The sequence below is a fragment of the Moschus berezovskii genome, chromosome 8 (assembly GCF_049115385.1).
Source record: "Moschus berezovskii isolate FMDL1 chromosome 8, NW_MosBer_1.0, whole genome shotgun sequence".
In the NCBI taxonomy this organism is placed as follows: Eukaryota; Metazoa; Chordata; class Mammalia; order Artiodactyla; family Moschidae; genus Moschus; species Moschus berezovskii.
This window is the reverse complement of record NC_142467.1, coordinates 68,107,288-68,178,125: the sequence shown is the minus strand read 5'-3', so window position 1 is coordinate 68,178,125 and position 70,838 is coordinate 68,107,288. Positions and strand designations below refer to the sequence as shown.

Below are 70,838 nucleotides of genomic sequence, written 5' to 3'. Positions count from 1 at the left end.
TGTGGTCCATCTGTGCAGTGGAATATTACTCAGCCTTAGAAAGGATAGAGATTCTGACGCCTGCTACAACCTGGATGAACCTTGAGGACATGATGCTCGGTGAGAGAAGCAGACACAGAAAGCTGATTCCACTCACAGGAGGGCCCTGGAGGAGTCAGATCCACAGAGACTGAAGCAGATGGTGGGGCCAGGGACTGGGGAAGGAGTAGGAGGAGTCAGTGTCTCATGGGAACAGAGCTTCAGTTTGGGAAGATGATGGTGGGGATGGTTGCATGACAATGTGAATGTGCTTAATGCCACTGAGCTGTGCACTCAGAAATGGTTAAGATGGTGAGTTTTATGTCATGTAGATTTTACCACAATACAAAAACATTTTTAATGGGGAAAAAATGAGGTAAAATGTATTTGCAGTGAAATGCACAGATCTTGGTCTGTAGTTTGATGCATTTTAACAAATGACCACTCGTTATGCGAACAGAATCCTACCACATCGGAACGCTGTGGTTCTAATTCGTGAATTTTGGTTTTTCACGTTATTGGTTATTTGCATTTCCTCTTATGGGAATTTCCTCATTGTGGTTTTTGCCCATTGCATCAGGGTGGGCTGCTGCCAAGAACCAGAATAAACCTGAACAACCCTAGAAAGGAGGCTGCTCAGTCTAGACACTGCACATCCCTAAGGCCCGTTTGAACCAGGGGTTCAGGGAAAATCATGCAGTAAGAGAGCATCAACCAAGACATGTGTGGGTGACACACACGCTTGCACAATCCCAGCCTGTGTCTGCAAGGAGACCCCTGACCCCAGTAATGCACATCCCTTGGGAATGGGACTGAGATGGTGGTCTTTTTGCTCTGTTCTATCTGCCATGGCTAAAAATATCATTTGCACTGCATATAATAAAGTAAACATGCTCAGAATTTAAAACGTACTGGGACTTCCCTGGCTTTCCAGTGGTTATCCATGCTTTCACCGCAAGGGGCATGGGTTCCATTCCTGGCTGGGAAGCTAAGTCCAACAAGCCACATGGCACATACAAAAAAAAAAGGAGAAAAAAGAAATAAAATGTACTGCTGGTGTGCCATTGTCCCCAAGAGCAGAGCATCTTCCTGAGCCCAGATCTGAAGACTATTTTCTGGTTGAAACATCCACTTCATCTCCCCTGCCTCACGCCCACCACTCAGATTCCATCTCCGGGTCTTTGAGTCTCATCCTTCCCTGGGCAGAGGACTGAGGGTCCCTTCCCAGCTCTGAGTCACCCTGAAGGGCCAGCTAAATGTTGATGGGAAGATGGGGAGGCAGACATACGGATGGGGACACAGGTGAGTGGATAGACAACTCAGAACATAGAAGGGTGGTGGAGGCTAGATGAGAGAAAACACAGGAAGGTCTTAGAAAAGGGCCTGGCACATAGGCAGTCAATTAAGTGTGACCATGTGATGGGATGGGGAAGGGAGTTCACAGGCAGACAGTGGAATGGATGAATGTCTAGGTGGTAGGAGGATGGATGGATGAATGAAGCCATAATGGGCAAGTGAATATGTAGGCAGACTAGGTATGTGAATAAGTGCTGACATCAATATGGCAACAAATGGTTGGGTAGATGGAGGAATGGACAGATGGAAGGATAGGGGGATGATGGATGATGGATGACAGATAAATCTATGGGCCTAAGGATGGATGATGGGTGATGTATTAATAGATGAACGGATGAATGGACAGATGGGTGGATGGATGGATGGATACAAGAGCATATTATAGATGGTGAAGGTAAGCCTGACTGGCTGGCTGGGTAGATGAATGAATGGATTGATGAGTCTGGATGGATGAATGAGTGGATGGGCCTATGGATGGATAATGAGTGATGTATTAGTAGATGAATGGACGGATGGATAGAAAAGCATATTATAGATGGTGCATATAAGGATGACTGGATGGATGGATGAGTCTACGGATAGATGGAAGAATGGATGGGCCTATGGATGGATGATGGATGATATATTAATAGATGAATGGATGCATGGGCAGATGGATGGATGGATACAAGAACATATTATAGATGGTGAATGAATGGATGGATAGATAAATGAATGGGTGGGTGAGTCTGTGGGTGGATGATGGATATATGGGAGGATGCATGAATGAATGAATGATGGATGGATGGATAACTAGGTGATTGAGTGGATGGATGAAGGAATGAATAAGTCTATGGTTGGGTGGATGGATGAAAGAATGGATAGAGGAATGATTAAAGTATGAGCAGTAGATGGATGGATGGATGGATGGTGAATGGATGGGTGGATGGGTGGATGGATGGATAGTGAATGGATGGATGGATGGTGGATGGATGGTGGATGGGTGGATGGTGGATGGATGGTGGATGGATGGATGGATGGATGGGTGGATGGATGGATGGATAGTGAATGGATGGATGGATGGTGGATGGATGGATGGTGAATGGATGGATGGATGGATGGATGGGTGGATGGATGGATGGATAGTGAATGGATGGATGGATGGTGGATGGATGGTGGATGGGTGGATGGTGGATGGATGGTGGATGGATGGATGCTAGATGGATGGATGGATAGTGAATGGATGGATGGATGGTGGATAGATGGACGGGTGGGGGATGGATGGATGGATGATGGATGGATGGGTGGTGGATAGTGGATGGATGGAAGGGTGGATGGATGGTGGATGGATGGATGGGTGGGGATGGATGGGTGGGTGACCATACACATGGATGGATGACCAGATGGACAAATGGATATGTGGACACTGTCCCCATTGAGTCCCACATCCAACAGGGCTGCAGGCCACCACTTCCAGGCCTGGTTGGTTCTCAGGGGCTTCACTTTCTGCCTTGGATGTAGCCTTCTGCTACCCTCTGGGCCTCAGTTTCTCCCCACATTTGGGGAAGGGACAATGCTGCTCGCTCTCCCACCACCCCCATTCCTCCTCCCAGGGAGGACCGGTCCAGGGTCAACGAATGAGGAACAAGATGCAGAAAGGTGATTAGTCTGTGGAGAGGGGAGGAGTGTTAATACCTTGAGGACACAGGGGACACGCTGTCAGCTCCCACCAATTAGTGGCCTAAACCTGTGTGGCTGCTCTCCATGCTGCGGCCGAGTTGATTACTCTAATTAATTTTGCATCGACCCGCATGGATCTGCCAGGGAGCGCTGATTGGCCTGGGAGATAGATGCTGCTGGCTGGTCCATGGCCCCCATGGTCCCCGGTTCCCCACACTCCCTGCCACTTGGCTGGTCCCTCAATGTCTGGTCTGCAAGGTCAAATGCTGCCCCGCCCCCGCGCCAGCCTCTAGCATCTAGCCCACCACCTAGGACACACCTGGATCTGCAGAATGGGTGGGAGGCACAGCCGGGAGCCTCTTGCCCTGTAACAGTGGTTGTGGGGAGCTGGAAGCAACTTCCAGGGCTGACGAGAGACCCCTCAGCTGGCCTGGCCTCTGAGGGCTGCCCAATGGGAGAGCGTATTCGGGGGGTGAGGGAGCTATGTGCAGCTAAGGAAGCTTCTCCCTGCCTCAGCTTAGGGCAACAGCCAGACTCACCTTTCCCCAAGCATGGGGGCACTTCCTGCAATCCAGGGCTTTAGTTTCTTGTTCCAATGCACTCAGATGATTAAAGCCTCTGCCTACAATGCTGGAGACCCAGGTTCAGTTCTTGGTTCAGGAAGATCTCCTGGAGAAAGTAATGGCAACTCACTCCAGTATTCCTGCCTGGAAAATCCCATGGATGGGGGAGCCTGGTAGGCTACAGTCCATGGGATCGCAAAGAGTCGGACACAACAGAGTGACTTCACTTTCACTTTTTTTTCCCCAATGCTTACAACGACACAGCCCTGGAGATCAGAGGCCTCACAGGACTAAATCCAGGTGTGGGCAGGGCTGGTCCCTCCAGAGGCTCCTGGGGAGCACTAGCTCCCCCCTTTTCAAGCTTCTAAACATGCCCACATCCTTGACTCATGGCCCCTCCCTCCATCACAACCAGCAACCCAGCATCTCCCATCTCTCTCTGCCTCTGACCCTCCCACCTCCCGCTTAAAAGGACCCTGTGATGACACTGGGCCCCCAGGAAATCCAGGGTCATCCCCATCTCAGGGGCCTTAACTTAATCCTTCCTGCCAAGTCCCCTCTTCTGTATGAGGCGACACATCCACAGATCCTGGGACCAGACAGGAACATCTTTGGGGCCATTATTCTGCAGACCACAGGGAGGTGTCCCAAAGCAGTCCGGAGCTCCAGTCAGAAGCTGGACACAGTCATACCTGAAGGGGCTGTTTTGTCTTTTTAATACACGTAATGTTATTTATTCACTTTCAGTTGTTCAGGTCTTTGTTGCTGTGTGCGGGATTTCTCTAATTGTGGAGAGCGGGTGCTCCTCTCTAAACTCCTCATTGCAGTGGCTTCTCTTGTGGAACACAGGCTCTAGAGCACAGGCTCAACAGTCGTGATCCATGGGCTTAGTTGCTCCGAAGCATGTGGGATCTTCCCAGACCAGGGACTAAACCCATGTCTCCTGCATTGGCAGGTGGATTTTTAACCACTGAGCCACCAGGGAAGCCCTGAAGGGACGTTTAAGTTGTTGGGATGAACAGGAAGCCAAGACAGGGACATATGTGGCCCAGAGATCTACTCCAGGAAACAGAAGACAAACGTTCTGTATAATCTCAAAGAAAAGAAAGAAGTCAGTGACTTTATAGAAAAGAGATGAAAGATGAAATGCTAAGATGAGAGACTCAGATCAAAAGAAGGCTGGCAGAGCAAAGCCTGTCAATTAATGACAGCACAGAACTATCGTCACATGTGGTACAGATCAGAATCAACATTACAGTGATTCAAACTCATGTGGCCACTAGTTTGATCAACTATGCCAGAAGGCAGAGGGGAAAAAATAGATAAGACAGAGCACTGGTGTTCCCAAACAGAACCATATTCCACAACGTAACAGAAGAAAACTTTCCTCAGGTAAATAAAGGTCTGAATCTACAGCCCCCCAAAAAGGTTTCCATTTTTGAGGCAAAATTAAAGTAAAACAATCAACACCAACAATTCTGTGCATGTCAAGGCTTAAAGGGAACACACAGAAAGATAACTGTCAGGAACTTAAAAGTGCCAAGGATATTAAAGACACCAAGTTGTCACATAAAGGAAATAGTGTTAGAAAGACAAGGAAATAATGGGTAGATGCCTCGTAACAGGCTTTAACCTATCTCTCCTAGTACTTGTTGAAAAGAATACACAGATAAATAAGGAAGGGAAGGATCAGTGTGGTTTAAATGATGAGATCAAGCTAATAGACATATCAGACTCTCCTGGGACAGAGGACAGAATTCTTTTAAAGGCCCTGGATCACAAGCCAGCCACCTAATGGAGGGTGGGGTGGACTGGGAGATTGGGATTGACAGAATACACTGTTGATACTATGTATACAATAGATAACTAATGAGAACCTACTATGTAGCACAGGAAATTCTACTTGATGCTCTGCGGTGACCAAAAATGGGAAGGAAATCAAAAAAAGAGGGGAGAACCAGTCCATTCCAAAGGAGATCAATCCTGGGTGTTCATTGGAAGGACTGATGCTGAAGCTGAAACTCCAAAACTTTGGCCACCTCATGTGACGAGTTGACTCACTGGAAAAGACTCTGATGCTGGGAAGGATTGGGGCCGGAAGGAGAAGGGGATGACAGAGAATGAGATGGCTGGATGGCATCACCGACCTGATGGACATGAGTTTGAGTGAACTCTGGGAGTTGGTGATGGACAGGGAGGCCTGGCGTGCTGTGATTCTTGGGGTCGCAAAGAGTCAGACACGACTGAGCGACTGAACTGAACTGAACTGATGTCTCTATATAGCTGACTTTACTTTGCCGTACAGCAAAAGAGAATGAAAAAGTTGACTTCAAACACAACATTCAGAAAACTAAGATCACAGCATCTGGTCCCATCACTTCATGGGAAATAGATGGGGAAACAGTGGAAACAGTGGCAGATTTTATTTTGGGGGGTTCCAAAATCACTGCAGATGGTGACTGCAGCCATGAAATTAAAAGACACTTACCCCTTGGAAGGAAAGTTATGACCAACCTAGACAACATATTAAAAAGCAGAGACATTACTTTGCCAACAAACCTACGTCTAGTCAAGGCTATGGTTTTTCCAGTGGTCATGAATGGATGTGAGAGTTGGACTATTAAGAAAGCTGAGTGTGAAAAATTGATGCTTTTGAACTGTGGTGTTGGAGAAGACTCTTGAGAGTCCCTTGGACTGCAAGGAGATACAACCAGTTCATTCTAAAGGAGATCAGTCCTTGTTGTTCATTGGAAGGACTGATATTGTAGCTGAAATTCCAATACTTTGGCCACCTGATGCAAAGAACTGACTCATTTGAAAAGACCCTGATGCTGGGAAAGATTGAAGGAGGTAGGAGGAGAAGGGGACAACAGAGAATGAGATGGTTGGATGGCATCACCGACTCAATGGACATGAGTTTGAGTGAACTCTGGGAGTTGGTGATGGACAGGGAGGCCTGGCATGCTGCAGTCCATGGGGTCGCAAAGAGTCAGACACAACTGAGTGACTGAACTGAACTGAATTGAACAGTAGAAACTAGGCTTCCCTGGTGACTCAGACAGTAAGGGGTCTGCCGTACGATGTGAGAGACCTGGGTTTGATCCCTGGGTTGGGAAGAATCCTTGGAGAAGGAAATAGCAACCCACTCCAGTGCTCTTGCCTGGAAAATACTACGGATGGAGGAGCCTGGCTGGCTACAGTCCATGGGGTCGCAAAGAGTCAGACATGACCGAGTAACTAACACACACACAGTAGAAACTAACACATTTTGAAGCGACTATACTCTGACAAAAATTAATTTTAAAAAATAGTAAGGATGTTGGGCTTCCCTGATGGTCCATTGGTTAGGAATCTGCTTGCCAATGCAGGGGACATGGGTTGTATTCCTGGTCCAGGAAGATCCCATATGCCGTGAGGAAATTAAGCCCATGCTTGACAACAAGAGAAGCCATCGCAATGAGAAGCCCACACACTGCAACTAAAGAAAAGCCCATGTAGCATCAAAGACTCAGAGCAGCCAAAAATAAGAAGTAGGTTTATAAAACTATGTTAAGGATGTAGATCTTGTCAAGAAGAGGAAGACTTAGAGATAACATTTTAGACTAGTGTTTACTTTTGAGTTTATTGAAACTCTTACAAGCTGACATGAAATTATCACCTGATAACCTTCTACAGCAAAGATTAAGTTTAAATGTTCACAAACTTGAACCTATTAGAAGGAATGCAAGGCTCATCCGAAATTCTATAAAGCAAGATACCTGTAAATGTGTATGTAGGTATATAAAATATTAAATATATCCATGTATTTTTTTAAAAAAGTCAGGCACCTAGTGAGCCCTGAAGAAATCCTGATTCATTCCTTACAGTGGAAAGAACACTGCCATATTTGTCAACCACAATAACTGTTAGCCACTCAGTTGTGTCCGACTCTGTGACCCCATGAACTGCAGCCCGCCAGGCTCTTCTGTCTGTGGGATTCTCCAGGCAAGAAAACTGGAGTGGGTTGCCGTGCCCTTCTCCAGGGGATCTTCCCGACCCAGGGACTGAACTTGGTTCTCCTGTATTGCAGGCAGATTCTTTACAGCCTGAGCTACCAGTACCAAAGTATGAAAAGCTACTAATTTTGTGATCAAAACAATTCGAGTCCTTGAGAAACAATGCTAACAAAACTTTCCTCTCCAAAAATCTATGGGTGGTAGCCAGGTACAAATCTAATGCCTTAAATGCTTTTGTAGCTAAAGGAAAAGACAGTGAATGTAAATAAAGCCAGCATCTCAAGAAGGCAACAACCCTAAAACAGAGCTAATAAAAACAGAGGAGCAAATTAATAAAGATAAAAGCTGAAATTAACTAGTTAGAAAAGGGGAACACAGCAGAATTAATAAATAAACCCCATGGCTGCTTCCCTGAAAATAAAAAAGAAAAGAAAATACTCTAAAATAGGTAAACCAACTGGTGGAATCAAGAAAGTCAGAAGAAACACAAATGAGAATTAGGAATGAGAGAAAGGCTGTGAAACCATAAATACTGAGGCTATTTGGATGCACAAAGATAAAACAGTAGAGAAAACTGGGATAAAATGGATAATTTTCTAGAAAAAGCATAAATTACATAAATTGACCCCAAAAGCAGCAGAACATTTAAGGAAAAACATGAAAAGGTTTTGCCTCAAAGTGATGCCATGGGTCTCTACCCAAAATAGTTGAAAAGGAGATGTTCAAACAAATACTCATTCATGAATATTTATAGCAGCACAGTTCACACCAATTGTCCATCCACAGATGATGGATAAACGCCATATGGTTCCTCCACACACAGGAGCATCCCTCAGCCCTGACACTTGCTACCATGTAGACGGACCCTGGGAACACGATGCTCAGTGAGAGAAGCAGACACAGGACATACGGGGTGTGATTCCACTGATGGGAAACATCCAGAACAGGAGGATTCACAGACACAGAGAGTGGTTTCTCGTTGTCAGGGGCTGGGGAGGGGGTGGGGTGACTGCTGACAGGGACGGTTTTTGACTGAGGTATGTTGATACTGAAATGAGTAATAATAAATATGCATTTGGTCTTTGTCTCTGTTCCTGGCTCAGAGCTCATCAAATGCTGGAATTTCCTAAATGACAAGAGATATAAAGGGGTCTTTAGTTATTCACAATAAGTCCCTTCAAGCACAGTGACAGACGTAATTTTTTTAGGCTCCAAAATCACTGTGGATGGTGACTACAGCCATGAAATTAAAAGATGCTTGCTCCCTGGAAAAAAAGCTATGAGAAACCTAGAGACTGCATCAAAAAGCAGAGACACCACTTTGCAACCAAAGGTTCATATAGTCAAAGCTATGGTCTTTTCCAGTAGTCATGTATGGATGTCAGAGCTGGACCAAAAAGAAGGCTGAATACCAAAGAATTGATGCCTTCAAACTGTGGGGCTGGGGAAGATACTTGAGAGTCCCTTGGACAGCAAGGAGATCAAACCAGTCAATCCTAAAGGAAATCAACCCTAAATATTCATTGTAAGGACTGATACTGAACCTCCAATACTATGGCCACCCGATGGAAAAGAAAAGACCCTGATGCTGGGAAAGACTGAAGGCAGGAGGAGAAGGGGACGACAGAGGATGAGATGGTTGGATGGCATCACTGACTCAATGGATAGGAGTTTGAGCAAACTCTGGAAGATAGTGAAGGACAGCATGCATGGACTGCATGCTGCAGTCCACGGGGTTGCAAAGAGTCAGACATGACTGAGGGACTGAACAACGACCCGCAGACCCCAACACTAAACCTGCCAAAGATACAATGAAAAAGGAATCCACAGACTGCCCCCATCTCCATGAAAGCAAAAAGAACAAAATCAAGTCTTCTCCAGGTAAATCTAGAGATACTGGAATAAAACAATGTCATCATCAGCGATTAAGGCAGGTTCCAGGATGGCAGAAGCTAGTCGGTGTCGGAAAGTCTATTCAGATAAAAATATACTTTGTTGTCCTAATAGATTGGAGCAGATGAACCAAAGGCTTATCAGGAGATGCCACTAATATTCGCCAGAGATTCTAGGTAAAACAGGAAAATAACACTCTTTATTTTTTTTTTGCTTTAATGGAAGTTAGGTATTTATTTTACTTTTAAATTTTTATTGGCGTATAGTTGCTTTCAGTTCAGTTCAGTTCAGTTCAGTCACTCAGTCGTGTCCGACTCTCTGCGACCCCATGAATCACAGCACGCCAGGCCTCCCTGTCCATCACCAACTCCCGGAGTTCACTCAAATTCATGTCCACAGAGTCGGTGATGCCATCCAGCCATCTCATTCTGTGTTAATTTCTGTTGTACAGCAAAGTGAATCAGCTATATGTACACATATATCCCCTATTTTGGGATTCCTTCCCATTTAGTTCACTGCAGAGCCCTGAGTAGACTGCCTTGTGCTATACAGCAGGCTCTCAAAAAGTCAACAGTGTGTCTGTGTCAACTCCAATCTCCTGTTCCAACCAAGCCCCCCTTTCCTCTTGGTGTCCATATGTTTGTTCTCCGTGTCTGTGTCTCTATTCTGCTTTGCAAATAAGTTCTTCTATATCATTTTCCTAGATTCCACATATATGGGTTAGTATATGATATTTGTTTTTCTCTTTCTGACTTAACTTCACTCTATATGACAGTTTCTAGGTTATCTTAGGAAATTCCAACATACTATGAGCTCTGAATCAGAAACAGAGATGAAGATCAAATAACACAATCAACATATCTCTACAAGTGACCCAGTTTTGTTCTTTTTATGGCTGAGTAATAGTCCATTATAATATGTATACCACATCTTCTTTAACCATTCACCTACTGATGGGCATTTAGGTTGTTTCCATGTCTTAGCTACTGTAAATAGTGCTGCTATGAACATAGGGGTACATGTGTCTTTTTGAATTATAGTTTGATCCCCGAGTTGGGAAGATTCCCTGGAGAAGGGAAAGGCCACCCACTCCAGTATTCTGGCCTGGAGAATGCTGTGGACTGTATGGTGTATGGGGTCACAAAGAGTCAGACACGACTGTGTGACTTTCACTCACTCATTCACTTTCTCTGGATATAGGCTCAGGAGTGGGATTGCTGGGTCATATGGTAACTCTATTTTTAGTTTTACGGTGACTCTATCTTTAACATGAATGAATAAATGGACAGGACTTCTGGTATCGTTGTTAAACCTGTGAAACTGTCACAGAAGTCTCCAAGAAACAGTGTACCACTACCATCTTCTACCATTTTCACTGGGGACCCACATGTGCCTTGACCAGGGGCAGGGGTTCACGGAGGTACAGGGAGATGGGCAAGAGAGCCATACTAAACCCCAGAACCTGCACCGATCTCCCCACATCCCTGAAGCCTGCGCCTCAAGAGGGCTGAGTGGAATGGTGAGGACCTTCAGATGGCTCATGCCAGCTTCTCTTTTCCATGAAGCCTTCTAGTAAATCCCTTCTATGGACAGTAATTTATCAGCATCACCAGGGCAGGTTGACCACACCGTGGAGGTGCTGGCAAGCTCCATAAGGCAGAATAACAAAATAGCCCAGGTTCATGATGGTAGGACAGGTTGCACTTGAATCACTGCCCTATCTGATTCCACACAGGGCCCTAGGGGGATCCTGGGCACAAGGCCTTTGTGTCCCCCCTTTCTTTGATTGCAGGAAATAGCCTGCACTCAGCCTCCATGACCTTCCTTGAGTTCTAAGGCAGATTCGAGCAGTTGCTAATTAGGGAAGGAAGGGGATGCAAGACCAGCGAGAAACAAAGTCAGGAACAGCCTTGGGGCAAGGTCTTGGTTCCCCAACAGTGGCTACACACAACAATACCCTTGAGCTATTTTGCAGATACTGAAACCCCCTCCAGGTAGAAGTGTTATTCATTCAGTCCTGTCTGACTCTTGGCGACCTATGGACTGTAGCTTGCCAGGCTTCTCTGTCCATGGGATTCTTGAGGCAAGAATACTGGAGTGGGTTGCCATTTCCTGCACCAGGGGATCTTCCCAACCCAGGAATCAAACCTGGGTCTCCTGAATTGCAGGCAGATTCTTTTCTGTCTGAGCCATCAGAGAAGCTAATAATTAATAGTGGTATGCAGCCCACCAACATGTAGACCCCAGACTAGCTGGACCTGAAGGTTGATGATGCTGACTCCTACTTACCTCAACAGCAGCCCATGAGAAGAATGACCACAAGCTGAACATGCCCTCTTTGAACAATGACTATAAAACTTCTCACTACCTTCCCCAAGTGGGGACATACGATTTTGAGGGGATTAGCCCACTGTGGCCCCCTTTGCCTGGCAAAGTAAAAAGGCTATCCTTTTCTACTTCACCCAAAATTCTGTCTTCGAGATTTGATTTGGTGCAGGTGTACAGAGAGGCTGAGCTTTTGGCATCAACCGGGACTGTAAAACCAGTGTGATTTCTTAAGCTGAAATGGGAAAGGAATTCACCTGTTGCTCTTTTCAGAGGGTGTCACTGTATCATGGAAACCCCAAGAGAGTTTATGAAGTGTCACCGAGGTGTTCACAGCAGTTACAATGTGAATATGCAAAAGCAACAGTAGCTTTCCGTGGATGGGTGACAACTCGTGAGAACACAGATTGGGAAAAAAGAATCCATTCACCACAGTGTGCATGCTAAGACATTTCAGTCATGTTCCACTCTTTTCAACCCCATGGACTATAGCCCGTCAGGCTTCTCTGTCCATGGGATTCTCCAGGCAAGAATATTGGAGTGTATTGTCATGCTCTCCTCCAGGGGATCTTCCCGACCCAGGGATGGAACCATGTCTCTTATATCTCCTGCATCGGCAGTCAGGTTTTTTTTTTTTTACCACTAGAGCCACCTGGAAAGCCCTATTCATGACAGCAATGAGAACAAAAACTCAAGAAGCTCATAGACACTTCAGACATATGCAGGACTTAGAAAAACACACACACACAAACCTATCGAAGGACAATTAACATGGAATATATGAAGAGACGCTTCAATTCTGAAGGAAAAGACCCAAGAATATGAAAAATGTCAATTTCCTCCATATCCATCCATACAACGTTATTTCAATACAGATCAAAATTCTAATCAGATTCCTTTCCCCAGGGTGAAGGAGAACTGAATAAAATTATTCAAAAGTTCATATGGCAGAACACACTGCTGGCTTGGGAGTTGCCAGGGTTTTAAGAGCCCAGTAGTCGGGGGCGGGGGACTACATATTTTAGCAAAAAATTGAAATGCATTGTGAAACAACAATACTTACAAAGTCAGGCTATCATTGGCCTAAAAGCTGATCAAAGTATATACTGGGCTTCCCAGGTGGCACAGTGGTAAAGAATCCACCTATAATTCAGGAGACACGGGAGACGTGGGCTGGACACTTGGCTCAGGAAGATCCCCTGGAGCAGGGCATGGCAACCCATTCCAGTAGTCTTATCTGGAGAATCACATGGACAGAGGAGCCTGGAAGGTTAGTTCATAGGGTTGCAAAGAGTCGGACATGACAGAGCTGCCACGCGTGCATAATTGAGGTGCCTTTTCATTTTTGGCCATGGAGGCTGCTGTCAGCAGAGCTGTTACAGTTACAGGTAGAATGATATGGGCTTTCTTTTTCCTTTTTAAATGTTTATTTATTCATCTGGCTGCACCAGGTCTTAGTTGTAATATGTGGGGTCTTTAATTGTGTCGTGTTAGATGTAGTTCCCTGACCAGAGATGAAACCCAGGCCCCCTGCTTTGGGAGTACAGACGTTAGCCACTGGACCACCAGGGAGGTCCCATGATATGGGTTTTCTATTTCTCTCCTTACACCAAAGGAAGCACATTCCTGGGTTAGAGGGGATGCTGTCTAAAATGTCTCACAGCTCTATCTGGCCCCAGATCTTCAGTCCTTCCTTGGAGGGAACTTTGTAGTAATGGTGGAGGGGTACATACACCCCTCCATCGCAGGGCTCAATCCTTTGACTTGAAGTGGCCATTAGCAACTTCAACCCAAGCAGAGACTTGAAATCACCTTGACAGTGTCTACCCTGTGCTCAGATATGTGAGTCACCCCTTTCTGGGTGACCAAAGACCCAAAACTTAGGGACTTACAACAACATCCATTTTTAAATTTTTAAAAATATTTATTTGTTTGGTTGCACCTCCCAGCATGCAGCTGCTGAGTTTCCCTGACAAGGGACCGAACCCACATTCAGGGGAGAGGACTGTCCCAGGGTGTGACTCACTTGGGAACTGACCTAAGGTGTATTGGCAACACCCGGTGACACTCTGGCCCCAGAAGTGTGATGAGCAAGGGGATGAGTCACTTCAGCTGTCCAGACTATCCCACCTATATCCGCTGATAGCTAGCCAACTCCAGACAAGATCAACAAGTGACCTCCCCAATCACACACAGAATACATTGTTACATATTGTAGTATACCATACATCACTTTGCCAACAAAAGTCCATATAGTGAAAGCTGTGGTTTTCCCAGTAGTCACCTACGGATGTAAGAGTTGGACCATAAAGAAGGCTGAGCACTGAATATTTGATGCTTTTGAATTGTGGTACTAGAAAAGACTCTTGAGAGTTCCTTGGACCGAAGAAGATCAAACAACTCAATCCAAAAGGAAATCAACTCTGAACATTCATTGGAAAGACTGATGCTGAAGCTGGAGCTCCAATAGTTTGGCCACCTGATGCGAAGAGCCAACTCATTAGAAAAGACCCTGATGCTGGGAAAGAGTGAAGGCAAAAGGAAAAGTGGGTGGCAGAGGATGAAATGGTTAGAAAGTATCACTGACTCAATGGACATGAATTTGAGCAAACTGTGGGAGACAGTGAAGGACAGGGAAGCCTGGCATGCTGCAGTCCATGGAGTTGCAAAGAGTTGGACACAATTTAGCGACCTAACAATAGCAACAACTGCTATTATTCATGTGGCTATATCCCAGTGAGGTATTATGAGTGTTTGTTATGCAGCATCATAGCATTTGATGACTGATACAGTCTCACTAATTAGCTTCTCTGCAGGAGAGGCCTGAAGCAGGCAGATTGAGAAACTGGGACATTCCTAATAAAGAGTGATGTTTCATGAATGGATAAAGAATGTGGTACATCTATACAGTGGAATATTACTTAACTATAAAAAAGAATGGAATTATGTCACTTGCTGCAACATGGTTGAACCTAGAGATTTTCACCCTAAGTGATGAAAGGCAGAAAGAGAAAGACAAACATGATTTATCACTTATATGTAGAATCTAAAATATGACACATATCATATGATGTTGCTTAAATGTGGAATCTAAAAAATGGTTGCTGTTGTTCAGTCGTGGTACAAAGGAACTTATTTATAAAACAGAAATAGGACTTCCCTGTTAGTCCAGGTGGTTATGAATTCACCTTGCAATGCAGGGAACATGGGTTTGATCCCTGGTCTGGGAAGATTCCACATGCCACAGAACAAACAAGCTGATATGCCACAACTACTGAGCCCTTAAGCCACATCTACGGAGGCTGTGTGTTGCAAGTATTTAAGTCCACATGCCCTAGAGCCTGTGCTCCACAACAAGAGAATCACCACAATGCAAAGCCCACACACAGCAATTAGAGAGTAGTCCCCACTTGCCACAACTAAAGAAAGCCTGTGTGCAGCAACAAAGACCCAGCACAGCCAAAAATAATTTTTTTAAAAAAAGTAGAAACAGTCCAAATGCCCATCAACGGATGATAGTTAAACAATATTGTCCCTCCACGCACCAGAATGTTACTTGACCACAAAAAAGAGAGAAGCACTCGTTACAACAAAGATGGACCCCAAGAACACGATACTCAGTGAGAGAAATAGACACAGAAGGACACACAGGATGTGATTCCATTGATAGGAAACATCCAGAACAAGCAGATCCACAGACAGAGATTGGGGTTCATGGCTGTCAGGGGCTGGGGCAATGACTACTTATGGGAAAGGGGTTTCTTCTGAAATTTGATAGTGAACTTAATTGAACAGCTCCTGAATATGCTAGAAACCACTGGATTGCACACTTCAAAATGTTTAATTTTATGATATGTGAATTTTACCTCAATCTTTAAAACGAGGATAAGAAATTCAGTTATGTTGGCAGGCACAATACAGTTATCAAAACTTATAGAAAAGATGGGTATCTACTGGCCTGAAAATATTCTCAATATTAACATTAAGTTGGGGGGGAGACAAAAAAAAAAACAGCATTTTGATTCCCTGGTTACTAAATGAGTACTTCATATCCACAAGGATATCTGCATGAAAAAACCCTGAACTATTATGGATCAGGATAAGAGAGGTCTAAACCTGATGTGGACTCCTGCATAGGGTTCTAAAACAGCAAAAGGATATTACAAGAAAACTGGTGAAATCCAAACCAAGTCTATAAGACATAAATTAGCATCAATTTCCCATTTATAACAAGCATACATCGGTGACAAGATGTTTCCATGAGGGTAGAGGGTGGGGGTCTCTGTCTTGTTCCAACTTTTCTATATGTCTAAAATGATCCTACAATACAAAATCTCTTTCTTTGTGTTTGCTGAAACCTGGGAAAATTTTTTTAAAGGGAGAGAACAGTTGTTTCAGTTCTAAGGAATGAAACTACCAATAATTAGCTTTTCTCTGTTCTTTTAATATTTTCTAATTATTTCCCACCCTGGCAACATATTATTATTTTTTTAATCAGAAGGAGGTCCTAATCTTTAGTGCCGGTCACAGTGTTTGAAGCCATTCTTGCAAAATTCTTTAATATTTATGTATCATTAGTTTCCAGGAATGTATGCATCTGTATGGGAGAAATCTGGAAAGGTTTCTCTCTGGAACTGCGAGATGGATATTTTTGGTAGTGGTGGTGGATGATCTTTATTTGACTACATTTTCACCACCACAGACTCGCAGTGTTTGTGTAATAAAAAATAATAATGGGATTTATTTTTCTACCCACGAACTTCCCCCATGGTCTCCTGTGTATTTTCCCAATGACCTTTCCCAATACCCGCAGTAATTGATTCTCAATCAGATATTCAAATAGGTGCTTGGAGGGAAGACAGTGATTCGGCAACTTTGATGATAAAGAATTTTTCCTTGGCCCCTCTCCCATCCTGCCGACTGCTACTTGCCTCCTACCCACTCCCACCCCCTCGACCCCCACTTTCCCAGCTCAGCCCCAACTTTGTGCCCCCTCCACCGCCTTGCAAATATCTTTTGGTTTTAAGGGTTCCCCAGGGAAGCCTTGTTCTAAATGAGGTGTAAAAATCTAAGCGGCACACACACACACAAAAAAAAAAAATAGCGAGAGGTTGGAATCAATACCCTCTTCACAGCTGCATCGATTAACAACCATATTCTTCATTTATTAATTATGAAGGGGGATTTCAGAGCCTCCTTCTCCTTCTCTGACTGTGACATGGCGGCCCCCCCAACCCCACTTCCGGTGGCTGCCCCTCCCCCTCAAGGCTGCCCTGGGTCTGGGGGTCTCTGGTCCCCTGACTCTGCATCCCCTAGGCCTGGGAAAAGAGGAGGAAGGCAAACACCTGCCCCCACCTGCGGGTCCAGCCAGAAACCGAGTGCTTGAGAATTAGCCTTGCAGCAAATTTATTCTATTCCTTGGCTCCTTTGCTGTTTGGTCTCTTTGTCTCCCCCACTAGAACATAAGCTCGGTGAGGGACCTCACCAGGTTTGTCCCTGCCCTATTTCAATAGAGGTTTGCTGAGTGATAATGCAGGTGGAGCCTGAAGAGAGTAGGCTGTTTGGATGGGGGCAGTAAGCATCAGTCCTTTGTCTGGGCTGAACCTGATTGTCACACCAGGGCAAGATAACCTCGGTCTGGGGACTCATGGGACAGAGGCCAGGTCAGACCCACCTTTATCCCTGAGGGGCAGCATCAAGATAGCCCAGAAGTGACCAGAAAAAATGCCTGTGATGGACGAATTTATAAATAGATGGGTGGATGAGTGGATGGACAGGTGGAAGGAAGGTAGATGAATCAGTGGATACATAGGAAGGATTGGATGGGGGATGAGTAGGAGGATTGACGAATGAATGAGTGTAAATGGATGGTGGGTAGGTGGGTAGATGGATGTGTAAATTGGGTGGAAGTTGGATGGATGGGAGGAAGGATGAGTGGATAGCCCAAAGGATAGATAAATGGTGGCATGAATAGAGGGATGAATAGATAAATGCATGGGTAGGCAGGTGAATGGTTTGGTGGATGAATGGATGGATGGATGGTTGGCTAGGTGGGTGAGTGGATGGGCAGATGAATGAATATGCATGTAATATGTGGGAGAATGGACAGAGAAATGGGTGGATGGGTGGATGAGTGAGTGAGTGGATGGACAGAAAGCTAGGTAAGTTGTTGGATGAATGGGTGGAATATATAGGTGAATTGCTAGGTGGGTGGGTGGGTGGACGGATGGATCAGTGGATGGATGAATGGGTCGGTGAATGGATGGATGGATGAATGGGTGGGATAGATGGGTGAATCAATAGGCAGATAGTTGGATAGATGGATGAATGAATGAATGAATGGATGGATTGATGGATGGACATTGGGTATATTGGGACATATACATATATATATATAGGGACATACATATTGGGACATTGGGTATATTGGTGAATGTATGGCTTATTGACTACATGGGTGGATGGATAAAGAAACACATGGATGCATTTATGGTTGGATGAGTTGGTGAGTGCATGCAATATGAGTGAAACGTTTGGTCAATGTGTGGATGGATGAATGGCTAGGTGGGTGAATGGATGGGCAGAAGAGCAAATGGGGTGTGATGTGTGGGAGAATGGATAGACAAATAGATGGATGGGTAGATGGACAGATGGATGGCTAGAAGAATAGGTAAATGGATGGATGAATGGGTACAAGGATGGGCGGGTGAATCAATGACCATGTGGGTAGACGGACTGATGGATGGATAGAAAGATGGAAGAGTCACTGGATGAATGGATACGTTGGTGAACATGTGGCTTTTTTACTGTCTGAGTGAATGGATGTTGGATGAATGTCTTGGTAAAAAAGATGGATGGGTGGGTGATTTGAGTAAATCAATGGGCAGGTGGATGGATGAACACTCGGGTGGGCACATGGGTGGATAAACCAAAGTGCTTAGGTGGGATTATTCTGCACAGGTTACTTCCTTTCCAAGTATTTCTTGTACCTGCACAGGTGCTGTAGGAGGAAACGCCCTGAGGGCTCAGGAGCAACCAGCGGGTTCTCAGCAGAGGATAGCACAGGGGTTGCGGGGCTGGGGAGACCTACAGGAAAGAGTAACAAGCAGCAGAAGTAGTCACTGCACTTGGAGCTGGCGGCAGGCCAGGCCTGGGAGGGGAAGTGCAGGCAGGATTCCAGACAAGGAGGGATGCTCAGAGAGGTGGGGAGCCGGAGACCTAGCCTCTGCTCTTCCAGCCCCGTCTGCCTAGTCCTTCTACCCGAGGGACCCCCTGACAACCAGGTGGCACTCCCCGCCCCCCACCTTCCGGGACGCCCCTCGACTCTGTGCACAGGGTACTTTCCCTTGCCCTGTTTGTGCCCCCCAGCCCTCATCTTCTCCAGGCGGATGGCGGCAAGAAAGGGGGCGGTCCTGCGCGGGGTGTTGGGGTGCACAGCTGCGGCAGCGGGAGCTAACTGCGGGCACCGGATGGTGGGGAGGGGCGCGTCTGCCCGAGGTCGATGGGAGTGGGGGGCCCGGGCTACAGTTTACACTGAATCCACGAAAATCACCGAAGCTTGAAAAGTGCTCAATACGCCATCGATCTCTCTCGGCTGATCAGCGCGGCCGCCGCAGCGGGCTGCGAACAGGGGCAAGGTACACACCGCCTCCCAGCTCAGAGGCCCGCACACCGCCCCCACTCGCCCCCAGCCTGGGGAGAACAGCCCCCCAGAGCACATGCACACCCCCAAGTCTTTCCCCGGCTGTTGTGGGTGACACGGAATTAGAAAACCTGGCCGGCCCCCTGCGGGCTGTGGGACCCTCCTGCGTTTCTGACCAGCCTCTCTGGCCTCAGTTATACCGTCTCGGTGAAGTGGGTGTTGCCACACTTACTCCGACGGGAATTCCTGGCTTCCTCACGTCTATCTATGAGTTCTGCATCTCTTCCCGTGTTTGGTCTTTGGGGTGTGTCTCCATTCCTTCTCAGCTCAGGGGAGAGGAAACAGTGCAAAGGCTTAGAGGCCGGAGGCCACGTGGGGCGTTTGGAGAACTGCAAGGGCAGGCGACTGGGACCTGTCTCTGGAAGATGGGTGGGTGGCGGGTGTTTGTGGAAGCTTTGGTGTTTAACTCTGGAGGATGTGGGGTAGCCTGAATGGTTCAGCATCTTTCCCCTCAAAGCTATGCCTCGGTTCTGACATGGCCTCCCCTGCCCCACCCCCAGGGGCCATTGGTCACCACTTCCTCTCCTGACCCCACACTGGCTCCCGGGGGAACTTTCAAGCCCAGCTCCGAACCCCTCCTCCCCATCAGCCCTCGCATATCTCCAAAGGGCAGTCTGACCTGTCCCACTCCTCGTCTAGCCCCATGCCAACCAGCCTGCATTGCTAGGGTCATTTATGCTCTCTCATCCCTTCTGGACTTTGTCCTTCTGCCTGGAGGTGTGTCCCCACCGAGTGCACCGGCTAAACCTTTCCTTACCCTCCAAGACCTCACCCCAGGTCTCCCAGGCAGATATCCCCCCCACCCCTGGGGCCTCCTTTGGACTGTCTGGTTCTGTGTACCATGGCCATGACTGTGGGAGGTTGCTGGGGGAATTTGTAGCAGAGAGTGGGTTGGGGACTTTGGGGACATGAAGCCAGAATCTTCCTCCAACAGCCAAGGAAACCGAGTCCCACCTAGGCGTCCTGCCTATTCAGCTTCCTCTTGCCTTTGAACCCAGTCCCCAGCCCACTCGCAGAGTGGGCCCACACCACTGGTTCCCAAGGAGAGAGAAAAGGAAAAAAAAAATAGAGGAGAGAAAAGTGAAGTAGTTTCCCTTCCCTCACTCTTTCACCAAATGCCCCCCTGTTTTCTGGTCTCTTCCATGAGTTCCCCCTCATCTACTCTGAGTCTCAGCCCCCTGGGACCCCCATCTGACCTCTCCACACCCCTGCATCCTTCTCCCCAAAGGTCAAGCAGCTAATTTCATTCCTGTGTATCCCTCACACTTCAATGATTAATAATTGAAGAAAATGTATTTCTTCAGGGGCCCAGAATAAATCAGAAATTAGCCTAGCATTCACATTCTACTGGAGGGCTGGGGACACCCTGGGGTGGGGGAGGTGGGGAGGAAGAGCTGAGAGAGGGGGTGTGGACTTCTGAGGGCCTAGTAGCCCTGAGAATACACAACAGTCATCTCAAAACCATCATCATAACAGCATCAACAAGAACCATTCACGGAAAACTTACTCTGCATCCAGAGGCACTGTGCTTGTGAAAGAAAGAAGCTCCTTGTCCCCATTTTACAGACAAGGAAATGGAGACCCAAACAGGGGTGTGTCTTTTAAAAGATCTTTTGGGGGGTGTGGACTATTTTAGAGTCTTTATTGAATTTGTTACAGTATTGTCTCTGTGGTTTATGTTCTGGTTTTTAGGTTATGAGGCATGTGGGATCTTAGCTCCTTGACCGGGGCTTGAACCCACACACCCTGCATTGGAAGGGGAAGTCTTAAAACCACTGGACTGCCAGGGACGTCCCAGGGAGATGTGTCTTGCCCAGAGTCACACTGCTTGGGATTCAGACTCAGGTGGGTCCTATGCCACACCTGGCGCTCTGTCCAAGACAGGGTATCTTCCCTTCAACTGGAGTCTGAGGCTCAGGCCCATGTGGGGCTGGCCTGACTCCATATGGTGTCTCTTCACTGCCCCAGGACCTGCCATGTGGGGACTGATGAGGTCACAAGTCACCAAGGTACACCCATGTTCACAGCACCATGATTCACAGCAGCCACATGTGGAAACATCCCAAGTGTGCATCAACAGATGATGGATAAACCAAACATGGCTCATCCTTACGGCAGAATTGTTATGTATTAATGCTGCTCAGCCATAATAGAAATGAAGCACTGACACTCACTGCAACATGGATGAACCTTGAGGATGTGATGTTCAGTGAGAGAAGCAGACACAGAAAGACAAATACTGTCTGATTCTACTCACAGGAGGTCCCTAGAGGAGTCAGATCCACAGAGACAGGAAGTAGATGATGGGGCCAGGGGCTAGGGGAGGAGATGGGGAGTCAGTGTTTCATGTGGGCAGAGCTTCAGTTTTACAAGATGAAAAGATTTCTGGAGCTGGATGGTGGGGATGGTTGAACAACAGTGTGAATGTACTTAATGCCACTGAACTGTGTACTTAAATTGGTCAATTTTGTTATGTATATTTTACCCGCAATTAAAAATTTTTCTTAGAAGAAGGAACCAAGCGCTGACACACACTGCAACATGGATGAACCTTGAAATTGTGATGCTCAGAGAAAGAAGCTGGACACAAAGGGCCACGTAGTGTGTGATTCCATTTCTATGAAATGTCCACAATAGGCAAGTTCACAAACACAGAAAGTGAATGGGTGGTGATCAGGGGCTGTGGAGGGGCGGAGGGAGGGGTGACGGCTAATGGGGATGGGGTTTTATTTAGGGGTGATGAAAATGTTTCAGAGCAACAAAATTGTAATGACTATACAACAGTGTGTACAAATTAAATACCACTGAGTTGGACACTTTAACATGGTTAATTTCATATTATAAGAATATCACCTCAACGGAAAAGAAAACTATATGGTGAGGGCTGCCCATGCCCACCTCTGAGCATCTGTCTGTTTTAATGACATTGACTCCCTCCCATGAGGTGGAGTAACAAACTTGAAATGTTTTTTATTCAGTTTTAGATCATGTGGCAGTGTGCGTCTGTTAAATATTAAAAAATATTTGTTTATTTGGCTGTGAAGGGCCTCAAGTAGTATCTTCCATCTTCGTTGTGGCATGCAGGATCTTTAGTTGGGGCATGTGAACTTAGTTGGGGCATGTGAACTCTTAGTTGGGGCATGTGAACTCTCATTTGCAGCAGGTGGGATCTAGTTCCCCACCAGGGATTGAGAGCACAGAGTCTCATCCTCTGGAGCACCTGGGAAATCTCTATTAGCCATGTTCTGATCCCCGACTCATTTCAGCCCATTCCACTTACCCTGTGCTATGCTGCCAAAAGAACACATGCTGGGACTAGACTTGCTGCCCAAGGAAAGGTATTGATAAAAACATGCCACCTCCTTGGGTGGAATGCTGGGTGGACATTAAAGGTGATGGAGGAGGAGAAATTTGTTTCAAACTTTAAACTTTTTATTTTTTATTGGGGTATAGCTGATTAACAACGTTGTGGTGGTTTCATGCCAACAGCAAAGGGACTCAGCCGTCCATATAAATGTATCCATTCTCCCCCTAACTCCATCCCATTCGGGCTGGCACATAACAGTGAGTATGTGCTGCACAGCAGGTCCTGCTGGTTATCCATTTTGAATATAGCAGTGTGTACAAGACTTTCCTAAACTCCCTAACTATTCCATTCCCCTGGCAACCATAAGTTTGTTCTCTAAGTCTGTGAGTCTCTGTTTTGTAAGTAAGTTCATTTATATCATTTCTTTTTAGATTCTACATAAAAGAGATGTCATATGATATTTCTTCTCTGTCTGACTTATTTCACTCAATATGACACCCTCTAGGTCCATCCATTTTGCTGCAAATGGCATTATTTCATGCTTTATATTGGCTGAGTAATATTCCATTGTATATATGTACCACAGTTTCTTTCTTCAGTCCTCTGTTGAAGGACATTTAGGTTGCTTCCATGTCTTTGCTATTGTAAACAGTGCTGCAATGAACATTGGGGTGCATGTATCCTTTCGGATCCTGTTTTTCTATGAGGAAAAATTTTAATAACCTGGGAAGATGGCCAAGTGATGAAATGAAAGACACTGACCACGTGAGGTCACATGAGCCCATTTTGGTAATACCTTGGGCTTCTGTCAGCATTTCCCCGGGTTCAAGTCCAAAGCCAGTTGCATGGAGCAAAGTCCTGAGACCGTGGAGAGGGCCACCCCCTCATATCCACTTGCTTCTTTGCCCACCTCGTGAATCAAATAATGTTCATCCATAGTCATGTCCACCCAGCACCTTAGAGTGTGTACTTATTTGGAAATGCAATCTTTGCAGTTGTAATTAGTTCTGTTCTGTTCAGTCGCTCAGTCGTGTCCGACTCTTTGCGACCCCGTGGACTGTAGCCTACCAGGCTTCTCTTTCCATGGGATTTTCCAGGCAAGAATGCTGGAGTGGGTTACCATTTCCTTCTCCAGGGGATCTTCCCGACCCAGGGATCGAACCCGGGTCTCCCGCATTGGAGGCAGACGCTTTAACCTCTGAGCCACCAGGGAAGCCCTGTAATTAGTTAAGATGAGGTTATCCTGAATTAGGGTGGCCCTTAAATCCAACAGCTGGGATCCTTATGAAAAAAAGGAGAGACACACAGAGACACAGAGAGAAGACAGACTTGTGAAGACAGAGGCAGAGCCTGGCCAGGGTGGGTGGGGTGACTACAAGCCAAAGGATGCCAAGATTGCCAACAACAGAGTCCCTTGGATTGCAAGGAGATCAAACTAGTCAATCCTAAAGGAAACCAACCCTGAATATTCATTGAACGGACTAATGCTGAAGCTGAAACTCCAACAGTTTGATCACCTAATGTGAAGAGCAGACTCATTGGAAAAGACTCTGATGCTGGGAAAGATTGAAGGCAAAAAGAGAAGGTGGCAGCAGAGGATGAGATGGTTAGATGGCATCGCCAACTCAGTGGACATAAATTTGAGCAAACTCCGGGAGATAACAAAACACAGGGAAGCCTGGCGTGCTGCAGTTCATGGGGTCACAAAGAGTTGGACACAACTGAGCAACTAAACAACAACCAGCGGCTGGAATGGCCTGTAAGGACCCTCTTAAAGGAGTGAGCACGGCTCTGTGACACCTTGATCTCAAAAGGGGAGAAGAGCTTTTCTCCTCCAGACATGCTGGCCTCGTATTTCCTGCTTCCTCATCTGTAAAATGGGGATGTGTTACACAATGCACAGGATTTTGAAGAGCCAATGTGCTTATACGTACAGTGCACTTAGCACAGCCTAGCTTGCTGTCAATACTCAATAAATACTGTGAAAAAGATGACTGAGGCAGGGACAGGCAAGGAGGAGGAATGGGGACGGCCCTGATTCTATAACAGCTGCCAATGACCTTCCCTTTCTGGGCCTTGTTGTCCCCATCTGAGAACAAAACACCGCTGATATTAGCTGTGAAACAAAGAGGTTTGTGGGACACCTCACAGAGCCAGACCAGGCAGGGTCTACTTCACCCCTTGGTACAGATGGGGACCCTGAGGCTGTGGCCCATCTGCCCCCGGGCCACTCAGGGTAGTGGAGACACGATGTTATGGGTAGTGGGGACACGGTGCTACCTCGGAGAATCTGGCCCTTGCATGCACCTCCGGGGTGAAGCTGGGCACCAACTGGCTCCCTTGGCCAGGATGTTGAAAGCACTGAATGAACATGAGTTGCTACTGCTGCTATTGTTGTTATTATTATTATTGAAAGCAGCAGGAGGGGAGGAGGTGGCGGATGGCGGGGTGCCCCTCCCCATAAACTCTTTCCCGAGCTTATTAAGCGCCTCGGGCCGCGGCGATCGATGGCCACTGGGCGCCGGCTGCAGTATCCCTCCCGGCCTCGGGCCGCGCATGCGCGCGGGTGCCGGATTGATCGCGACAGCCTCGGATCCATCTCTCTCCGGCCCCGCCCCTCCTCCCGGCCCGCGTTGCCAGGCAACCGCGGCTCGGCGCGCTCCCATTGGCCGGCGGCGCGCCCGGGTCCCGGGCGGCGCGTGGTCAGTTGGTCAGCGTGGCCGGGGGCCTGGCTCCGGGCGCGGGTCGATGCCGCCTCCCATCTGACCTTTCCCGGCTTGGGGAGGGGGATGCAGGCGGGAAGGGGGCCAAGGGAGGATGGAGCAACCGGCCCGTCTTGGAAAAAAGTTTATTGACCCGTGTGTTATCTCGGGGACGCACGTCTTCCTGAGGTGGGGGCGACTGAACAGCCAGGGTAGGGGGTGAGGCGGCGGTAGGAACCTTCCCCAGCGCTCCCTTGGCTCCAGGATGCTCCGGACTGCATCGGTGAGCTCTACCCTCCCTGGCTTGGCTGGGCCCATTCCCTAACTGGGGAAACCAAGACTGGTAAGAGCTCAATACTTGCCTGAGTCACAGGGGATAGGATGAAGATGGGCCTGCTACCCAGAAAGTGTGGCTCTGGGGCGTCGGATTCTCTCTGCCACATCAGTCTGACCACTAGACACCCACCCCCAAAGGAGATAGAAACATTTATCCAGTGCTCATTGGGTCCTACGTGATCACTCCCCCTGTAAGGAAAAACGATGACTTAAACTAAAATGTAATGTTAAAATTAAGGACTTGGGGATGCTGTGTGTTCTTCCTGTTTAAAGGATACCCGACTTTCGCAGAAGTCTAGGGAGGCCCAGATTGAAGAGTATGGACTTCAGAAAAGACGCTGTTTATTTTGAAGGGGTTGGGAGAGTGTGAGGTGTCCTAAACCTCCCAGTTTAAAAAAAAATCCCCAAACACCCAACAGTCAATTGGGTTTGTTAAAATGCACAACTGGATTTTGTCAAAGGAAGGTTTATTATAAAAATAAAGACGTTGTTTATAATAAAATGGTAGGGTTCTTGACATGGAGCAAAAAATATTTCTTAGAGGCTGAAAAACAGGATTGAATTATTTGCTTCAAATGTGGTTTGTTAAAAAATTTAAATATACATAATAGTTTTAATATGCATCCTGGACCAAACCCAGTGCTGAGAGGTTTATTTAAATGATCTTAACTAATTCCCCACGCAACACACACAGCTGCAAATCAGTGTGGTTTTGCGGGAGTGGGGGTACTCTAAATTCAGTTCTATAACCACTTTAAAGGGAACAGAAAAGGACAAAACTACTGGCTTCAGGCTCTCCCACCTAAAATCAGCTGTGGTCTTTCTGTTCAGGCCTCCCCAGCCTTTCTGCCGCATGTAGACACACTTTACAAGGCTGTCAGCCTCCCCTGGCTTTGCATTTATTTTATTTTTCGCATCATACTTCACCCAGTCTCCTTCCCTGGCCTTTGCGTTTCTAACTCTAAGCAACTGAGGAAGGTTGCATTGACCAGTGGAGTGTGTGGGGGTTATTTTTGAAAGCAGATGCTGGAATTCAATTTTTATTTTAACCTGGTTATTGAGTGGAGTGGGGGAGGGAAGTGGAGGTTGGCCAATTCATGTGCAAGATGAAAAAGCTGGATTTTATCAAAGGCTGGGCTGTTTTGACAATGGCTGATTGGGCTTGTGATATGTGAGTGGTTCCTTGGCAGTCGAGAATGTGTGTGTGCATGTGTGTGTGCAAATCTGGGTGCACTTGAGTGTGTAAATGTGCAAGCATTTGCATAGCTGTGTGCACATATGAATAGGTGTGCGTGTGTGTGTGTGCACTGTGTGAGGAGGTAAGGAGAGGGAGGAGGCAGAGGCTGTTCTGTGCATGTGACTGTATATTCTTTGAGTGTGTCCGTGGGTGTCAGTGGGTATGTGTGTGTGATATGGATGCACGCATGCATGTATTTGTGTGTGTGTGTGAGCATGTGTATCATGTGTAAGAGTGTGTGCAGGTGTACTTATGTAGGAGTGTGTGAGAAGATACGTGTGCAAATGCATGCCTGTGTGCATGTATGAGCAGTTACAGGTTACACAGGTGTGTGTGCTTGCACTATATGCTTTGCACCTCTGCCCCTCTAGCTTTCCTCGCTTGCCCGAGCTCAACTCCCCACTTTCTGAGGCTGGTCTGTCTCTACCTGGCCTCCGTGCCTTCCTTTATGAGGTTCCTGCTGCAGGGACATGGGTCCATCCCTCTACACAGCTGACCCTTCTCGGGAGCCCTGGGATTCACCACTCAGGACAACAGGCAGCGAGGCATTCATTCCATAAAGGTTCACCTCCCCTGGGAGCTCTCTGAGGGCAAGGGCCTGCGTCCGAAGCATGGCTTGGCCCTTGGTCCCCAGAGCCCAGGACAAGACGACCGGACACAAGAACATGACCTGGAAGATGTGACTGGAGACTAGTGGTCTGGTCTGTCGGTGCCAGCACCCTGCACTGTGGGCGTAGTGGATGCCTCCTTGGTGGATGGGAAACTGAAGCCCAGACAACAGGCCCCACCCCAGGATGTGCCTCCCGCCTCACCAAGTCCCAACACCACTGGGTGTCAGCAGTCCTAGAACACTGTCCCTGCTGGACGCAGCCGGGTGCATGGATTTCCGAAGCCATCTCTTCATTTGGCAGCTTTATGAACCCAGTTCCATGGATCAAGTGATTGACGTGTTTGCTTATTGGCTACTCCTGCCCTCTTGGGACCTCAAGCAGGTGCGCCCACCTCCATCTCTATCAGCCCAGGAGGACAGGGGACCAGGACCCGCTTGCAGACCCATCACACACACACACAATTGCTCACAGTTACATACTTTTGGTGACTGTGTCCATTTGAGTGGATCTTTCCAAAAGGCAATGTGCCAATATCCAACATAAAATTTTAAAGCAAAATTGAAAATGACAGTTTGGTGAAGACAAGGACTTTTATCTGTCCCCTTCCTCCCCGCCCCAGGTCCTAAACACCTTAAAACCATGCCCAGAACATGATAGATGCTCAGTAAATAGTAAACAAATTCCCCTGGCCTGTGTTCTCACTGCTAGAAGTGTATACCACAGGGGCACACACAGTGTGGCCATATTCAAGAGCCCATTCTCAGCGCCTTGCATTGTTCCAGCAAAAATCTGGAACCAGCCTGAACAGCCAGGGATAAAGTGAAAGTCGCTCATTCATGCCTGACTCTGGGTGACCTCATGGACTGTAGCCTGCCAGACTCTTCTGTCCATGGAATTCTCCAGGCAGGAATACTGGACTGGGTTGCCATTCCTTCTCCAGGGGAATCATCTCAACCCAGGGATAGAACCCAGGTCTCCTGCAATGGGCAGATTCTTTACTATCTTAGCCACCAGGGAATACAGCCAGGGATAAGATGCTGTTGAAATCACCTACAGAGCGCCTGCAGCTCTGAGCACGACAAGGCTGTTCAAAGGCGAGTGTCCCCCAGGCAGCAGCACTGAATGTTCCTAAGATGTATTTGGTGCAAAGGCTGGCTGCCCCCAAAGAAGCTAGCAACTTATGTCCATGCAAAATCCTGCATGAGGTTGTTGAAGACAGCATTATTCTCAATTGCCCAATCCCGTAACAAATGATGCCCTCCAGCAGGTGGACAGATCAACCAGATGATGTGGACTCCGCACTAAGGAGAAAGGTGCCATCAAGCCCCAGAAAGACAGGAAGAAACCTTAAACGCACATGAAATGGAAGGAGCCGTCTGAAAATGTTCCACACTGTGGTTCCAGCTCTGAGACATTCTGGAAGAGGCAGGGCTCTGCAGACCGTAGAAGGATCAGTGGTTGTGGGGAAGGGGCATGGATGGGTGGGGCCAGGGGGGGTTTAGAGCAGTGAAACCATTCTGTTCTGTATGATGGGTGAACAATATCCTGCTGTCAAAGCCCACAGGACTTAACTACACAAAGAGTGAGGCTTCATGTAAGTTGTTGCTATTCAGTCACTCAGTAGTGTCCAACTCTGCGACCCCGTGGACTGCAGCATTCCAGGCTTCCCTGTGCTTCACCATCTCCTGGAGCATGCTCAAATTCATGTCCATTGAATTGGTGATGTCATCCAAGCATCTCATCCTCTGTTGTCCCTTTCTCATCTTGCCTTCAACCTTTCCCAGCATCAGGGTCTTTTCCAATGAGTCGGTTCTTCGCATCAGGTGGCCAAAGTATTGGAGTTCAGCATCAGTCCTTCCAGTGAGTATTCAAGGTTAATTTCCTTTCAGATTGACTGGTTTGATCTCCTTGTAGAGACTCTCCACTGTCAAGAGTCTTCTCCAGTGCCACAATTTGAAAGCATCAATTCTTCGGTGCTCAGCCTTCTTAATGGTCCAAGTCTCACATCCATACATGACTACTGGAAACACCATAGCTTTGACTACATGGACATTTGTCAGCAAAGTGATGTCTTTGCTGTTTAATACACTGTCTAGTTTTGTCATGTAAGTTACGGATTTTAATGTGCCTTAGCAAAGGACCTCAAACCAAGTGGCTTAAACAACAGAAATGATGATTCCCTCACAGCTTCCGGAGGCTGGAAGTCCAAGATCAGGGTGTGGGTGGGGCTGGTTCCTTCTGAGGCCATGGAGTTGTGTCTGATCCAGGCTCCTCTCCAGCTCTGCGAGTCACTGGCAATCCTTGGTGACCTTGGCTTCTGGAAGCATCCCTCCCCTGATCTCAGCCTTCATCTTCACGTGGCCTTTTCCCTGTGTGTGTGTTTCTATGTCCAAACGTCCTCTTCTTAAAAGGACATTTTAAATACCTATTTGAAATACCTTGAAATGCCTATCTCAACTCAATCATCTGCAAAGACCCTGTTACCTAACAAGGTCACATTCACAGGTACTGAGGGTTAGAACTTCACTCTTTCTCACAAGGGACACAATTCAACTGATAACAATTACTTGTAGTGTATTAATGTTGGTTCATTAATTGCAGCAAGTGTACCAAACCGCTGCTAATAGCAAAGGATGCTCAGTGTGAGTATGTGCATGTGTGGTGGGGGTGTGCATAGGAATTTCCTATACACTGTTCATTTTTCCTGAATCTGAGACTATTCTAAAAAAGCAGAGACTAGGGCTTCCCTGGTGGCTTAGTATTGAGAATCCACCTTGCAAGGCAGGGGACCCCAGTTCGATCCCTGGTCCAGGAAGATTCCACGTGCCACATACCAACCAAGCCCACATGATGCAAGTACTGAAGCTTGCATGCCCTAGAGCCCATGCTCCACAACAAGAGATGGCACCACATTGAGAAGCCCATGCAACCCACTAGAGAGCAGCCCCTGCTCTCCGCATCTAGAGAAACCCACCGACAGTAACAAAGACCCAGTGCATCCATAAATGAATAAATATTTTTTAAAAGCAGAGTCTATCATTAAAAAGAAGCTAGGTGCCAAACAGTGAGTAGAGATGCTCACAATTGAGTACAGAAACCAGGTTATGTCTATGGGGGGTGGGCTCCCACTCATCCTAATAGAAGGACCTCTGAACAGGGGCTGCCACGCTGCCAGGATGGGGCCAGGCCCTGCCTGATCCAGCCCCTCATAAGCCCATCCTCCTCTTACCACCAGGCCTTTGAATATGCTGGTCCCACTACCTGGAATGCTGTTTCCACTTCACTTAATTAACTCCTGCTCTACCTAGAGCTTTCAGGGCAAACGTCCCCTTCTCAAGGAGGCCCCAGGCAGCCTGTCCAACCTGCTGGTCCCCCTCCTGTTCAGCCTCCCTGAGTCTGGGTCATGCTTTAAGGTCTGCCAGCCCCAGATTGAGGTGCCCTGACCGCTGTCTCCCGTCCGGTGCTGGCACACAGTGGGTACAGTAAAGAACCTCTGAGTGATTAAAATAAATGGAGACTCCACAGCCTCCTGCATCAGGAACTCAGCAAGTGGGATCACTGTTTCAAGGGTTATTAGCAGCTGTCTGGAGTCTCTCCTCCCTGAGCCCCCAAGCCTGAGGGGGGACAGAGGCCCCTTTAAGGGTCCACCATCACCCGGCACCCACCCACCTGCTCAAGCAGGCCATTAAGCGATTTTTTTCCTCCACTTACAGCTAGCGGCATCGACAGCGATGCTCAATATCTGAGGGGCCGCTGGCCTTGGAAGAGAGATTGCAGCCGCCTCGATAAAATATTCCCTCTTGTCAGTGCCTCCCCCACCCCACCAAAGCCGCGCGTCTGATCCCCTCCCTTAATGACTTTGTTCTCTCCCCTCCAGGAGGATGAGAAGCTGTCCCCCAGAATCCCTGGCCTCAGGCTTTCAAGGATGAGAAGATGACCCCCCCCCCAGGCTTTCAAGCTCAGCTCAAGAGTTGGGGGTAGTGGTGGAAGAAGACCCATTCTCATCTCCCTCATCTGTCCAGATTCTGGTGGGGTCACCTCCCCCAAGAAGCCCTCCCAGACAATGTGAGCCCAGGCTCCAGATTCTTGCAACCCTGTTGAGCTCATGCTTTGAGATGGGGGAGGGTAAGGTACACAGTGGGACTGGGGCTTGAGTGGGGTCACCCAACAGTGTCTGCATGCCACCATTCTCAACTGTCCCTCTGCTCAGCAGAGAGGGAGGCAGAGCCTGGTACTCTCAGCCCTGTGGGAACAGCATGAGGAGCTGGGTAAGGTAGGGTGGGGGCACCAGAGCTACAGAGCAGGGAGGGGCCTAAAGAGTGCAGGGCTGGAGGAAACCCCCTCAGGATGTGACAGCAGCAACTGGCGGGCAGACAACCCGATATGACTGGCCTCATCCAGTCTGCCTGGGAAGCGGGGATTTGGGTCTGAACCCCCGTGGCAGGGGAGGAAACTCAGATGGCTAGGTTGTGAGTTCTTCCCTCTTCACACGGAAGACCTCTAGTTTTAGCTTCAGCACCAAGAACAGTTCCTTCCTCCTCTCCAGATGGGAGGGTCTTCATTGATCAGAGCACTCAGAGCCCAGGACCCCTAGAGTCATGTCTCACAGGACCCCCTTGGGCCTCCCTGTCTTCAGTAAAATGAGGACGGTGCCTCGCCCTCAAGGGGTGGGGGAGTAGGGGGCAGCAGATGGCAATGCTGGAGTGAATGAGGAAATAAATGATTCCAACATTTCCAATCTGACTCAACCTCTTGTTCAAGAAAAGGGCGAATGAGAAGACGAGGGTGTGATTCTTCCCTTCCTCCCTAGCCAGATTCCAGAATCTTCTTTCCAGGCCTAAGGGCGGGCAAATGGGCAGAAAGAGGTGGGAAGGGAGAAAGGTCTCTGGGGTGGGGGTGGGGCTGCTGCCCACAGAGACAAGCCCTTTTCATTGTCCAAGTACTGATCCGCTAAGCTGGGCAGTGCTGAAGTCCCCGAGGGCCAGCTCTGGTCTGGATCTCAGGAAGCTTCCCCCTAGCTGATGGGGAGGGAGGAGAAGGGGTGGATGAGTGAGCCACAGTGAGAACCCCAGGGATTGGGAGTCCCTGAGGAAAAGTGAGGATGCTGGTGTCAGGAGGCCAGGGAAGGGCACTGAGGGTTCTATCTGGGAGGGGAGGGCAAGTTGTATAGAGTAGGGGGCATTGGGACTGGGTTCTGCAGATAGAGTAGGAGTTTCCTAGGGTGAGCAGAGGGATAAACTGAAGTTAAGGCAGGGGGGTGAGTGAATGTGAATCATTTGGGGAGGGTTGGGGGAACTCAGCTGGGGAGGATGCCCCCCCAGAGAGGAGGATGGGGTGGCCTGGGAACCCACGGGTGCCTCGGCCAGGACTAGAAGCAGGTGGGGGCTGAGGGGGGCCACTGAGGGTGGGGGGATCAAAGTTGCACCTTCTCCCCACTAGCCAGACATCAAACCCAGCCTCCCTGTCTTCCAGGTTATTAATTTTTCAGAGAAGAAAATGCTTTTTGTATTTTTTTTCAGGCTAAATATTGATAATGGGCTTAATGTGCCTTTCTTGCTTTTGTGTGTTGAGAGGGCTTTTCCATCGGCTGCTGCAGAGGCTGCAACAGACCCTACACACACACACACACACACACACACACACACATGCTCGCGCACGCACACACACACCCGCCACAACCTCCCATCAACAGACACGCTCAGCTGCGGAGGCCCAGGTGTCAGCAGAGACTGCTAGGAATGGGGCGGGGGTGTTTTGATTGCTGCAAGGGGGGTTGGCGCAGCCCCATACCCGCCTGGAGCTCCCCACCTCTGCCTGCACAAAGCCAGATGCCTGCCCGCCCCACAGTGGGTCGATGCGCCCTGCCAGGGGAGCTGGTGTTTCCAGCGGCTCCAGGCTGAGAGACATCTTCGGGTTGTTTGAAATTTGCCTGCCTTCCTCTCATGGTGATCAGGAAGCAGGAAGGTACGGAGGCCCATTCATTTGTCCATCCATCCACCCATCCATCCTTCCTTTCATCCATCCATCCGTTCACTCACTCACTCACTCGAATGTCACCCGGTCACTAGGTACCTACTATATGTCAGGCTGGGTGCTGGGGACACAGCCACCAGCAGGTAGCCTTTTACCCCTGCCTTTTTGGAATTCAGTCTGGTGGAAGAGAACGGTACTAACTCAAAAACTCCAGGAAAAAAAAGATATCACTAGAAATTGTGACAAGACCGCTGTGACAGACACAGGGGTATGTAAAGAAGGGAGGGGGCTTCCTTAGCACCGTGACACCAGCTGAGTCCTGATGGACTAGGAAGGTCGACCTCTGAGAAGAGGGGCAACGGGGTGCTAGGCCCTCCTCAGAGCCTGTGCAGGGCCCTGAGGAAGCAGAACCTGCTCTCAGTGGTTCTGAAACACAAGCATGTATCATGGTCCCATGGAAGGCTCAGTGATGCCAACCCAGGCTGCCCCTGCTCTGGGGCACTGAAAGCACTGCACCAGGGGAGGAGCCAGTGACTGGTGAGATCCAGACAAGGGCCGAACCTACTGTAACAGACTGATGGGGAGCCCTGGGGCTAGACATCCTCTCTCCCGGCTTATCCTCTCTGTGCTCTGGGCTGGGGTGTGTTCACCTCAACCTCCAGGCCTCAGTTTCCCTACAGGAAAAACAAACATGGTGAGCATACAACTAGGAGGGGACAAACCTACGTGACCTGGATTAAACACTTAGTGCGGAGCCTGGCACACAGAAGGTGCTCAATAAATGTGAGCACCAGTGATAATTGTGTGTGTGATCGATGAAGGAGCAGGAGACCTTCCCTGAGCTGGTGCCCAGTCAAAACGCAGAAAGCAAGAGCAGGTCACACCATGTATCGGTTAGCTACTGCTGTATAACAAAATTTCACAAATTTACCAGCTTCAGACAGCACACACCTGTGATCTCAAGGTCTGCAAATCAGGAGTCTGGGTACAGCTTCACTGGGTCATCTGCTCTGGTCCTACAGGCCACAGTCAAGGTGTCGGCCAGGCTAAGTTCCTTTTCAAAGCTCACATGAGTGCTGGCAGAATTCAATTCTTATGGTTGTAGGACTGTAATCTGGGTTGTTCCCCCTCCCACTCTGGCTTTCAGTAATGGGTACACTAGCTGTTTCCCAATTCCTGCTCCCCTCCAGGAACCCCTTACAACCTGGCAGCTCAGGGACTTCCCTGGTGGTCCAGTGGTTAAGACTTTGCACTTCCACTGCAGGGGGGCACAAGTTCAAACCCTGGTTGGGGAACTAAGATCCCACATGGTATGCAGTGTGGCCAAAATTTAAAAAGTCAAAAAACAAAGAAACCCAAACACACCAGGGCAGCTCACTCCTTCAAGGCCAACAGGAGAATCTGCTGGGACAGGGGCTAACATAATCACAGGTAGACATCCATCACATTTGTGTTCTACTGGCTGTATGTCAGCCATACTCAAGGGAAGAGATTATATGGGACTTAACACCTGCGTTAGATCTCTGCTAAGCATATATTCACATGCACACAGGTCCAGGTCCAGGCTTTGCAATGGCCACAAAAGTGGCTGTGGCCATAGATAATGTTCATGCCAGCAATTGTTTCTTTTTTTGCATTGTCTTCTGGGGAGCTCAGCTCCAGTACTATGGCCCACCTGTGCCAAGGGTTTAGAGCCACCTGCTGTGGGTTTTGTGGACTAACTTCTCTTCCAGCCGTTGCTTCTCTTGAGCTTATTTCTAACTTATTTTCTCCAGCTGCCTTGCCTCTCTGCAACCCTCTCCAACTCAACTTTCTGGACCCCAAACAGGCTGAGAAGCACCACAGTTCCACTCTGCTCAGAATCAAAGCACCATTCTAAGGACTGTACCTGAATTCTCTCCTTCTATCATCCCTAAAACTCCCTCTTGCAGATGAGGGGATGGTTTCACAGAGAGGGTGTGACAGCCAGCCCAAGGACACCAGTTAAGAAGAGGAACAGAGAATCCAGATTAGAAGCCAGGCTCAATTCTAGGGGGCCGGCTGGGTTTGAGATCTTGGGCTGTACGCAGGAACCAGGCACCTTTGATGAAAACGACCACAGAGTCTGGTCTGTGAAGCAACCTTGGAGTGGGGTGAACCAGAAGCAAGGCTGCCCTCGGTCACCCCCTCCATGATCCTGAACCCAGAGCTGGACTGTGGGGTTGCCCCAGCATAAATAACCTTCCACAAATGCACCTCCACCCACACATCGATCTGTGGGTGGGACAGAAATGCTGCTTCAGGGAAACAGTCGCTCAGGGCACCAGCCTTCTGGGGACCATCCTCCAGCCTCTGGACAAGGGCCAGAAACCATGTCCCTCCCAGAGCCCCCCAAAGGGAAGATGAAGGTCCTGGGGCCAAGGCAGGCTTCTTGCTCACACCACATCCTCCTGAACTGCCTAGAGCCAGCCACCACTGAAGTGGCATTGAGCAGACCTCCTGGGCAGGAGTTCCTCCCTCCTGTGCACCCCTGGCCTGAGCAGAGCGATGGGGACACCAGGGCTCTCCATACCTTCTGTTTGTGACATCCGGAGATGCCCAGGCTGGGGAGAGAGACAGTAGACAAGAGAGAGGGCAGCACATGTGTTGGGCAGAGAGGAGACGAGGCAGGACAAGACGGGACCTCTTGGGGTGCAGTCCTTAGACACCCTGGCCCCCTTTCCAGGCCTGCTTCTCTGCAGGTTTGTGCAGCCCCAGGTTCCAAACTCAGACCTGAATATGCCTCCAGCCACCCTCAAAACAAAGGCTCTGCACTTCTCTTGCATCAGTTCACAGAAATTCCCCATCAGATGGGGAAACTGAGGCATGGTGAAATGGGTGTGTTTCCCAGATCCCATCAGTGGGGACTGAAGCTCACATGCCCAGTAGTTGCTGAGGTAGCTGGGGTGCTGCCTACCTGTCAATGGGGAGAGGTCATCCCGGCCTTGTCCCCCAACCGGGACTGGGGCAACCGTGAGCTGAGGCCCACACTCTGATGATGCCCAGTGATGCCAGATCCTGGTCCTGACTCCTGCCCCTCCCTGAAAGGAGCCGGAAAAAGCACCCTGCCCTGGGAAGTTCCAAGGAACAGAAAATCAGGGGCTTGGGACACAGAACCCACACAGGAAACCAGGGCTGGCTAACTGGAGGCACCTAAATCCACCATGTGGGCCGGGCACCACCTCCCCAGAGCCTCCTGTGAAGTGGGGCTGGGGTCTGGCCGGGCCTGTGGGGGTTGGGGGTGGGGAGGAGGAGCCTCTGGCCTCGGCCAGCCCCTCACCCTTCTCTCCTGCCTCATCCCAGGATCAATGTGGCGTCAATGCCTGGCTCAGTCCTCCTGGCCCTGCTTCAGGGCTCTCAGCCCCCGCCTACACCTGGTTTTCTCTCGCTCAGACTCCTCTGAGTGGCCGCACCAGTCAGAAGCACCTCCTGGATGACCCCGAGCTCATACCATGTATGCTTTGTGTTCATTCCACAGACAAGCAAACTGAGGCTCTGACAGGATCCATGATGTGGGGAAGAGAACCCTGGGGTTCAAATCCAGAACTCACCCTTGACCTTGTGGGGGTGACCCCTGGTACTAAGGATCCTGAGCAGTGAGCACTCACAGGGGCTTGGCGAGGGCTGGGGTCAGTGGCCTCAGTGAACAGTCAGCGTGAGGCTCATTCTTCCTACCTGTGAAATGGCCAGTCCTCTGCAGGGCCGAATCAGCTACGGAGGGTCTTAGCTGGCTTGACGCACATGGTCCACCTGCTCCGTCCCTATGCTGCTTCTGGGACCTCCAGAGGGCTTTTCCCTGGCAGCTGAGAAGCCGGTTTCCACCTCCCCAACTGGAAGACAACCAAGGGGTCGACCAGATGACCTTCAGCCCTCCCCAACCTTTCCCCCTCCCATCGCTGCTGTGGTTTCTGGGGAGCTCTTGTCTGGGATACTCCTGACAGGAGCATCTCCCCCTCCCCTCTAGGTGGAGGGTGAGCAGGTGAGGAGGGGGCTGGAGGGGGGTTCTCCCCCAAATTTCCCAGGAAGACATGCCACTGGGGGCCTGGCTTCCTACCTCACCGATCCACAGGGAGTTCAATAATAATGGAAATGTTGTGTTGCATGTGTGTGTGTGTGTGTGTTAGGTAAGGAGTTAGCCATGGGTTCCTACGCAGCCAAAGTCAGGGATTTATTATGGAGACAATTACATGGGAGCCGGTGGGGACTGCTGAGGGCCAGGGTGCTTGTTAGGGAGGTGGGTTAACCAGCAGTTACAGCTGTTAGCGCCAGAGGGGAGAAGAGCGGGGGAAGGATGGGGGAGCGGGGAGGGAGGTGGAGGAGGGAAGAACGGGGAAGGCAGGAGGGAGGTGAAGAAGGAAAGGATGGGGAGAAATAGGAGGAAGCTGGAAAAGAGGAGAAGGTGGGAGAGGGGAGGGGGGCCTCAAGACCCCCTCTTTCCTTCCTGGCAGAAGGAACTGAGCCCCTTCATGTGGGATGTCTGGGTCAGGCTCTGCTCTCCCCACCCCACTCCTGGGCTCCTCAAAAGTCAAGTTGGAGAGAGTTTGGAGGAGGGACAGCAGTGATCTTTTCTGGAAGAGCCCAGTTGACGCCTCCTTTCTTGGTTCCTTGACCGACTGATCAGATATGGGGCCACCCAGTAGGATGGAGGAACCCTACAAACTTGAGTCCCAGAGGCCAGGCTGCCTTTTTGCAGGTTCCAGAATAGGGAATGCCCCCAAAGTACAGGCCGGATTGTCCCAGTCTCCTCGCCATTGCCCCCCAAGTGCCAGGGTTTGAGGGAGTCCTGGATTCCCAGGGATTGTCTGAAGGACTCCCCGCACCCCAAAAGTTCTTCTGGGACTTCAGCACTGCAGCCAAGGCCCACTCTATCCCCAGCTGGACACACTGATGTGTCCACAACAGAGCGCACTGCGCACACACTGGGACTCGGGCCCAGGGTTGGCTCATGGGCTGGGGGCCTTGGGCAAGCCCCAGACCAGCCTTCTGCCTCAGTTTCCTCATCTGAAAAATGGGGATGTTAGCCTTGCTCCCTCAGAGTCTCACCTCCCCAGTGGGAGGCAGGCATTGTGGAGGATAGTCAGGCAGGTAGAACCAGGTTCTGCTGGGCACATGACTCCCCCAGAGTTGGGGCCCCCCACTCCCACATCTGGGGAGGGAGGGAGGAGGCAGCAGATGACAGAGGGGAGGAGAAAATAGTTTGCTTCCAGCCCGGTGGTCCCATGTGACTCACCTGCTGGGCTCAGGAACAAATAGCTCTTACCCCCCACCTCGCTTCCCTGGGGGGAGGGGAGCCATTCAACCCCCAATATATCCAAGAGGATGTGTCTTTGTGTAGACTGGGGCTGGAGGGATTGTTCTAAAGGCCACTGGGACCCCTGCCTGCTGGCCTCCCAACACAGGACAGAAAGCCCAACCCCAATTAGCCTGGCCTTCAAGGCCCAGTTTTGACATCCACCCCCCTCCTGTCAGATCCCAGCTTATCTCCTTGACTTACTTAACAAATATTTCCTTGATGAAGGCCTGAGAGCTAATGCCAGCCTCCTGCCACTGCTCCATTCCCTTCTGCCCCAAATTATTATAAGGGGTCTTTTCATCCCTAGACTAACCTTACCTGACTCAAACTCCTGCACATCCTACAAAACCCAGCCTCCAGGTCTTCTCCTCCAGGAAGTTTGCTCCCTACCCCCAGTCCTGACCTCAGGCGCCTGAGTGACTGTGCAGTCTTTGTCTCCCCTTTCCAAGTACAGAAGCTAACCTGGAGGGTTGGGCTGCCCAGAGGGATTTGTTAAATCAGGTGAACGCCAGTTCCCCTCCTCCATCCCTGACTTGTAGATTCTGCTCTGTGGGACTGCAGCCGTCTCAGCATCTCAGTGTCCCTCTGAAGTCTCCTCAGCTGAGTTTCCTCAGCCAAAGGGGTGCAGGCAAAGGACACAGACCTGGATGGCAGAAAGGAGGAAGGGGGCGGATAGCCGTGGGGAATGGGGCGGAGCCCCCCTGCCTCCCTTCCCCCTTCCTGGCAGGGCGGAAAGGGCACAGGTGTGTTCAGATAAATGGCACATTAATGGGGCGCCAGGCCAGGGCGAGGCTCCCTTGCCGGATGCCGAGGGTTACCCACGGGGCGGGGCCTAGCACCCTCCCAGAGTGGAAGGGCCGGAGTCCTCCCTGCTGGCTGGGGCCTCCTTCTCCGCGTCTGGAAAGTGGGCGCTCTCCCAGGCAGGTGCTTCCCACCCCAGCATCTGTCGTTCTGTCCTGGGCTCTGGGGACCCAGGGCAGGACCCTCCAGGGGATCGAAGCTGGCATGCTAGGGCTCACCAGAGGCAGGGCCATGACTGGACTCCTGCAGAGTGGCTCCCGAAGGCACCCCCAGGAGCAACCCCGCTGCAGCCCGGCCGGGATACCCGAGCCTGGGGCTTCCCGGAACCCACCCACTGCGCCCCGCGCCACCCGCCGCTCTGGGATCCACTGGCCGGCTTTCTGCAAGGAAGAAAGCGTTGTGGGTTAAATATATACACATTTACATCTTTAGTCGTCAAAGGAGAGACCCTTCCGGGAAGGGCCAGAGGGCGCCCAGAGACGCCCAGGGACGTGGGGACGGGGACCCCTCGCTCCCCTGTCAGGACCCAAGCTTGGCCGCGGGGGTGGCCCGGCCCCTCCGGAGCGGGCGCGGAATGCGGGTTTCGTTGCTGCGGGGAAATCGGCGGCCTGAGGTGCCCGGGCCCAAGCGGTCAGCGGAGGCGGGTAGCGGGGCGCCCTCTCCACCACCCTCTGGAGGCAGCCGCCCGCGCCCTGCCTGGTTTAGCCTCAGTTTCCCTGACTGCTAACCGCAGAACAGGCTCCAGGTTTCCTCACTACCAGGGTTTTGGGGGAATGTGATCGCGATGGAGAGGAGTGACCGGGGGTTCGGGCCTGACGGGCGCATTCGTGCCCTCAGTCCCTTCTGGCTGCGTCTCCAACTAGGTCTCTCCGTATTTATGAGCCGGGCGTCCGAAGCTCCGGCCAGTAGCCCAGCTCCCGGACCTGCACGCGATCCCCGGCGCGCAGAGGGAGCGAAGGCAGGAGGAGGAGGCAGCAAGAGCGCGGACCGACCTCGGGAGCCCTGGGAATCCCGAACCCCAGAGGATCACTTTCCAGACCGGGCAGGCTGAGCGGCCACAAGCTACATAATCCGGGCGCCCACGCGCCAGTCGGGGCCTGGTTGCGACCACCCACCCAGAGTCGTAGAGGTGGAGGTGGAACCCTCTCCGTTCTCTGCGCCTGGAACTCCTGGGCCCGCGGAGGCCGAGCTGCTGGGGCAGGGGGAGGAGGACGCGGGGCCCCAGGGAAACCCCAGCCGGCCGCGGACTCCCAGCCCCGGTGCCCCGGTGCCCCGGTGCAAATAAGCGCGGTGTTTGCAGAGAGCGCGGCGGGCGGCGTGGCCCGAGAGCGATGAGGATTCGATGGAGCCGCGCGGCGCGGCGGGGGCAACCGAGCCGGGGCGGGCTCGGGATCGATCGGGCGCAGCTGTCGCCGACACGCCCGCGGGAGCATCCACTCGGCGGGCCAGCGCGACTGGGAGTCCCGCGACCGTGGGCAGGAACCTTGGACCTTCTGTCCGCCAGCGGCGAAACCCCAACGTCGTGGCGCCCCAGATTCGGCGCTGAGAAGTCCCCACACCCAACCTCGGTTCGAGAGTGGGACCTTCGGGGCGCCGTGCGCCCAGCGTGGCCGGGACCCCCGGCCGGAGGGGAACAGTCTAGCACCCTTCCCGCACCCACCCCCCAATCTAAATAAAATCCTCCGACCCGGCCCGAACGAAGGCGCAGAGTCGGGCGGAGCACGCGGGCCCAGTCAGGTGTGCACGGCCAGAATTTGGGGGCGTCTGGGGGTTTGGGGGTCCGTACCTGGGGCTGACAAGGGTCTCTGGCTTGGTCAGGACTGGAGGGAGATGTCGATCGCCACTATTTATTTAAACCTCGGTCTAATAAAATGAAAGAATGCACAGCGGTTGGTGAGTTTCATTTCCATGGGGGACAAATCCAATCACAGAATCAGCCACCAACAGTGGAGGGGCCTAGGGGAAGCCCAGAAAGGGAAAACTATGGAATACCCACCCACCCACATTTTTTAGCTGCCATCGAGAGCTAAAAGGACAAGGAACTCAGCCTGTCCAAGAAGACAGGAGATGGACGGTTCTGATTCCAGCTGTGGTAGAGGTGGGCAGGAACCCCGGAAGAAGGTTGGGTTCCCCCAGAGTGGGAAGGAGATCTGAGCCCCAGCTAACCCTCGAAGTCGCTGGATGGACCCTGCAAGCCCTCATGTTAGCCAGATGTGAGGTTTGCTTCTCAGCTTTTCCCAGGCTGTGAACAGAGAGGGTGGGCATTGATCCAGGCAGCCCAGCCTGGGTTGAGACACCTCCAGGTGCAGACCTGGGTTCCAGGGGTCAAACTCCAATTTTATTGGATGGGATACTGAGGCCAGAGAGCCTCTGCCACTTGGCCAAAGTCTGGGCAGGGTCTAGGATCATGGGTCGCCCTGCCCCCATCCGGCCCACCCTCCCCCAACCTGCAATTTGCCTAATGACTGAAGATCGATCAGGGTCCCAGCCACTGGCCGGTCCGTGGCCAGTTCAATTCTATTTTACTAATTACTAAAAGGCTGCTGGTGGGGGAAGCCCATTCTGGGGTTCCAGGGGGCTCCCCACTCTCCCTCTCTTTGGAAGGTGGCAAATTTTTGCTCAGTCTCCCAGGGGGAACATAGTCTCTGCAAGTGTGGAATCCCTACCTCTGGGGGTGTCGGAGTGTCCAGGCTGATTGGGGGGCTCCATGTGCCTGGGGAACAAGGTTGGTCCCCCCACCAGGAAGCCTCAGCTCAGAGGAGATGTTTAGGGTGTCCCGAGGCAGTGGAGGGAAGGTGCCCCTTCATCTCAAAGTGGCTGGTCTGCCTCTTTCAAAATGGATACTTTCCCTGTTAGAACAGCCACACAAGCTTGTTATGAAATTGAAAATGATAATCAAGCTGGAGGAAATATACAAAGATGGAGGTAAAAGGCTGTATGCTCCTGACCTCTACGGAGCACCACTTAGTTGACTTTGGGGGTAATTCCTCCATCTCTGCTTTCCCACCCATAGAGACCCCACCCCCACAGTGCCCCCACCCCGGGCATTGAGCTTGCTAGGCCTGGGATGCAATCATTTTATGAAGGCTGATTGATTTTTAGATCCTACGATTATTTTTAATTATCTGTGATTGTTGGCAATTGAGACAGTGGGGGCTGGGTGGCTGGAGCTGGGCAGAGCCAGAACCCACCTCCCAGACTTGGAATCTGCATGGAGAGGGGTTAGTCAGTTGCTCAGAACTACCTGTCCCTCTCTGCCGCCTCTGTTTTCCTACCTGGAAGATGGGTGTCCCTGAAATTCTATGTAAATCCTGAGTTGGAAATTCAGTGGACCAGGATCTGGGGGCAGTGTTGGCACTTGGACAAAAGCCCAAACAGCCACAACTGCCACTCTCTACCTTGGACCTGCGGTGGACGCTGAATAGAGGCACAGCTTCCCCTTGGGGCTCGGTGAAGCAAGAATGTGTGCCTGGTAAACAGTAAGTGGCTACTAAATGCTAAGTCCTAAGCACAAGGCACTGGGAGGCAGTGTTTTTTTCAGTGCCCTGTTCAACCCCAGAAAATGGCTCAGGCCATTCTACTGTCTGATCCCCACCCCTCCCCACCCCGCACTGTGCAAGCTGGGGAGGGGCGGTCGGATCATCTTGATCCCTCAACCTCCTTGCACTGGTGCACTGGGAGCCAGCCCACCCCCTCCCCACCATGGTGGACAGCAAAGACTTGCCCAGGCTCTCAGCGGGGGCAGGCAGGAAGGCACCCTCCCCTTCCCTCCCCCCACCCCAGTCAGGGAAAGGGAAACTGAGACACAGGAGCCACCGCACAGACACCAAGTCCAGTGGCAGTTCCCAGAATCAAACCTCCAATCCTGCTGAAGGTGGTGACAGCAACATGCCCAATGGGTTTCATGGAGGGGGAGCTCCCTGACAGGGCCTCTGCAGCCCTCCACCCACGGTTTAGAGTCCTGGCCCTCCCTGCTGAGGTGGGGGTTCCTGGGGGACTCCATCACAGACCTTACTAGCCCTACCCTTCTCCTCCCCCTTTGGGAAAAGGCACTGGTTATCCCCTGGGCAGGAAGAAGGGGTAGGGCTGGTTTGGGGAATCCCTCTTCACCCCACACTCTGCTTGCTCTTCAGTTGGGGGCACTTTTTGAGGTCTGAATTGGCCACTCTGGACTCCCCTTCCTGACCTGCATCTCATTCCCACAAAGGGATCATGGTGGGCTGGGGGAGGTCTCTGAGTGTGGAAGGCTCCCTCATTTATCCCAGTTCCAGGGGTCCCTGGGCCTCACCTGTCTCCAGGTGGTGAGGAAAAAGGAGCACCTTCCCTCCTCTCACCCCAAAGAGAAACCCCAGGGAGAGGGTGGAGTCTGACCAGGGGCTTCCTGGGAAGCAAAGAGGATGTGTATCAGGCCTGCCTGATCTGGAAGGAGACAGAGGTTCTTTCAGGGTCACCCCAAGCTGCTCCCAAGCTGGAGACCGGGGCAAGTAGAAGGACCTGGAAATAGGAGGAGCCTTTGGCATCCCTGAGACCGGGTGCTCCATTGTACAGCTGGGGAAACTGAGGCCCAGTGCCTACACATGGGAGCAGATCCAGACACTTGGAGACACAGGCTGGGAATCAGCCTGAGGACCTTCCTTTCAGCACCCTCCACCCAGGGAGAACTTTGGGAGCGCGATGTGACTCCCGACCTGTGCTAGGACAGAGGGAGGTTTGCGAGCAGAGGGCCCACCTCCTAGGGACCTGCGTGAGTAGGGGGCAACACCTGGATCACAGGCCCCCACTGAGTCCCACTCTGGTGCACTCCCTAAAGATGGACTCACAGGTGCCAGGGAGGAAAGTAACCTTCACGACCCTTGGGAGAGACAGAGAATCTGAGACCCAGAGTCGAGGTCCCCAGCCCCGCCTCGGTTGAGTCTGTCCTCGACCTCCGTCCCCGAGTACCACTGATCCCCAGGGGGCACGGTGGAGGCAGTGGCAGGGTGTCTGGCAGAAGCCCGGAGTCTAGCCCACTCCGGCCAGCCTGGCGCTCCAGGGGGCCAGGGCGGGCGGAGAGCTAGTCGGCGGGAGGCGGCGGCGAGGGGAGCTGGTGGGCGGGGGCGCTGACGTCAGACCCGGGCCCGGGCGCCGGCGGCCGCTCCCCCGCCACATCCTGGTGGCCGCGCTCGCAGCCGGGCCGGGCCGTACGCCGCGCAGCCGGGCAGCCTCGCGCGCAGCCACCGGGGAGCGGGCGGGGGCCATGCGGCGGCCTTGAGCGCGCCGGGCCGGCGCCGAAGAGCGCACGCGGCGGGCGGGCGGCCGAGCCGGCGAGGAGTCCGCGCGCGGCGGCCGAGCATGGAGCTGAGCCTGGAGAGCCTGGGGGGCCTGCACGGCGTGGCCCACGCGCAGGCGGGCGAGCTGCTAAGCCCGAGCCACGCGCGCTCGGCAGCAGCGCAGCACCGCGGCCTGGTGGCGCCCGGGCGCCCCGGCCTAGTGGCCGGCATGGCGAGCCTGCTGGACGGCGGCGGCGGCGGCGGCGGGGGCGCCGGGGGCGCGGGCGGCTCGAGCGGCGCGGGCGGCGGCGCTGACTTCCGCGGGGAGCTGGCGGGTCCGCTGCACCCAGCCATGGGCATGGCCTGCGAGGCGCCGGGTCTGGGCGGCACCTACACGACGCTCACGCCGCTGCAGCACCTGCCCCCGCTCGCAGCGGTGGCGGACAAGTTCCACCAGCATGCGGCAGCCGCGGCCGTAGCCGGGGCGCACGGCGGCCACCCCCATTCGCACCCGCACCCGGCCGCCGCGCCGCCCCCGCCGCCCCCGCCGCAGCGCCTAGCGGCCAGCGTGAGCGGCAGCTTCACCCTCATGCGCGACGAGCGCGCGGCGCTCGCCTCCGTGGGCCACCTCTACGGGCCCTACGGCAAGGAGCTGCCCGCCATGGGGTCGCCGCTGTCGCCGCTGCCCAATGCGCTGCCGCCCGCGCTGCATGGCGCCCCGCAGCCCCCGCCGCCGCCGCCACCCCCGCCGCTGGCCGCCTACGGCGCGCCGGGCCACCTGGCTGGGGACAAGCTGCTGCCGCCCGCCGCCTTCGAGCCGCACGCCGCGCTGCTGGGTCGCGCGGAGGACGCGCTGGCCCGCGGGCTGTCCGGAGGCGGCGGCAGCGGCGGCGGCGCGGGCGGCGGGAGCACCGCCGGGCTGCTGGCGCCGCTGGGCGGGCTGGCGGCGGCTGGAGCGCACGGGTCTCACGCGGGCGGCGGCGGCCCGGCGGCGGGCGGCGGTGGCCCCGGGGCGGGCGCAGCGGCGGAGGAGATCAACACCAAGGAGGTGGCGCAGCGCATCACGGCGGAGCTGAAGCGCTACAGCATCCCGCAGGCCATCTTCGCGCAGCGTATCCTGTGCCGCTCGCAGGGCACGCTCTCCGACCTGCTGCGCAACCCCAAGCCCTGGAGCAAGCTCAAATCGGGCCGTGAGACCTTCCGCAGGATGTGGAAGTGGCTGCAGGAGCCCGAGTTCCAGCGCATGTCGGCGCTGCGCCTGGCAGGTAGGAGCTCAGGGCGCACCGCCCGACCCTAGGGGTCCTGCTCCGGGGGGTTCCCTAACACCAGGCAGTGCGTCGGCGGAGAGCCCCGGCCTCCTCCCCATTTGGTGGCCTGGCACTCCGCCGCCCGCTAGGGACCCCCTTGCAGGAGGTGAGAGCGCGATCTTCGCCCCTGCCCGTCTGTACCGTCACCAAAAGGGGGGAAAGGACTGTGCCGCCGTCCCTCCTCTACGGGAGTCTACACTCCCGCTCAGTCCCTCCAGGAACTGAGAGTGGGGTCTCTGGGTCCTTTCAGACTGCTGGAGGATCCGCAAGTTGCCATCAGTGTCGCTCATTGTGTGTGATGTGTGTGTGTATGTGTGTAGCGGGGTGGGGGGTGTGATCCAGACGTGCCGCCGCTCTCAGCTCGGAGTGCCACCCCCCTCCCTCCGAAAGGCCCCTCGCTGCGCCTCCCGCTCCGGGGGCAGAGTGTAGGAACCGTGCACCGAACACCGACGCCTTCGCAGCCAGAGCCGGGCCCGCGCTCAGCCCCCGGCCCCGGCGCGCGCTTCTTTGTAGCTGGGCCTCGGCGATCGATAGCCCCCTCCCCCCTCCGGCCGCTGGCAAAGGTCACTCGAGAACGGGCGGGGGAGGGGCGGCCCGGGGGACCCGCGGCCCGGAGGCCTTCACACCCCAACGGCCGGCCGCCCTCCCCGCGCGGTTGCTCCTGGCTCGAGTGCGCGCACCGAACCCGCCTCTCTTTTCCATTTTGTGCTTCTCTCATTTCTACTCTCTCTGTCGGGGCAAACTGGTATCTGTTTCTTTGCTCGATCCACGTTCTCCTCCCTGTTTCATTCTTCCTCCTCCTCTCTGTCCTGCTCCCTCTCTACCTCTCTCTGCCGCCTCATCTTACTCCCACTGATGCTCATTGACCCCCTTCTCCCTCCCAGCTGACAACAGCAGGGTCCACACCTGCCCCCAGCCAGCCGGCGCTCAGGACCCCTTCTGCTGAGTAGGGGGTGTGGTGCAGGAGAGCCCCCACTCTCACCGTGGTGGCCTGGCTTTGGTGGGGGGCGCCTTTTACTGGCCACTCCGGGAGGGGCTGCAGCCGCCCCAGCCATGGGGACAATAGCAGCCCCAGGCACCTGATCGATCACTTCAGTGCACAGGGGCGAGCAGGGCTGGCTGGAGCGGGCTAGGGCTCAACCAGCCGCCCCTGGAGCGGGGAGGATGGGAGGGATTTGGCTGTTTCTGCAGCCTTCTGCTATGAAGACTGGGGTGCCAGAGAGGGGTCTGTGTTATTTGCTCCCCTCCCCCGGACAGTCTGGGGGCCCTGCATCTACATGCGTGCCTCAGTTTCCCCTCTGCAGAACAAGGTGATTGAGCCTCAGATAGGCTTCCTTCATCCTCCACATTGGGGAATAAATCCTCCTTTCATGTGGCAGGTGACCAAGTGCGTGGGGAGGTTGCCATGAAATGTTAGAAATGGTGTCAGGAACCTGGACGGTTTCGTTTGAGGACAGGATCCACTCTGTCCTGCCCCACCCCCCTCGTGACACTTGCAGTGACACAGGTGTGTTCACAGGAGACACTCAAGTGCACCAATGCACACTCATGGCCTGCCGTGTGTGCGTGATGCAGGTGACATTAGGGAGCAGGCCAAATGCAGAGTTCTGACACCACAGATACTAAGTGGCCCTTGTCGAATGGGGTCACTGGTGAGGTCTGACTTACCACCACTCTGGCCACCTTTGGCCTCCTCCCCAGCGCATGTATTTCGGGGACATTGTGTCTGACACATGTGTACCCAAAGGACACACATCAGTTTCCTTTTTTTTTATTCCACTGTCACATCATGTAAGAAACAGAACCCATTTGTGGCATTCGAATGGCACATTTCAGGGCCATCCAAAAGATTGATCAGGGCGTCTTAGAATGGCAAACCTCAGGGGAGAAGTCCCCGTGGGGGTGCTGCTGTGGGAGAGCAGCGCCAACCGGCAGGGGAGGGGGGCCGGGAACTAAGGCCGCGCTTGCATCCGGCCGGGCCTCCCTGACTTCTGTGGCGGTAGAGAGCCTCCTGGCCTCTTTGAGCCTCGGTTTCCCCATTTGGACTGGGACTCAGAATAGCGACCGTCTGGGGGCCCCTAGGGGAAATGCAGGGGATGAAGGCAGGGCCTGGCACATCCTCAGGTCCAGGGGACACTGAACCGCGACACCCGGCCTGTTTCCGTTGTTTCCCCAGGCCCCTGCCCACTCTGTGACCCTGCAGCCCGCCTGGTCCGCGCACCGGGCCCTAGGCACCTGCTGCACCTGGGGCGCGCGCAAAACCGCGTCCAGAGCGGGGCTGGGCTTAGAATGTTAGAGGTGGCTGGGCCGTGGGGTAATTAGGAGCCGACCGGTCGAGAGGCCTTTAGTTCCGGTCGCTGCGCAAGTGAAAAGCGGTTAAGTGGCGGCAAATCGCAGCGGTTAGGGGGAGGCGGCCTGGCTCATCCGTCCCCCACGCGCCGCCCCGCACGCGACAGCCTGAGGCGCCTCCAGGCCGCCGACCCGCACAGTCCGACCCCGGCAGGCCGCACTCACCGCCCTTCCTCCTCCCCAGTCCGCATCCCGAGCCCAGCGAACGCCGCCCGCCATCCCGGGACCGGCCGGCAGCTCCGCGCCCCAGTCCCGCCCGCGCGCTTGCGGGCCTCTGTCTCCGGCCTCGCTTCTTGGCCCCGCTGCTGGGGGCGACAGTCGGGGTGTCCTCCCCAAGGTCCTGGACCAGGAGGCGGTCAGGACGGAGAAAGACACACGCAGAGACAGGCAGAAAGACACAGAGGTAGGTAGGGAGAGACAGCGGCAAAGACCAAGTGAGAAAGACAAAAAGCGACAAAGAGGCAGAGAAGGAGACTGGACACGGGAGCCGAGGGCTCCCAACGGCCGCCCCTCAGCTGCGGCCACTCGTCTGGGACCGGACGGCCCCCAGCTCCTCCACCTCTCTCCTTCCCCAGGAATGAGGGACTGTTTAAGCCAGCTCAGATAGTGAACCCACTTTACAGACCACCCGAGCCAGGGCTGAAAGGGACGCACTTGCCGAAGCTGCCAAGCAGGGAGACGTGGAGCCGGCAGTCCTCTGGGGTTGAGGACTGAAGGGGGATTTCTTTCTTTTGAAGCACCCAAGAAATCTGGCCAGGTAGACCTCAGGGTTTCCCACTCCGTTGCTCCCAGACCTGTCTGTTCTTTGTGGCTCAGTTTACCCATCTGTAAAATGTGTGCATTGGGGGAGACAGGCTCTGGGTCTGAATTCTGAGATCTTGGGGACGGCCCATCCTGCAAGGCCCCAACACCATTTCCCTGGTGGGTTCTCACCCTGCTCCACCCCCAGGGTCCTTAGAGCCCCGCAGCTTCCCAGCCGCCACCTCTTCGAAGCCCTCCCTTGGAAGACTCCGTCTCAAACGGTAATTACGGGAGAGGGGCTGGGGGAGGGGCTGACGGACTCCTCTGCGGGGGCGGGGTGGTCGATGAATTCGAATTACCGGCTCTAATTCATCACCGCCGCCTGGTCGATAACTTCGGCCGTCTTCAAATATTGTTTAAATTGCAACTCCGGAGGAAAAGTATTTTTTGTAACTGATCAGAAAAAATATATAAAATATCAGATGGTGGCGATTGAAGGAAGGATCCCCTCCTCCTGGCTCACTAGTCAGCCCTGAACCCAGAATCCCTGAAGGATGAGGGAGACCGCTGGTGGGGGAAACTGAGGCAGGGAGGGAGCCATTTCTGGAGCTGAAGGGGGTGGGCACAGTGAGAGCAGTGACCAGCGGCTGGGATTCTGGGGGGAACAGTAATGGAAGGGGAAAAGACACACCAACTGCCCCTCTTCCCAGACTAGGACAGGCCTGCCCCCACCCATTCTGTATCCTCCATCAGGTGTTGAAAAGCCGGCGGGCAGGTGGGGTGGGGGCTTTCCTAGGCTGAAGAGACTCAACTCAGAGGTCTACTCTGGGAGGACTACTACCATCCCCTATAAATGCTCTGCCCCCCCACCCCCCAAAGGCCAATGTACCTTCTATTAAACTTGACCTTGAACCAACCACAAGGGCCCACACCCCTTACAGACCCTTTAAGAAAGACATCCCAGCTGAGAACTTGGAGAACTGGCCTCACCTGGGTTCTACACTAACTCATCCTGGGCAAGGGTCTGAGTCTCAGTTTCCTCATCTGAGAAATGGACAGAATCAAGTGCCACCTCCGAGGTGCTTGTTGAGGTTTTTCTTATCAATCCGTCCCCGCCCCCACCACCACCAGAACCCCTGAGGACACATTTACAGAACCTGCACCCTGAGGCCACATTGGCTTCTCACCCTCACCTGCTCACACCCACATCTCCTAGTCTGTAGGGAAGACCCGGGTCGCCACTGGCAACCTGTGCTTCGTGGAACCCACAGAGAGTGGGCAGGGGAGCTGGAAGGGGGTCTGGGACCCAGAGGAGACACTGCAGAACCGCCCCCCCCCCAGAAACCGGGAGTAGGGGGAGACTGGGGCTGTGGGTACCAGAGCCTTGTGGGTCTGGGTACGATGCCCAGGGGCCCCACACCAGCCCCCCTTCTAGAACACAAGCCCCAAGTGGGGTGGTGCCAGCTCCCTGCCCAGGTTCCGTGATTCTGGCTGTCAGATGGGGAGGGGGCTGTCTGGGGTGCCCAGAGCCCTCCCTTCCCCTAGGAATGAAGGACTGTTTAAGCCAGTTCAGATAATGAGCCCACTTTACAGACCACCGAGCAAGGGCTGAAAGGAATGCACTTTGCAGAAGCTGCACAAGCAGGGAGATGTGGAGCCAACAGTAAGCGGGGCTTGAGAGGCTCAGGCTCCTATCCCACTCAGGGCCCAGCAGAGACAAAGGCTGGGAGGGGAGCTCAGTGGACTGAGGCTAGGACTAGGAGGAAGGCTCTCCAGGTTACATCCAGGTCCAGCTTACAAACACTTTTGGGTGACGCTTGGGCCAAGAGGGAAGGAATGCACTTTCCTCCTGGCACAGAGTTGGACAGACCCCTGTGCCCACGGGAGCCCCCCCAGGGACCACCAGAGACCCTTGAGAGGGTAGGGGGGTGGAGGGGGGTGGAAGTCAGTCCCAGTGTCCTGCTGAACACAGAGCCACCTGCTTCTGCTCCTCCTGGCTGCTGGCCCTCAGGGAGAATTTGGAGCACTGAATGTCAAGCCTCCCTGGACCCCAGGTCAAGAATTCCTTCCTGCCTGAGAGACTGGTCGGTCACCCCAACGTTACAGAGAAGCACACAGAGGTCCTGGAGCTGGGCTTTGGCTTCTTTATTCTGAAGTCTCCTTAGCTGAAAATCCTCGGGCTCACCAAGACATGGCCATTTTCCCTAGCCTCCCCCAACCCCGACGCCCCGCCCCCTATCAGTCATCACCACTCTAGTCGGAGCAACCCACCTCTGGCCGCCTCCTCCTCCACGCTGTTCTCCAGGCTCCACCCCCTCCCCTGGAGTCCTCTCCGCAGCTGGAGGGGTCTCACCATCCTCTTCTTAATACCATGTCTGGTCGCTCCCCAGATCCCAGAAGTGGAGGCAACTTTCTGTTCTGCCTCCCTGCGGGTGGAAACACCAAGGACAAAGGCTGGGAGGCGGGAAGCCAGAGCTGCTGTAAGGATGGAGGCCGGGCCATTACGGCTGGAGTCTTTGTCTGTCGCAGCGAGCTCGGCTTAACCAGGGCAGCTCAGGCTGGTTTGAATCAAGTTTTTAATTAAATATGGCCCTTGATCAATAAGGAAGGCTGTGCTCCTAGGGGAGGGGAAAAGCTGGTCTGGAGCCAGGACCAGCCTGGGAGACCCATCTGACCCTGGGGTGTCCTGGGGCACCTGCGGCCTCAGTTTCCCCTCCGCCGAATAGGTGTGGATGTGAGTGGGGCCGGTATGCGGATGGGGCTAGGATGTGGGTGGGGTCAGGATGAGCTGGGGCAGGGTCCCTCCTGCCGCTGTTGTCTTGCCCTATGGATTGATGTGGGAGTGGGCACGGGGCTTAGACCTAAAGAGTCACATGCACCAAGCCACAGATTGGCAGAGGGAAACGGCCCAGTAGGGCGTCCATGACTGGCGCCGGCCGCCGGAGAGAAAGGACGGAAGTGTAGACGTGCCCGGGACGCAGTGTAGCGCATGGGGAACTCAAGCGGAGATGCAAAGGAACGGGGATGTGAGGGTAGGTCCTCACGGGACACAAGTAGGCGCCCACGTCCACGCTAGGACAAGAGAGCGCAGTCTCCGGCTCAAGTCGGGTCTGGCAATCGGAGGCAGCACCGGGCGCTGGGGATGTGGGGGAACCCGCTTTTCTCTCCTGAAACCGCTGCGAGCGGCCAGGAATTATTCATGGACCCCCAGCTGGGCCGCCTGACCACTTCTCACTTCCCGCTTCCAGGCAGTTGCTGTCCGACCCTACTCCCTAGTGCTGGGGGGTTGGGAGAAGGTCGCGTCCGCGAGCGGTGACGGGGTGGGCAATTGGGGGCCTGGTGCGGATACAGCAGGGTTCATGCTTCTCTACGGAGCCGAGCGCATCGGAGCGCGCTCTGGGGAGGATGTCAGTGCCTTGGTTCCCACTGCCCCAGGCCGCCGCCGCCCCGCAGTGCCGGCCAAGCCGCCGAGTGCAAAACCCGGTCCGCCCCGTTCCGCCGTTCCGTCCGCGGCGGACGTGGGATCTCCCAAAGTCGAAAGGATCTAGCGTGCACTTGCCTTCCACAGCTCGGCGGGAGGTGGACGCGCGCGGCCCAGCGTAAGGAGACCGGAACACAGACACTGCACACCCGCGGCGTCCCAGCAGGGTCACCGGCGGCGCTCGCATCCCACCACTGGAGGGGAAATCACATCTCACCCAGGGGTAGCCGTATCTGGGTTCGCCTCCCTCCCGGCCCAAGCAGGACAGCGTCGGACTTGGCGCGCTCGGCTGTGCGCTCCCTCGGAACGTCGGGACGCTGCGCCCGGAACGCAAACGGTTCAGCGCGCGGGGACACTCCCAGAGAGGGAGGCCTGGGCTGGCGGCAGCTCGGGCCCGTGACCGTGGACAAGGCGTGTCCCCTGAGCACTTCCGTTTCCCCAAATGGAGACTAGAATCCGCAGCCGGCTGGAGCAGAGAGCGGATAAAGAAAAAAGCTCCTGTGCGCTGGGGAACCTCGACAAAGACCCCGCTCGCTCCCTCCGCCTGCCTTCTGCCTCCCCAGCCGGTTTTTAAAAAGTGCTGTATTTTTTTTTTCAAGCAGAGGATACATTCGCCAAGTCCTCCTTTCTATAAATCCCAGTTTTTATTTCTCCTTCTAAAGAGAGGTGACACTTAATCCAGCACCCCTAATGCACGTTCTTTTCTTTTTCCTCTTGTAAAAAAATACCACCGAAGGACCACCCACCCCCACTCCCCCGGCAGTTCTCCTGACGCGGAACATCCACATCAGGAAAGAGAGCGCCTCGGAGGCCCTTTTGCCAGCTGCGTAATATTCTCTTTGGCCGTTCCCTCCTTTCTTCAACCACCTCCCCGCCCGGTGGACGCCTGGGCGGTTTCAGATGGTTTGCGGTCGGCCCCAGACCGCACGTGCACCGCCACAGTTTCGCTTGTGAGTTTATCCGTGGCTGAGTTTCCCAGTCACTGAGATGCTGGCTTCCCCTACCCCTCCCTTCTCTGCGCTTCCCCCCACCCCTCCCTTTTGTGCGCTGGCCTCTCTACGCTTTTTCTTATCACCGGTTCCTTTCCTGTCATCTTTTTCAAATCCATTTCCAACTGCTGGCCGCTGTGACTGTTAACAGGTTTTTTTTTTTTTTTTTAAATAAAAGCTCTGTGTGCGCACTGATGCGGTTTGCACCCCCCCAAACCTCTCGCAGTGCCTGAATGGGGAGGGGGTTCGAGGCGTGAGAGTTGCCCCTGGTCACCCCCAGCGTCCCCCACCCCCCACCACAGGCGTTGCAACCACCAGATGGAGCCCCCCTCCCCCCCTCCACCAGGGGCAGCCCAGAGTCCAGTGGAAATGCTCATTTCTCTGATAAGTCTTTGAAAGGCTCAGAACTAATTTGAAAATGCGGCCATTAAAATCCCATCAGGGGAAGGAGAGAGGGGAGGGATCGAGGGAGGGAGGGAGGCTGGGCAACAGCCAAGGTGGTTCAGATGCTGGGAGATGGGAGGTGTGGACCTGGCGGGCAGGGGAGGAGAGGACGGAAGGAGCGGGTGTGGAGAGCCGGGAGGCAGCAGAGACACAGGGGACTGCTGAGGCTTCCAGAGGGTCCTCGGTTTCCCTGGAGATGACTCCGATCCATGAGAAACTCTTACTGGGGCCCGCAGGGATGCAGGGTGTGGATAAAGAGGATGGAGGTATGAATGTGCTCAGCTCCCCTCCTAGTGGCTCACTGTGTGAGCTTGGGCAAGTCACTCACTGTCTCTGGCCAGGGGAGGCCAGCGGGGAATGCTCAAGGCAGACAGCCCAGTGGGGACAAGCCACCAGGTGGGTGTACCAATGTGCCCCACATCTGGGGCTGGGCAGCTGGTGGCCGGGGCGGGATGTGTCGCCAAGGAAACCAGTCATCATCCCAGCCGGGGACCTGGCTCCGTATTGAATTGTCTGCTCCAAGAAGCTGAGCTGAGCTCAGAAGGTGGCCGGAAGGAGGGGATAGTGAATCCAGCTCCTGCTCCCACACCCCAACCTGTGCCCAGGTGGATGGACACTGTGGGGTACAGGCTTACGAGGCCGGGGGGCAGGGGGCCGACAAGAGCAACTCTTTGGGGACCTTGAACACAGCACAGAGTGTGACACAGAGGGACTGAGACAACGCTCCTAGGTCGCTGATTTGGGGGCCACCATCTAGCTGTTGTCCTCTCCTGTCAAACCCAGCCTTTCGTGGGGGTGTCACCCTGCTAGTGCGACCCTGGCTCCTGCCTTGTCTCCCTGAGCTTCACTACGCCTTTCCCTCGTTGTCCCTAGATGTCAAGCTCGGCCTCCTATTTCACCTTCCATGCCCAGCTCTGTTCCCACACAGCCAGCTTCAGGTCTTCCCCTACAAATAGCCCACCCACACCTGCCTCCACCCCCGCTGCACAGCGGGGCAGCCATGGGTCTCCCTGTCTCTCAGATTGTTTGACTGGCATGTCATCACATCAGATCGCGTCAGGCGGGGGCTGCATCCATCTTACTCACTGCTTTCCCCAGCAAAGCTATCCAAGCATCACACACAGTAGGTGCTTGATAAGTGTGTGGACAAAGAGCTAGTGAAGGAAGGCATGGCAGCTGCAGGCCCGCCCTGGCCTGCATTTGGACCGCTGTACAGTGGGACCCCCACCTCCATGGACGGATGGGGACATCAGGACCAGGGTTGTAAACCACGCAGTGTATGCGAAGGGCCGCTTGGCCCCTGGCGCCTGCTCAGCGGGAAGGACAGGGTGGCGGTGGCGGAGGGCAGCTAGCAGTCCCTGGACAAGAGCAGATAAGAACTGCCCTAGGGTCTCGGTGGCCCATCCTGCATTCTGTACACTCAGACCCCATGGGCTCAGGGCCACCCACACTGGCTGTCATACCCAGAAGTCACATTATGCCCTTGACTCTTCACACAGCACCCTCCATCTGACGTCCACGCTGTGTCCCCTACACACCCCAGGCCAGCTGCAAGACAAGATCACGCTGAGGTCTGCTGGCCCCTGGGTCTTCCCCTACTGCCCACTGACTGGCCACATCCTCTGAGCCTTCCTGCACTGTCCCTCCCATCCACCTGTCATACCCACGGCTCTGCCTACCATCATAGGTCACTTGCTGTCACTCACACTTGTGGTCTGCTCTGCATGGACAACCCCCCCCCCCAATGCAGCAAAGCACACTGCACACACCAGATCCTCCTCACACCTCTGTCCACCTGGCTGGGCCCTGTGCGTCCTCACACAGGCAAACCCAACAGACAGGGACAGACAGCCCATGTGGTCAGCTGGCTGGGCTAGGGATGGCCCCGGACAGGCATAGCAGGGCCACTCATTCTCCAGGTCACCCTGGTGGACCACAGCGGGCCTCTGGAGGAGGAAATGGAAGGAGGAGGGAGAGGATGAGGGAGGAAGATGCTGAGGAACCAGAAGGGGAGCGGGGGACTGGTGGGAGAAGGGGAAGGAAGGGAGGAGAGAAGGAGATGGGGTGTCTGGGGAGAAGGAGGGGGAAGGCGGCAGGTGTGGGTCAGATGGGAGCTAACAGGTGCAACCCCGGCTCCCCCCAAAGGGGCCCTGATTCTCGCCAGCCACTGAGGGGGTGACTGAATCCAGGGCCCCAGCTTCTCCCTGGCTGACTGCAGACAGGGCACTCCTGGGGTCCCACTGCCTTACCTGGCCCTCCAGAGCAGTGGCCACCAGGTCTCCTTGTGCAGGGTCTTCCAGTCTGGGCTAGTCCCCGACACCCACAGTGGGGAGGGGAGTCAGTCAGTGGACAGACACAGCCGGCCCACAGCCTCTTGTGGGTCCACTCTGTGCTGGACATCAGAGGGCTCCCAGGGGGAAGGAATTGGAGCTCTGCTGAGAGTGAGGGGAAGAGTTTCCTGGGGCAAGGGCCACTGAGCCTGGGCCTTGAGGGATGTGTAGGAGTTCTTTGGCCTCTCCATCCCTCCCCTCTCCAGGAAGATTCTGGGAAGGTGCTGAGGCTTGAGGCATGTCCTGAGGCGGAGAGGCACTTCACAGCTGCACTACGAGTGGGGGCTGGAACCTAGCCTCTCCCCCGCACCCCCATATGGGAGCTGAGAGCCTCAGCTCAGTGCCATCACCCTATTCAGGACTTTCCCGGCTAAACCCGTTCGCAGAGCCTGGCAAGGCAGGGCTCATGACTAAGACCATTTTCCATGTGAGCAAAGAGGCTCAGAGGCGGGCACCCGGCAGTAACCCACGGCGTGGCCAGTCTGACTACCCCCTTGGCTCCTGGAGGTGAGCAACTTCCTAGAACGGCAGGAGGCAGGAGGGACAGAGGTGCTGTGGGAGCAAGCCTCAGAGGGTCTGAAATGAAAGGGAACTTGAGGGTGACCCCCACTCACCTCCTTTTGCCATCGCTGCCCGGATGCCGCCCAGCCTGGCTGACCCTGCTCCCCGAGCCCCGCCCTCTGCTGGGGCGGAGACCGCTGCCTCCTGCCGATGGAAAAGCCCACCCTTAGTCCTCGAGGGGCGCCCTAGGAGCAGGCTAATTTGGAAAGGGGCCTCTTTTGTATCCCCTTGGCTCTCCTCCAGGACTCCCAGGAACCAGCCCCAGACCCTCCTCATCCCTGGGCCCCAAAATGACTGACAGCACCGAGGTGGGGGACCCTGGATGCTCTAAAATCGTGGAATCTGCTCCGAGTATCAGATTCTCCGTCCCTGAGGTCATGGAGGGCGGACAGGAGAGAAAGTTGGAGCCAGAACCCTCATTCCCTGAGAGAATGGGAAATACTGTCAGGGGAAAAGGAAGAAAAAAGCTGAGCAGGGAGAGTTTGCAGAATTAAATTGGAGGGGCGTCAGGATGGACCTCGCAGAGGAGATGAGAGCTTTGCATGGAGACTAGAAGGAGTCACAAAGAAACGTGAGGAAGAGCGATGCAGGCAGAGGTGGCAGCCAGTTGCAAAGGCCTGAGGTTGGACTGTGCCCGGGGTGAAACCAGCGTGGCTGCGAAGCTGTGAGCTGAGTCGGGGCAGCAGGAGGACAGGAGAACAGAGAGACAGTGGGGGTAAGGGGCCGAATGAGATGAGGAGGGGCGGACAGCTGATGGCACACTGAAGTGTTTGAAGGAGGCAGAGGGTCCCAGTTTTGCAGTTGAGACTGAAGCAGGCCTTGTAAAGGAACTGACTCCCAGGGTCCCAGAGAGACAACCCTCCCCCCAAAATCCCACAAGCCAGCCCAGCTAGCTCCTCCTGTGCTGTCATGGCAACCATGGTTAGTGGTATGGGCCTGAGTCTGGAGCCCCTCCCTGTCCCCCCACCACAAGCTGGGAAGCCCTGGTAAGGGGACTGGGCTATGTACTCCCTGTGCTAGTCATATACAAGGTGAGCCCTGTGATGGGGTTTGATGGTACAAGTGAGGATATTGGAGGAGACAGTTTTGGAGGTGATAAAATGGATGGTGTTAGCAGTGTAGGTGGAGGACGTGATGAGAGCAGAGGTGGTGTTGATGGGGTGATGGAGGCAGACTGTGGACTGAGGTGGTGGTGGAGATGAGGTGAGGGCAGAAGAGGCAGCGGAGGTGGAAGCGACGCAGTGGAGGAGATGGTAATGGTGGAGGTGACAGAAGCAGAGGTGATGGAGGGCACGATGAGGTATAAGGGACTCTGATAGGGGAGGAAGAAATGGAGGTGGAAGGGCCCCGGGGGGAGCAGGGGATGGTGGAGGAGGCTTTGTAGGCACACCACAGTCGTGGTCCCCAGGGGAGATCATTGTGGGAGAGGTGGCCCTAGAAGTGGCAGGGCAGTGTCTGGGGGCTGTGGGTGGTAGGCCCGAGGCTGCTCCACCCAGCGGTCCCTCTTCCCCAGGGCTACTTCCTGGTCAGTCCTCACAGCCTCTGTTTTCACTTCTGTGAAAGGGGCCCATTCTCTGTCCTCTCCTCCTCCTAGGGCTGCCTCCAGGGACTGCAGCGGTTTGGGGGCTGGACTGGGGTGATCCTGAGTGCTGGAAGGGATACTGGTGGGCGCAGGAGGCCACTCTGGGCCGCCTCCCCAACCTGCACTGACACCCCGGGGGGGCCAGGGGCCTCCAGGCCGGCGCCACTGGGGGCTGTGGGGGATGAAGCGGTGACAAAAGCTGCTCCCGGTAAACAGCTCCGACTGGAGCCCAGATCGATCCGGGCTGTGAGGAGCTGTAATTAGATTGAACGCCCGGGAAGCGGGGGGAGAGCGGAGCCTCTTTTTGCTGTGATCGACAAAACGCGAAGTTTTTTCACGACTCTGCTGTGGCTGGCCCCTCCCCCAGCCTCCTCGCTGAGGCCCCCACTCGGCTCTGGATTGGAGAAGAGGGAGGTGGGTGAGGAAGAGGCGACCCACTTCTTACCTCCCTCCCATCTGCCAGTCAACCGTGGCTCCTGTCCTGTCCCTGCCAGGACTTGCTGGGTGACTTTGGGCAAGTGGCTTACCTTCTCTGAGTAAGAAAGAATTTCCTTGCCTTATGGAATCATCTTAAGGATGAAAAAAAAACGCACATGGAAGGCCCTGGACGTGTAAAGCTCTTTCAGGCTTTCTGAAAAGTGTTTGTATCTCTGCCCTTCCTATAAACGCATGTTGACTTTGTGAGAACAATTCTAAGTGTAGGTGAATGAAAGCATGCGGGAATGAATGAACTGAAGGTCACAACAGGTGGCAAGAATGTAAAGGCCTGGGCTGCCTTTTGACTCTTCCCTATGTTGCTGCCTGAGATCCAGCTTTTCCTTAAAAGAATGGGGATGTGGCCTCCTCTGGTGAGCTTCACAAGCTAGCCAGTTTGAAGGAGATGAGAGGCCAAGGTGGTTCCTGGTGCTTCCTTTCTGCATTTCTTTCTTTTAAAATTAATGCTTATTTTTAATTGAAGGATAATTGCTTTAAAATATTGCATTGGTTTCTGCCATACAGCAACATGAATCAGCCATAGGTATGCATATGTCCCCCGTCTCCTGAACCTCTCTCCCATCAAAGTTTCTTTATGCAGATAAAACACGAACAAATATTCCCTCTCCCCACTTTGTATACAAAATGCTGCCTGGTACATTGTTCATCTCCTAGGTTTTACCTCATAGAGTACTAGGATTGCTGTCTCCTTTCTTGTACAGCTGTTTGTTCTTCCAGGAATTTATGGTTGCCTATCACAAACTCTCCCACATCCTCCAACAAAATGCAAAACTAACACATGTTAGGACAGCTCCCCTTTCTACTTCTGTTGGTGCGCCGGCTCTGATCCGGGGCTGACCTCATGTCCTTGGTGCCTTTGTCCTGTGTCTTCAGGGCCTCCCTTCTTCATATGGGATACCTCTTTTCCTTTCTTCTAGGTTGAATCACATTTCCTGAATCCCACTTCTTCCTTTTTTTATTTACTTCCTCATGTTGATGAAACATGCCCTCTAATAGCTTTCTGAGAAAAGGGTACACAAAAGTCAACTTTTGGAGGCCTTGAATGTCTGACTATATCTTTAGTCTACTTTCATGCTTGAGTTTGGCTGGGCACACAATTCTAGCTGAATATAAATCTTGCTCAGAATTTTGAAGGCATTGTTCCACTGGCTCCTAGCTTTTGAGAAGCCTAAAGCCACTCTGATTCTTAGTTCTCCAAATGGCATGTGGCTTTCCTCTCTGGGAGCACTTATCTTCTTTTCACCCTGGGTCCCTGACATTTCACAAGGGTGAGCCTCAGGGAGTCTTTTTTCATTTATTGAGCTGAGCATTTCATGAGCTCTTTTAAACTGAATTCTCATGTCCTCCAACCGCTTCTCAGGTGGTGCAGTGGTAAAGAATCTGCTTGTCAAGGCGGGAGATGCAGAGAATCCCATGGACAGAGGAGCCTGTCATGGTGGGCTACAGTCCATGGGGTCATAAAGAGTTGGACATGACTGAGCACACATGCATATGCACATATTATTCTAATCATATTGATATAATTTGTTTGGGCTTCCCTTTCTCTAGCTTTGGATGGCCTCTTGCTCAGATGACAAACCTGCACATTTATCCTCAAACTTTGTTATCATCTTTCCCTCATTTTCCATCTCTGCATCCACTTGTATTTCCAGGGATATTTGCTTTATGTTCCAATTCTTCTTCTTCTTTAAACTTTTTGGCTGTGCAACATGGCTTGTGCAATCTTAGTTCCCCAACCAGGGAATGAACCCGGGCCCTTGACGGTGAAAGCAGATTCCTAACCACTTCCTATATCCCAATCCATACATTGACTTTATTCCTGCTATAATATACTTAAAGTCTAAGAGCATTGTCTGCCCCCTTCATGGCCCTTTCTATTGAACAGCATCCGGTTCTTGTTTCGTGGATACAGTATTTTTCTCTTACCCCTCCCAGAATCTAACTTCTAATTGCACCGGTCTTAGCTATTTCTTCTGAGAGCATCAGCCCCCAGTCCTCCTCCCATTTTTCTCACTTTCTCTTGCTCTCCTTCATTAGAGGCTTTTTCTGAAAAGTCCAGTAACCTCTGCCTGCCACTGTTATTTAATTATGAAACCTGAAACAGCCAATTAGAAGCACTGTGTGTTCCAGGTCAGAAGAAGCCAGAGAAGGAAGTGGTGCATCAGTTCAAAGGGAGGGGGGGACTTGGGGGGGAGAGGGGGAGCTGTCATCACTGAGAAATGAGCCACAGCACAGGGGACATTCATTTATTTTTTACAGATGTGTGTGGACATTGATCGGGCATGTCATCTGGTTCAGACTGTTCCAGAACCAAAAAAAGCCAGCTTAGTATGTGGTCCCAGCAGGCCACCAGGGCTGGCAGTGGAGATCTGCTAGTACAGCCTGTGCCACCAGCCACTCTGGGGGTGACGGAGTTGCTGGGGCAAGCGGTTCATGGAAAGGCAGGATGGGGTGGGTGTCCACCACCCACTGTCCCTGACTAGTGTGTGGACAAGGAATTGAGACCCTGATGGCATTTTTGCTGATGTCGCCAGCTCCCAGGTGGAGGTAGCCAGCTTTGGCTGGTGAAGATCATGTTTTCCACCCACTGACCCCACAGCATTGAGGGGAGGGGCCCGCTTTGGAGCTGGTGCAGGGGGGAGCATGATCATAGGCTACACCCTAGCTCCACCACTCTGAGATGCTGCCACTTCTCCTTTGCAAGCTTCCACCCACCACAGGGGGCTTCCCAAGTGGCTCAGTGGTAAAGAATCTGCCTGCAATGCAGGAGATACAGGCAAACACGAGTTCGATCCCTGGGTCGGGAAGATCCCCTGGAGAAGGAAATGGAAACCCACTCCAGTATTCTTGTCTGGAGAATCCCATGGACAGAGGAGCCTGGAGGGCTACAGTCCATAGTGTCGAGAAGAGTTGGACATGACTGAAGTGACTTAGCACACAAGCACTGACCATAGGGCGGCCACCTATGCCTTCCCCATCATCTGGGCCAAGTGGCTCTGGCAGAGGGAGGGTTGGTCTTACAATTCCCCCCCTCCAGAAGTTCCCTGGGGGACCTGAGGGATGCCAAGCCTTGGTCTCAGCCTGCTGGTGGAGGGAGGCCAGAGTAGGGGCTCAGAGATCAGAATCAGATCAAATGGATGACCATGTTAGCTGGATTCTGGATCCCTAAGCTGATCAGGCCTCAGGTCACCAGGAAGGAGGCATGGATTGTCACCCATCTTCTGAGAACCTAGTTGCCCCATCATTCCAGGGAGATGTTCCTGGGGTTTGTGACCCCACCCCCCACAAAGAGGTATTAATTAACCAGTTCTTTCACTCAGGTCTACACTGAGCCAAATAACTCACATGTAGTGTTTCCGGGTCATTTTCCCAACATCCCCCAGGTGTGGGCTGCAGGAGGGAGGGCAGAAAGCCACCATTAGTTGTACTCTTGAGGTCAGGTTTCTTGGGAGGGGAGGGGCAGTTTGGGGACATGAGACTGGGAGGGGGTCAGAATGCAGAAAGGGTATGGGAGGGCGTGACGACCCGTGCCTGCGGAAGTGTGCTCACACTATGTCCCCTTCTTTGTCTCCCCTACCCCCCCATCTGCCTCCTTTGTCTCTGTTCCCCGCCCACGACTGTCTGCTCCCCTCTCCTTCCATTACTGGTGGTCTCTACTGACCTACCGCCTTCTTTCTGCCTCCTGCTCTCTGTGTCTCCTTGTCTTTTTGGCCCTGTCCCCGTGTCGTCTCTCCATCTCTCGCGTTTCCGGCATTTGTGTTTCCTGATGTCTCGGTGCTCCGGGACACGTGGCCTGTCTTCTCCCGTCCGGCCGCGCGGTGGCGCCACGTCCCTCTCGTCCGCCCGCCCGCCCGCGCTCGCCCGCAGCCTGCAAGCGGAAGGAGCAGGAGCAGCAGAAAGAGCGCGCGCTGCAGCCCAAAAAGCAGCGCCTGGTGTTCACCGACCTGCAGCGGCGCACGCTCATCGCCATCTTCAAGGAGAACAAGCGGCCGTCTAAGGAGATGCAGGTCACCATCTCGCAGCAGCTCGGCCTGGAGCTCAACACCGTCAGCAATTTCTTCATGAACGCGCGGCGCCGCTGCATGAACCGCTGGGCCGAGGAGCCCGGAGCTGCCCCCGGGGGCCCCGCCGGCGCTGCCGCCACCTTCTCCAAGGCCTGAAGCGCCCCGGCTGCGCGCCCTCCCAGCCTCCACGGCCCGGGCGCTGCCCTCCGAACCCACGTCCCCCCCACTCCTACCCTGCCGGCCCGGAGACCCGCCCCAGGGCGCACCTGGAGGGGCTGCCGACCGGGCCCCCACACCCAGGGAAGGGACGCAGCACACCCCCAGCCCAAGTGCACAAAAAGGGTCCCCCCTCCCTCCGTCCCCATCCCCTTCAGGCCAAAGGAAGCCCTCCACCCCCCGAGAGGGAAAGGGGTGACAGAAAGGAGCGCCCCGACTCCCTTTCAATTCAGGACGCCCGGGGGGCCTCGAGGAAAACCAGGGCTCACGTGTCGTCCCGAAAGCGGGTCAAGAAGCACATACTAGAAACAGAAACCGGGTAATTTCAAAAAGGAATTTAAAGAATAGACACTCCTTCGCCAGCTCCCGCCCGCAGGAGGGAGGCAGGAAGGCTTCGTCTCCAGCGGTGCCCCACGGACCCTCCCCTAGAACTCAGCTCTTCCGAAGTCGCCAAAGCCCACGTGGAGCTGGATGCTCACGCCGCCCCCTCCCCCTACCAAGACCACCCCTGGTCCGCCGGCAGAACTGCCCCCACAGCCAAGAACCCAGCCGCCCCTCCCGACGGCCAGGGTTCCTTGTGCCAAGAATTGCCTGCCTTAACGTCTGGGGAGGGGCCTGCCTGCAGCGGCTACCGGTGAGCTCCCATCCCCACCCAGTCCCTGACCGGAAGGGACTGCAGCTCAAACAAGCGGGTAATTCCAGAGGCCTCTGTCCCAGCATCCCTCTGTCCGGGATGCACTTTACCGCTACGCACCTTGATGAATGATGCGGGGAGAGACAGACCCCAGGCAGCGGAAGAAAACACCCAGATTCCACAGAGAAGCGGGCCCCGGGAGGGCAGGGGCGCACCTGAGCTCCTGAGCGCTGGGGTCGCTGCGCCACCCTCGGCTCGGAATCCTCTGGAACTCGCCCCACCTGCCAGCGCTCCGGGCTGCGGCGCTGGGCCTGCAAGGGCGCCCCGTGCTCCTGCCTTTTCTCCAAAGAGAGAAAGAAGAGGATGAACAAGGTGGAATCTGCTTGCTCTGATTTTTGCCAAAAGAAAGAAAGAAAAAAAAAAAGACAAAGGGGAAGGAAGGGTCAAAAATGAAGATAAGCACGCCCCCTCCCCACTCCCCCCTCCTCCAGGTGACCTCCAGGATTGGCCGGCAGCTGGATCCCAAGAGCCTGCTCCCCCTCAGCCGGGGGTTCAAGAGTTGGAGGCTAGAAGGAGCCTCTTCCCCCACCCCAAACCCGGCCGACCCCGCCGCCTCCCACGGAGGTGGCCGTCCCCTCCCACCTTTGAGAATGCAAGAGACACTTCTAGTGAAAAGCCCCTCCCCCTTCCCAGGTAAATGCTACCTCACTCAAATGCTCATGTCTGTGATTGGAAAAATCACGCCTGATACCAAAGATTCCCCCCACCCCACCCCCGAGGACTTGTGCTGGTTGCTAAGATTCCCTCACCCAGGTAGCAGGTGTGAGCGAGCGTCTGCTTTGGGGCCCTGCTCTCCAGGTGCGCCCCCACCCCCGTCCCCCACCAGAGAGCAGAGAGAGATAGAGAGACGAAGAGAGAGAAGAGAACGCGAGAGAGAGGGAGGGAGAGAGGGAGAGGGTGGCGAGGTCGATGAGTGCCTTTTTCTTGAACCAAAGATGTGTGTGATGTTCTCTCGTCCTTATCGACTCGCTGTTCTCCCCGCTTTTCAAGCAAACAACCGGATCTGAGTGATGCTTCTAGAACCTTTGGGTGTTGGGGCAGAGTCCTGAGAGTCCCCGTTTCCCGCTCGGCAACTAACTCTTCCCCCCAGACACACACAGACGCACTCCTGTGCAGATGCCACTCACCGAGCTGGGCGCTGGGGTCTGGGTGGGCTCGGGTCCTCCCTCCAGCTCCTAGGGGCACCTGGACCCCACTGGCCAGAGCACCTACTAGCAGGGTTCAGGGCTTCTCTGCAGGTTAAGTCACTTGCTGGTCCTGCATTCAAGGCCCAAAGGTCAGAGGCCAGGGCCTGGGTCTGTCCCCTGCTGGACACTTAGGAATTGACCTGGGACCCTTCTGGGGATTAATCCCTTAAGCTTCACTGACGCTGGTCACAGATAAGTCCCTCTCAAACACCCTATGACATGTGCACACTTGTGCTTCGGCACACACACCATTTCCCTCCTGACACCCCCCACACACACCTGGCCAGGCCCCCTTCTCCAGTCCCCACTCTGCTCGACCCAATTACCCAGCCGGTTGTCACACACCAAAGACCATTCTCCACCCAGGGAATGACACTTCCAGCACAGATCCTTCGAGCCTTTGACAATTTTCTCTGAAATACCTCAAGATATTTAATGTATAGTTTATGTGATTAAAAAAAATCCTTAGCTAGTTTTTGGAATACGTGACTTGAAGCTTTATACCGTTAAATTATAATTTTGCAGACGATGGTATGTCGTTTCTTTGGTGAGTTCCGTGGGAGACGCGGTGAATGTCAGGGGCGGTCAGAGGCGAAGGGCCGAGGGAGCGTGAGCGAGAGAGTCCAGGAGAGCGCGAGAAAGGACCGGCAGCGTTTACAGATTTCTTATTTCAATGAGTCCTTTAGGAAAGAGAGAGAGAGCGAGCGGGCTACCTTTCTGTTCTCTGGCGTGTTGTTTCTTGTTTTTTGGAGTCATGTCTTATTAGACTATTTATTATTCTATGTGTTCTGTGTTCAAATGTAATTTAAGGAAAAAAAGGAAGAAAAGTGAAAAAAAGACGCAATGGAATTTGATTTGATGCATGACTAATGTACTTTTTCTTGAAGATGATGTACTGGGCGGAAGGGCGGGGGGTGGGGCGGGGCCACGCGGGGGCGGAGCCCCAGGATTCCGCGTTGCATCTTGTGTTTCATGCCCCAAGGGGCGCTGTTCGGTGCTCCATGGCGCTGCTCTATGTTGCTTTCTCCCTATCCAAGGATCTGTGTCCAGCCGGCGGCGCATGGACGTGCCTCAGGTGGAGAAGGCAGGCCACAGGCACTCAACCTGCACGCCCACGTCTCCACCTCCTGGCACCGAGTCCCTCCGGATTCTGGTCCTGGGGCGCCAGTGGGCGTCACTGCCACCTTGGGTCCCCTACTTCCCTGCCCCTGGGGCTGGTCGGGTTTCACATTAGCATGAATTCCCAAGTGTCTTGTTCAGAGGAGTCAGACAATCAGCCAATTTGAGTCATGTCGCCCAGGGTGGTGGGGGGCAGGGGTGTGCCCCAACTTCCCCAGATCCAAAGGACCCTCCTAAAACAACCCCCACCCCCAGGCAGGCACCTGCCCTGCACGGACTCCACCCAGACACCCCAGCCTCCTAGGGTCTGTCCAGGCATGACTTCACCTTTCTGTCTGGCCTGGGAGGTGGGTGGTGCACACCTGTGGAGCTCCCCTTCCAGCCCACAACAGGACCCTAGAGAACAGAGGGTACCCCCAGAAATCATGGAAAGGGGCTCTGGGGCAGTCTCCTGGCCTGGGACTCCACTTCTGCCTCCAGGCCCCATGCTCCCACCAGGGGAGAGCCTAGTTTCTAGGACAGGCCCCAGATAAGGGGGGTGGGGTAGCCAAAGGGGGTCCCTCATACCCTGAAAGTCAGAAGGTCTGAGTTTGGAGGGCTGGGCCTGGCGGTGCGGATTCAACCCACTTGAAATGAGGATGGGGGTGCGTGAAGTGTGTTCTAGGGCCCCTACACAGGCTGGAATTGGGGCCACTCATATTCTTGGCCCAAAGCAGTTACAGTCACACCAACCTATCAGTTCCTGGGCTCCTTCTGCGGCCCCAGCAGACCCCTCTCCCAAATGGCTGGTCTTTGGCAGGGAGGATTCTCTCTGCGAAGGGTGAGGGAGGGTCAAGAGGTCACGTGGCCCTGAGTGTGTAATCACGACTGGACACTAGAGCAGCTTTCGGGGGACACACAATTTGGGTCATCCAAACAGAGACCCCTCCACCTCACCCTCAGGTGACAGACTTAAAAGTTAAAGAAAAAAAAAAATCCTCATCGTTGTGAACCATTGCTGTGCTGGATTTGTTGTTTTGTTTTTCTCCAATAAATTATTTTCTAGTCACTCACCTGGGTTTGTGCATTGGTTGAATGTGGGGGGGGAGGGGCTTGCGCAGGAAGGGGTGGCATAGGGCCCACCCTCTGTGAAGGGAGAAAGGGCTGAGGGAAAGAGTAAGTGGGCCTCTCCACTCTGAACACAGCCCTCCCTGAGATCCCACCCCCACAGGGCTCCACCCTCCATGGAGCCTTTGGGCCACCTGAGTCTCAGGATCCTGTGGGCTCTGCTTCTGAGGCATCACTGTCTACTACCTTCTGAGCACCAAGTGTAAAGTGATTTGCTTGAGGAAAAGAAACCAGGGCACCCTGGTGGAGGGAGAGGCTGGGTGGTGCCAGGGCCTTATAAACTGTGCTGAGACAGGACAACAGGCAGCAGGCAGGAAGCCAGCACTGGTAAGCAGTCTGCTCTGCACCTTCCTCCTTTCTGAGAGCAATAAAGCTTTTATCCCCATTATCTATCCCAGGGTGAAAAAAAAAAAAAAGCAAAACCAAAGCAGCCCTGCTTTCCCTGCAATTCCCCATTACACCACTAGAGGACAGTGTTTTGATTATTTTTCTTTTCTCCCTGAAACCAGAAAAGACTTCCATGGGGCATCACAAAAAGAAGTATAGGAAGAGGGAGCCTCAAGGAGTCCTAGGGTCAGACAAACTGTGATTTATTAGGGAAAGAAGAGCTGGTGGAGCCCTGTCTTCAGGGGACGGCCTCATGCTTGCTGGATGACACTTACTATGCCTGAGCAGTCACTGATGCCCTGGGGGCCAGGGAGGCTGCTCTGCCAGATCAGGTGCAGCTTGGTCCCCACAGGGCTCTGGCAGCCACTCCATAGGCGATGGCTCCCTCTCCACAGGTGAGGGCTCCACCTCCATTGGCTGTTCGCTGATGGATGATCCTTTTGCACTTGGTGGTACAGTTTCCATCACAGCACTAAGGTTTGAGTTGGAAACTGGCAATATACCCTCCCTGTGGGGCTCGTGCTCCTTTTGCCAGACGTACTGCCAGTTCTTCCAGGACAGTTTCCGGATGTTCCAGAGGGATGTCTTCTCCTGTGGCAGGTATGCTGGCTGGCTCTGCAGGGACAGCTGGCTCGAAAGCAGCGTCTGGCTCTCAATAGAGGTCATCTGGCTCTCTAAAGCTGACGGTGGCATCTCGGTTGATGGCAGGCTCTCAGAATATGGCAACTTCTCCTGTAAAGATCCAGATGGCCAGGTTTTGTTGAGAGGCTGGGGGTGAGGAGCAGACTGCCCATCCATGGTCAAGGAGGAGCTCACCTCAGAGGGAGCCTGCATGTCCTCAGAGGACACCTTCCCATGGTGTGAGTGCCTCTTCCTCCCCAGAAATGACATCTTCCGTGGGTACCACAAGGACTCCTTCATGCTCCCAGATGGTTCATCAGGTGGCACTGTGTGATCAACCAGCATGTCACTGTTGACCCCCGGTGACCTCCGCAGAATCGTGCCCTGCGTGATGAGGTCAGCATAGCCCTCCCGATGGGAGAAGGCATAGCTGGAGCGCCGGGCTGGTGACTCCATGTGGATACAGGGCACAGGCTCCACGGTGATGATCTCCTCACTTGTGATTTTCTCTACCTCTTCCTATAGAGCACAAGAGAGAGTGGAAGTCATCAGGCTCCCAAGCCATGTTGATGATGTTTAGATCACCTGCCCCTCCAGTGAGGGCCAATCAGAGTCTTTGGCCACTATCGATTGTCCAGGCTCTTTCCTAGGCAAGTTGATCGAACTAGAGTCCTCCATGAGACCTGACTTTGGACCAACCAGTCAGATTCCTCCCCATGGACCTGACTTTGGACCAGCTAATCAGAGTCCCAGGACATGGGACTTAACTCTGGGCCCGCCACCACTTGCCTTGAGTGCCCTCTGGTGGCAAAGTCAGATGTTATCCTGGGGCAGCCCCATGTTCAGCCTGTGTGCCTGAAGGTGGCAGGTTTGTGGCCATGTCCTAGTTCACCATTCCAAGTCAACGCTGGGGACCATCCCAGCTTCAACTCATCCTTCTAGATTCTGGTACTATGGGCGAGTAAGTCCCATCTCCCCGCTTTTTTCATTGTCGTAAAATACATACGACGTAAGGTGGGCATTTCATCCATTGTCAGGTGCACAGCTCAGTGGCACATTCACACTGTCGTGCAGCCACCCCCATCACCCATCTCTAGAACTTTCTCATCTTCCAAAATGGAAACTCTCTCCCCATGAAACACTGACACCTCCTTCTCTCCCAGCCCCTGGCCAACCATCTGCTTCCTGTCTCTATGGATCTGACTCCTCTAGGGACCTCCTGCGAGTGAGGTCAGACAGTATTTTGTCCTTCTGTGTCTGGTTTCTGTCACTGAGCATCACGTCCTCATGATTCATCCATGCTGTAGCAGGTGTCAGACTCTCCTTCCTTTTAAAGGCTAATATTCCACTGTACGTATATATCACGTTTTGTTTATCTATCATCCACCGATGAACACTGGGTTACCCCAAGTCCCTCTTCTGCCTATCCCATCTCCAAATCACTTCTGTCACCTTGGCTCCCAAGTCCCAGTCACTTCCAGGTGGAAGTCTGGCTATGCTTCCACTGCATCCACCCCAGGAACCATAGCATCTACTTTGGGGCCCTTCTGCCTGTCATTTGGTCCCTCGTGGGGACACTTCTGGCTCTGCTTCTGCCCCATCTCTGCCTCTCTTTCAAGTCCTGATTCCCAGCACAGGCTCTGGCTGTTAGGGTCCTCTGTGTGTGGCGTGGCCCTCTACACCTCACCTTGCGCTGTGGCTTCTTGAGGGCCTGGTAAATGACACGGAAGGCCAGCATAGGCAGGGTGTTCAGTGACACATTCAGCAGAATCACCAGCATGATGGGGGGCTGGGACAGCACGTTGAGGTCAGCGTCTGGCAACAGGGCAGGATCACAGCCGGCCTGGGCTCTGGCCTCACCAGAGCCTGCTCGGTGCCTCTCCCCTCCAACACCCTATCTCTTTCTCCTCCCTTCACCCCAGAGAAAGGAGGTAAAAATTCTAAGCAGACACTGACACTTCCTGCACACACACACACACACACACACCCCTATCTCACCTGCATAGCAAAGAGCCTGAGGTTCAGAGGGGCAGAGAGGGTGCTCCGATGGGCCCCCCCCACTGCCCCATCCCTGCTGGGGGCTCACATAGAAATGGGAAGTTCTTAGGGAAGCGTTTGAAAAGCCACAGGCTCTGGGTGAGGCTGGTCATGACCACGTAGAAGCAGAGGCTGAGGAAAATGGCCAG

The 70,838-nt window shown here is 53.4% G+C and overlaps 2 protein-coding genes across 2 annotated transcripts in view; one reads left to right on the top strand and one right to left on the bottom strand.

The window, feature by feature from the left end:
• Window positions 1–45,120: 45,120 nt before the first annotated feature.
• Window positions 45,121–63,477, top strand: ONECUT3 (one cut homeobox 3). The gene is made up of 2 exons (XM_055430766.2): window positions 45,121–46,303; window positions 63,185–63,477. The coding sequence occupies exons 1-2, from the start codon at window positions 45,121–45,123 to the stop codon at window positions 63,475–63,477; spliced, it is 1,476 nt and encodes a 491-aa protein (XP_055286741.1).
• Window positions 63,478–68,287: 4,810 nt separating this feature from the next.
• ATP8B3 (ATPase phospholipid transporting 8B3) overlaps window positions 68,288–70,838 on the bottom strand; it is a 22,352-nt gene continuing 19,801 nt past the window's right edge. Inside the window, exons 26-28 of the mRNA XM_088838673.1 lie at window positions 70,739–70,838; window positions 70,340–70,467; window positions 68,288–69,171 (exon numbers count right to left, since the gene is read on the bottom strand). The exon at window positions 70,739–70,838 is cut by the window's right edge and continues 39 nt beyond it. Of these exons, the coding sequence (XP_088694799.1) occupies window positions 68,320–69,171; window positions 70,340–70,467; window positions 70,739–70,838 (1,080 nt within the window). The 3' untranslated portion in view covers window positions 68,288–68,319. The remainder of the gene's footprint in view (window positions 69,172–70,339; window positions 70,468–70,738) is intronic.

Excerpts from the sequence above, each read along its gene's own strand:
- ONECUT3 (XM_055430766.2), top strand. The coding sequence starts at position 45,121 with ATGGAGCTGAGCCTGGAGAGCCTGGGGGGCCTGCACGGCGTGGCCCAC. Across the intron at positions 46,304-63,184 it reads GTCGGCGCTGCGCCTGGCAG|CCTGCAAGCGGAAGGAGCAG; the intron begins GTAGGAGCTCAG and ends GCTCGCCCGCAG.